The sequence below is a fragment of the Dromaius novaehollandiae genome, chromosome 1, assembly GCF_036370855.1.
Source record: "Dromaius novaehollandiae isolate bDroNov1 chromosome 1, bDroNov1.hap1, whole genome shotgun sequence".
Lineage (NCBI taxonomy): Eukaryota > Metazoa > Chordata > Aves > Casuariiformes > Dromaiidae > Dromaius > Dromaius novaehollandiae.
In genome coordinates, this window is record NC_088098.1 from 163644464 (window position 1) to 163715583 (window position 71120).

Genomic DNA, 71120 nt, shown 5'->3' on the forward strand with positions numbered 1-71120 from the left:
CAAGCCTATTACTTGAGGTATTTACATATAGTTTACCTCTGCAGTTCTGAGAATGATTTATTAAAAAAAATCTGGATTAAGCTCATATAAATATGTATAAATCTTTGTTTAGAAAATAGATTTTGCAGCTGTTGTGTCAAAAAGTTCTTTAAGATTCTGTGAAGAATTTTCCTTTTAGCGTGCTTTAAAAAAGAGGGGAAAAGGACAGTATTTGACATCCTGCTTTGGCAGGAAAACACACACACACACACATACGTTCAGACATTCAGGATTTTTTTCTAAAGACTCATTTTATTTCACACTTTTCTTCCTAAAGTTCTCCAGCTCCATCCCTCTCATTTCGCTCGCCGGGACTCGACGCAAACTGCGCTCCGGATTTTCCCAAGCGTGTGAAATAGCGGGGCAGGTGTACTAAAGCAACTGCAGAGTGGGGAAAAACAAAACAGCGGCAACAAAAAAAGGGTGTTCACCCGGCATGGGCACAGCCTGCTGCAAGCGGCCACCTAAGGCTGGGCCGGCGCAGGTGAAGGGAGCCGCTCCCACCCTCCGCCACGTCCCGGGGGCGGTTCAGCTCCGGGCGCCGCACAAGGAGCGTCTCTCGCCGCTGATTTTGGAAACCGATCCCGTCTCTAACTGCCGCTCTCGGATCAGCAGCACGTCCCAACTTTGGCCTCCTCCTATTTCTCTTTTTCACCCCATCTCCGACGCGAAGCGAAGCGCCCTCTCCCCTCTCCTCCTGCCCCGGCGGCGCCTCCCAGCCCGCGCCCGCGCTGCCGCGCCGGGCACTGCCCATGCGGGGAGCGCGTCCCGGGCCAGGGCCCCTTCCTCCGCGGCTGCTTCAGTAGTTTTGCAACCGCAACGAGGAAGGGCCGCGAAGGGCTCTGGGGGGAGCGCGGAGCCCGCTCGCACCGAGGGGACGCGGCAGCAGCGCGCTGCGCCTCCGCGCCGCCCGCCCTCAGCGCCGCAACTTGCGCGTGTTTCCGAGCGGGGCGCACGGCCGCGGCGCCCCCCAGCGGCCTAACCAGGCCCCTGGCGGGGCTTCCTCGCTGATCGGCGGCGGCGGCGGCGGCGGCGGCCGGGCCCCCGCGGCCCCTCCGCGGCGCCCCGCGCAGCGCAGGTGCCTGAAAGCAGGCAGCCCTCGAGGTGCCCCCGGGAGGCTTCCTCGTCCTTCGCCGCTTTGCCCTCCCCACCGACGTTTCCACCCCCTGGAAAGCAAGTCCCACACCCCGGGAAATGCAACAGTTCCATGGGGGTATGGGGCCCAGGAAGTAATTCCCCCCCATATCCTATTTTTATCTCCAGAACACAAGAGAGAGATTTTCTGCTTTCCACTATCCCCAGCAAAGAAACATGCCCTCGCATGATGTGATAAAGTTGCCTACAACAGTGTGATCTATATATACATACTGCTGCACATTTTGGTCTTCTAACAGACCTGAGAGATAAAAAAAACCAAACAAACCCTGAAACTAACTATACATCATATAAGCTCAGTAGTAGAAAACTCCCCTTTCCGCCTTTGCAAGTGGTCACCTTATCTAGTAAGTGCACTGAAATTCCCCACTTGTATAAATATATCAGGCTGATCATACTTTCAGCTCCTCTCCTGCTGCTTTGTATTTTGTCTACGCATTTTTTAGACTTTTGTCTACCCAGAAGGAGTTGGGCTATTGACAGTGGACTGACACAGATTACTGCATCGGCGGCCTAGAGATCCGAGTCTGAGCTTGTCCCTTGTTCCCACTTAAGCAGGAAAGAGGGAAAAATCAAAAATATTCACTTCTTGAGGGGAAGCAGAATGATCCTCATGCACCAACGATGTTGGATACAAAGTCATGGTAACAGAGATGCACAAAGCCTATCACTTGACATTTAAGCAGGAGAAAAGTGAAGAAATGAGGAAAATGAAGATATTCTTGAGAAGAGCTTTATTTTGGAGCAACGCTTTTCTCAGAAACAGGTCTGCCAACAGTCAGGTACGTCGTAGCTGAAAGCAGTTACCCTGTGAGAGGCAACAACTAGCCAGCATATTCTGCTTTTTATATGCCAGGACTTTGGGCCTATACCATTATTACTACACCAAAACTAGTATTCTGAGAGTCTTTATCCCAATTACAATCAGCTGGAGAAGCTACAGTTTGTCAGGAGGGGAATGGAACTAAGTAAGGTTATTTGTAATTTGAAGTTGCTGTTGTTTCATTCTGATTCACAACCAAGGAAGCTGGCTTTGTACTGAAGGAACAGACACACATTATGACCCCTTGCACCGAAAGGATAGCTGCACACATGCCTACGGAAAAACTTTTAAGAACCAGAACTGCTCTAGAGAAAAGGACAGATGAGTGACCAGATAATGGTACTGAACACACATCTGCAAAAGTGCTGCACCTGTGTGAAACCTGAGAGCAGCAAATACAGCCTCAGGCACTCCAATGGGAAGAATGGGTGACTGACGGCCCAGTGGTCTCTTTCCCCCTACCACTTCACTAATGAAAATGGGGTGACAACAGATGACCCTGACTATTCTCAGCTGAAGGTATAGTATTATCCCACCCACTCATCACTTTGAGGATCAGCATTAACTTTTTCTAGAAGCTCTATCACTACCTGCTTGGTCTTCTAGTAGTCAGTAGAGGCTTCCTTCCCTTGGCATAAAGGCCAGAAATGAGCATCTACCAAGGAAGCGCTGGAGGCTTAACTGCATTGGGAATCAAGAAATAAAGACAAAGGCACAGAGCAATACAAATATCCACAGCTCTAGATCATGAAATACTTAATGGTATTTCTTGGTACTACCTATCTTTATCGCCTGCACAATATAGATGCTATAGAAATTTTATCCTTCCCAAGTTCATTCTTTCTGGCCCAGAATTATTTCCAAGCAATTTTTATCTCCTATGAAAAAGGAGCAATGCACTCTCATCACTGTGAATTTCTTGTGTTTTACAAACCAAACCCAGTCCTCTGCATTACTCTAATGCAGTATTACCTGAATGTATGCATTATAATCACCGACCCTACTGGATCCTACGTAGCTAGTGTAGTCTATCGCAGCAATACATATTTGAGCTCTGGGTAGCACTGCCATACGCATTATAGAAAACCTTCCATATGGTTTCTGAAAAGTGGTTACAGCACACGTGCACCAGGCACTTTTCAAAGTAAAACAGATCTGTTCATTTTTATTTTCAAAATACCAAAGCAGTAAAATCATGCAATTGAGTAATCACTTGCCAAATTTCCTTTTTAAATCTAATCTATTTTGAGTTACATCAGAGCCAAAATGCAAATTAAACTGGTAAGGTTCCAAGTTTTTTTTCCCCCCCTTTTAGAAAACACAATTTAAGGTACTCATAAGTAAGGAAATTTTAAAAACCATTTGTTTTGTATGCTGTAAACTTTGGGAAACAAGTTTCAGCCTGAAGTAAGTTTTCATAGGTAATAGGTTAAATAGAAGCCTTACGTAAATTTTGATCTCTTAACAACTCTAATGTTCATTTTATAAAATTTGATTTGAAAATAATTCCACTGTTCTAAAAAAGGTGCTAACACTCAGAAACTAAGCAAAAAGCATGTCCTATTACAATGTACACATACATTCCTTTAGATCCAACTACTACCTCAGGAAAAGGACAGATTCCTAAGATTGCTTACTTGCAGCCTTCCTCAGTCAACTTGTTTTGCAGCAGCATTAAAAAGCCTAAACTTAGTAGCCAGCTCAGACAACCTCTTCGGTATTTGATCACAGGGTGAGAAAGATCCTTACTACTCTGTCACATCCTCATGAAGACATACATCCCAGCAGATAAACAAAATGGTAGGTAAAAGTAGCCTTCAAGGATACTCGCTGCTGGAAACCACTGCTTTCTGGGTTGCAGTTGTTCAGATTCAGTCTCTCTCTACAGACAGGAAGACCTTGTGAAAAGCTGTGCGATCTTTTTGGTTGCCTTCTACCACAATGCTGCCATCTGTTGAAGAGACCGGCAACTACTGAAGTCATGGCTGATTTCACGTTGCTTGTTTTTTGTTCCCTCAAGATTATTCCTTCAAACTGGAATCTGCTCGTGACACCTCCTGGCCCCTTTTGGAAGGCTGCAAAGGCCTAACTGACCATGTTCATGTTAAAATACTTTAAAGAAGCACCACAAGTTTCTCTTTTTTGGAAAAAAAATCTGACGGTACTCATGAAAATTCACTTTTAAGATAAAGGACAGTCCGATTCTTAGCATGCAAAATCTAGTAGAAGACATATGATAGGCTGAGCTTTCTACCAGTTTAATTCCTTGACTCCATCTCACTGTAACTGCTAGGTGACAGCCAATGTCATGGGAAGCAATAGCAGCACACAGCCAAAGGACACAGGGACACTCTTTCTTTGGCAGCTAACAGTTAGACCAAATTAGCTACAATGTCAAACCACACCCTCAGGTCTCTGATGGCTAGAGACTAAAGGCATGGTAGAGAGGGCAAAGGAGAGACAGGAAAAGCGTGAAATCAAAACAGACCAAGGATAAAGAGAAAACGCATACTAGATGCAAAGTAGGGGCTGGACTGTGAGTGTTGATTGTGGGAACAGATGGGAGAGATACAGAGAGAAATGACACCCATAACACTCTAGATCATATGTGTGAGAAAGGAGCGGAAGGAAGGGAAGAGAGAGTGAGCGGTGGGAGGGATGGAATTCTATAAGACACGAAGATGATTTAGGGAAAAATGATTTAAGAAAAATTAGAATCAGGACATAGTATTCACTAGAAAAAACACTGTCTAGTTACACTAGTGTGGTTAGAAAAGAACGATTCTTTAAAAAAAGAACTGCTTAATACTTTCTCTTTTAATATTTTACATTTGCAAGGATCACCTGTTCTTTGCACACTGCACAGTCACAAAGTAAGAGTTAAAAGGTATGGCATACTGTCAATTTTAGCCAGCCCAATCAGTATTTATTATAATCTCTAAAACCCATCAACTAGCTGCATAACATTGTGCAGAATAAACTAGAACCAAATCAAAAAAAAACATTCTTCAAGTTCTGTAGGGGATCGACATGCAAACAAAAAGATTTTTGATACCTCCATGGCTTTCCATTGGCACAGAACCCAGAAAGAAATACTCATTAGATCTGACTATAAATGTTTGTCTTGTGTGGGAGGTCTTAATATAGTAATATGTATTAGAAACTTGATATTTTTCCAATCAAGCCTTTCCACTTCCATTTACATATATTTAATTGTAAATATTCATTTTCCTACCTGGAGCACTGTTAAATAAAAGCACAATAAATATACACATGGGAGCGAATAGCTTAGGGGACTTGTGATGAGATCCACAACTGTTCCAACCTCTATATCACTGGGTCCAATCAAGTCCAGGTTGGTAGCAATGGAAAATTATTACTTCTTACAGCTTGTGGGGGGTCTTGCAAACTGAATTGCTGACCTCACTCTCATTCCTCCTGAACAGGGAATCCCCCCAACCCCCACCAATAAATCACAATTGATGCTAACTGGCATCTGTGCCAGTAGAAAAGATGACGACTGGCAAGGAAATGTCCTCTCACACACACAGAAGTAGATTCCTTCAGAGCACAAACGACTTCAGTTTGCAGTCCTGTCAATATATAGTTATCTTCTCCAGACACTGAAACTCACAAGACAACAGAATTAGTATACTCTGAAACTGCAACGTTATTTAAAACATAACCAGGTAATGCACAACAGCGAGCAAAGAATGTTGCCATTGAACCTCAACTAATCAGTTCTGTTCAGCATGGTTAGCAGCTGGTCCTGTTGCATTTACAGGGAACATATTTCACTCTCTGCAGTGGCTAGGTGGCAAGGAGTCTGGACTCTGCCTATAGTTCTCCCGCTGAGAATTCCCTGGGTACGTGGCAGCTTTCAGCTGGCACAATACCATTCATACCAACTTTTCTGTCCTATTTAGACACTGGGAGCATGGGTATACTAAAGGGGTTGTTTGTGTCCACTGCTGTCACCTGGTGCGTAACTGTGTTAGGGCTCATCACGAGTCACACTGATTTTTTACAAGAGATGCAGTTTGTGACAGAAAAAGTAGATTCAACTCTGACATCCTCCCTTTTTTTCCCCACAGAGCAAATCTTAGAACAAGAGAGAGAAAAAGTTTTCTAGTCAGAACGCACCAAAGACAACTGAAAGAAGGCTGGAAGCTGTGCTTCCAAGATGAGGTTATGAAACCAAATTGAAAAAAAATAGGTAACTGGGTGAATAAGCATAAAAAAAAAAAAAGAAGGTAGTATCAGCTGGTCTCTCAGAAAATGCAAGTCAGAAGAGAGAGGCTTTCATGTATTCAAACCATTCTTCAGGCATGATCCAGAGACAGCAAGCTTCAAGCTAGAGCACAGTAAGTATGAAGTTTTGTAAGTAAGTCAGATTTGAAGATTCTCTCCTCACCTCCCCTCAAACGATATCATGTACTGCATTAACTGATATGCTGAATATTATTATAGTCATACTGACCTATTAGCTACAGCATGTATTAATGATTTAGTAACATAAAATCGGTGAATGTTGGTTATAAAAGAACGCTAATAGACCTGAGCACAGATGCATGTCCTTGGTATGGCTTACCATGAGAAAAATGATACTTCATCGGTAAGGGTTACACTAATAGGAAAATTAAATTTTCAAAGCATTGGATTTGATGCCAAACTAGGAAGATAATGTTACCTCTTGACTTATGCAGCAATCTGGAAAAGATTAAGAGACAACATCTTACACTTTATATTTATACTCAGATAAATTATGAATTCTGAATTCGTGTTATGAGTTGTTGTAGGATACATTTACAACAGGAAATTACGATATCATTTACCTTAATACTGACAGACTAGAGTCAGAGGAACTACAGGAAGTAAGAAAACATTTCTGGAGAAATAAACAAATGGAGTGCCTATTCTGAAGGGTCAAATGCAGTTTTTCTGCATAGTATTAAAACTTTTATCATAACAGATCATAAACTATAAAATAGTTGTTGTCTCTACCATAAAATTGTTCTATATTTGATGTGTGAATTTCATGTCTTACATGAGGACAGATAAAACTCTCCTACTGCATTATTGGAGACTTATCAAAAACAGGATGCTCTTTTCTTGAGAAGATGAAAAGTACAGAGATAAGCAGGGAAATAAAGACTGAAGTTTTAACCAATAATTTTTGTGTGGTTATCAGAGGAATGTAATAATTAATCTTTTAATCATTCTGAAGATTGTGTGAAATCATAATACCTCATCTTTTCCAGCCTCAACCTGCCATTCTTGATCTGAATTACAAACAATAAGAAAGGAGATGATTTAATGAGCAACTTTGTCATGTTGCCATTTTGCCTTAGTCAAAGGCAAATGTCTAGTTTCGCCTCTAAACGAAAATGGAAGAGATTTACGTTTCAACTATGTTCACAACTCAGACAAACATGAATAGAAATGCTAGGACTATTTGTGTCTTCACGTTTTCAAAGAAATACAATTAAATACAGACTGTTATGAAGAAATGAACATTCATTTACTAGCAAATAAAAACAATGCTGTGAAGAAACACATGTATGACAACAGGTCTAAAATTTAACAAATTACTAAATCCAGACAAAAAGATTTCAATCACAGAGGTAATAAGAATGTTCTTATTAAAAAGGAAAAAAATGTCAGCATGATTTAATCATACTCAATAAATAGGCACTTCAATAAAGTATATATTTACACTGGCTTTCTGAATGCTAGGGCATCACAAAGTACTACGGCTTTATTACAATGGATGGAAGATGGCAACTACTTAGAACCCAGTGCCAACATGGATTATAACAAATCCAGTGAGTATTTTGTTTTTCAATTATTCATAGAAAATTTAATCCTGATTAAGTATCCTTGGGCAGGAATTCATGGGTAGTTGATGACTGAAACCAACATTTATTTGAAATGCTTCTGTTAATTTAATCTGTGTATATGGCTTAATTATGATTGAATCCTCAATGTAAGAGAAATGAATTATATCAGGATTAAAATTCTAGTACCACATCACCCATTCCACCTTCTTTGCTCCCCCCCACCTTTTTTCTTTTTTTGAAAATGTGAGTCTGCTGTTTTAATTACCTTTATATTGCCATGTCTTGTAAGCTGCAGATATTGTTTAGACCTTCATTACTAGTACTTTCAGTCACCTTTATTTCAAAAAAAGGCAAATAAAAGCCCTACTGCCATTCTCCTTAAAACTTTAACCAATATGAACATTAGTGGCAAAAAAAAACCCCTCTTGTTTTACACCAATAATACAGGAAAGTTTCCTGCAGTTTGCTACAAACATTTCATATGGGTTCCCTAGAGGACTCTCCCTCTTTTGTTTCCCCTTCTTTTATACATAAAATGCATTTTCTCTAAAGTATGAAAATAGAAAGAATCTGTATTCATTGTTATGCATCACACCAATTTCACAACTGGCCTCTTTCTGACTTGTTTGAGCTTGTAGTCATTTTAAGAACTGCATTTTGTAAGACCTTCAAACCCAGTATTGATAAAAAGCAAGGATTTTTTCATGGCTGTTAAATGGGAGAGAAAACAGTCATTCTGTCATGTAGCACAGCACCACATGGTACACATAAAGAATCTTCATAACAGTATTTAGATTTTGGAATTTTCCACTCCACAACATTTTAACAGACTAATCTAGGAACCTTGTCAGAGTGAAGGTCAGTTCATAACATTCAGTTTTCCATTGAAACCAATGTATCATATCTGTGACAAAAATATCTGTATATTAAGGTCATTATTGCACATTTATTACATAACATATTCTTCCTAAACATCTCAGAAATGATGTCGATTTTTATGTCCAGAGGATACTGTTAGTGGCAATGTCACTGATGACAGTGAAGATACTTCCCAATATAGACTATGAGATAGAAAAAGTCTGTAGAGGATAACCATGGAGATGCACTGACAGAGGATAACACCTATAGTAATAATCTAAAGACAAAAAAGGGAGAAAGGGAGAAAGTAAGTGAAAAATCCCCAAACAGATTTTTTTTTTTTTAATCAGCACACTGTGCAAGTGCTTGAAGCTTAACTTTAAACCTTTTAATACTGTTAATAGTTACAAAAGAATTGAACATGAGTCTCAAGTTCAAGATTCAGACTCTCAAACCTATTTTTTTTTTGTTTGTTTTTTGTTTTTTTTAAATCAGTAGATAGCCTTGGGCAAGCCACATAACCCTTCTGGCTGTCTCTGTTCTGGGGAATTTCAGCCTTGCAATTCGCCACCCATGCAGTTCCACAAGCACAGGTGATATTTAGACATCCTATTCTTAAAACAAACAGAAAAAATGCCTGAACCCACTTTGCACTAGCACAGTCATGGAGTTATGATGATAGTTATTTATCAGCCTCACTTAAATAGCTCTTTTCAGTGCAAGTTTCTTCATCTGCAAAAGATGGGTAAGGCAACATTTATCAAACATACAAAGGTTACTGCTGTTTCTGAGGAAGTGAAAGTCCAAGTTTATGTAGAGTCTTTTATAATAGATGTTTTTCTTAAACAAATATGGTATTTGTTGATCACACATTTCTTAAACATATTGAAATGTATTTAAAGAAGGAAACACAGCAGAATTTTCATAATTTAGGAACTGCAGCTGCACACAATAGTTAAACCTACCCCAAATGCAAATACAGGGCAAATCTAATCTTCCTAAACTGAGCTGAAATTATTCCAAAAAAGAAACAATTTCATTTACTGATTCTACCTCAAGAGATGGAGAGAATATCCCTCCCCCCCCTCCCCCCCATGAGGTTTTCATCCAGCAACAACAAAAAGTATCTTGATGTGTAGGTTTAGGGGATTCTTTTTTAGGTTCTTCCTCTTAAAATGAAATATGGTATTTCATGTTCATGTATTTTAGTGCAATGCTTTTTCTCCTTGTATATCCTCCATACAAATAAATGCTCAATTTCAGAAAATATTTGCAGACAAATGCACAGATGATATTAACTATAAAGAAAAGATGCAAGCTCTATCCTGGAATGAGGCAGTCAACCACCTGAGAATAGTAGTGCACTTTATCTGAACATAGCAGGCTCCACATACTAGTTCCCTAGTTCCCAGTATGTTAAGCAACTGAGAAACCCAGCAAGTCCACCTTTGTTTTTAACTGTTTAGAGTTTACAAACCAAATTGCATATTTAGATAGATCTTTTCATCTAAAGAATACAGTTCAGCTACAGGTTCCCTGACCCATTTAGCCACATAAAGCTTTTAAATGATGAAGACTAAAAAGCAAGCAAAAAAGAATCCACTGATTTATCTTTCTATTAGCTTTGTTAAAAGAATCCCCAAGGTGTTTTTAATTAAAAAACAAACAAGCAAACAATAAAACAACAACACCCCCTTCACATTTTCCTTTAATTTAACAATCTCCCCCTCCTTTAACCTAGAAATGATTACACTTGTATGATTCAAACCCTGCACACCTTTGTAAAATCTGACTCACATTAGCATCAATATGAGCTGTGTGACTAAGACTTTTCAAGTTGATCTGGGGTCATAAGATTAACAGTCTAAGAGTATGAGTTTGCTAACAAACACTGAACATGAAGAACAACTACTATTCAAATTTCATCCCTTTTATCTTGCCTGTACATACCTTTTCTCTTTGATATTCTCTGAATATTACAGAAATGGTTGCAAGACATGGGTGGCACAAAAACCAGAGAATGCAGGCCTGAAAGAGAAAAGTGTAAGTTATAAAATGACTATATGCCAGCTTAGAAGAAAGAGATGACAGTTAGAGGAACTGTATTTACATTTCTGTCTATTTTATGAATCCACTGTTTACTTTTCAATCAACAGAATGAAAACCACACAATGAAAGGAGGGATTTCTGTTAAAGAAAGCTCTATATTCCTTGTCATATTAAAATGACTACTCAGAGTATGATAGGGTGCAATTTGATCAAATCAAACATTTAAACATTAACTTTCTTATGGAGTAAAACAGTTTAGTGTTTCAGTCAACTGCATGCAACCATTATATTTACAGCAAAAGGGATCAGTCTCTCTGATGTAACCCATACTTTGGCAAACGTGATATAGAACTCCCTTTTCAGTGTGCTTCTCTCTACTGTGATGATCTGGTAAAGACCAGCAGCCAGTGACAAAGCCAGGCAAACTCTGAGACCAATAAGCAGTCCACTTGCTAAGCCATGGTGTGAATGGTAGCTGTGGTGATTAGTGTCTTCAAACTGCTCCCAAATTAATAAAAAGCTCTGGAAAAGAACAACAGCAAAGCACATTTAGAGTAAATAAGATTACACTAAACCTCAATTAATCTTTGCATCACAGATTAAATTATCAGCACAATTGGCCAGGCTCTGCTCTGCTTGTTGGAGACCATCATACTACACAAAAAAAAAAGAGCCTGAATTGCTTTTTGGCATTACCTATTACTCCAAGTGCAACTGGCAGGAACAGAGTTCATCTCCTGCATTCCATAACTTTGTAAAAGTTAGACAATTTAAAGTTTTCTCTAATTTGGATAGAAGGAATGTAGCATTGTAGCACAAGATCCAAAATAATCATCTAGTTAAACAGTCAGGTTACTTAACAGGAAGCCCACTAAAACAATCCTACAGAGCTATGGGGAGGTGTCTCTCTCCACTTGGGATCCACGACCTGTAAAGCTTGTTTCAAAGGCAGGCGACTACGCCTTTTCTTTCAAAATCCTAACAGGATTCACTTTTATTTTTTAAATAAGGGGAAGTAAGAGGGTGGTGCTGCTGCCCCTTTTATATAATAGCCTAAAGGCTCAAGCATTCACCCAGGTTGAACTTGGATCTCCCACAATTCCCTCCTTTGCCTAAAGGATATCCAACTCGTATCTCCCACCTCCTTGGAGAGTGCCCTAACTGCCAGGCTATAGGCTGTTCCTGGGTGGGCCACTCTCCACCCCTTCTATTGAAGCTGTGCCATTGTGGATAAAAGAATTCAAAATCAGCTAGGTCAGAAAGTGTGAGCGAGCCTGACTCTGCAGGCAACTGGCTCAGAAACCTCCTAGGGACTGGGAAAGGGAGCATCACAGGTTCCAAATGCTATTCCAACATCTGGACAAATGCTCTAGCCAACAGATTACTGCATGAAAGGCAGTAATCCTCCTTAGCTCTCATAAAAAACAGCACTGTATCCATTTGCTACAGAATCCAATTTTGTGGGAGTACTGTGAGAAAGGGTATCAATAGAGTCTCTAAGGAAAAACAAAGGAATGCCTAGTTTCTGAATCTTGGTTGGGCAGAAGGCAGGTGCCTACTTGTACAGTTGCACGAAAATTGGGTCTTGCTGAAGAATACCTTTTGGGGACTTAGGGAATGTTAAAGTTACAAACTAGAATGCCCATAAAAGTTTAGACTCTTCCAGCATCATGTAGCAGCTGAGTGGCATTTTAAGACTTGAGAATACAGTGCAATCTAGTCCACTTACTGCACATATTTAACTTGCACTTAGGTTTCAGGAGTCTAATGAAGCAGGCTTTCTGAAGGAAGGTAGTCAAGTGTGATTTATAACCGAGGTAGCTCTGAAGGTCTTAGGAAGGAGACATTGCTTGCCTCAGTTAAGAGATCTAAATTAGTCAGATTCCTTTCTGAACATATTCAAAGGCTCTCCAACTACACTAACTACATAAAGACAGAAAGGTTACTGATACTAACTTTTTCTTTTAAATGTGTAATCCACCTGTGCATTCCAATGATGGGTCTCCTTGAGTCTTATCAGTTCAGACTGGTTAGTTTTCCCTTAGAATATCCTTAAAGAGCACTCTCACTCTTCCCTTCCCCTATGCAGGCAATGACACAGTTGCTTCTCAACTACTGGGATGGAAAAAGGAAAGACGGGAGGGGGACAAATGTTAAATGCACACACCTTGAACACTACTGATTGCTAGTAAATGATCTGACTGACGTTCTATTTGTGGGCAACTCCAAACAAACACCTCCAAATGATCAAGTTACTTAACAGGGAATCCTATCAAGGAGTAAGAGTGAAATAAAAACTAAATGGCTCCCGAAACCTTAAGAGACAGCACAGCATTTGGTGAATGCATGGGTAAAAGCACTAGTTTTGGTGTGAAACTGATGAATACCCATTGCAGAAGTTATTCTGGTTCAGGCAGAACTTGCCCAGGCAACAAATGAGGATTCCACCAGTTACAGAATCACTGTAGTTTGATAGAGCATCTTCCTTTTTGGCATTTATACATGGGGATAGCCAAACTCTTTAACTATCCTGGACTGGATATACGCTGTCTGAGAAAATTTCAAACACAAACAAACAATCCTCACCCCGCCCCCCCCCCCCAAAAAAAAAAAAAAAAAAGAACCCTGCATGGAATCTTTTTAACACAAGCATGTAACCTGGAGGAAAAATATGGGAAACTGATGGAGATGGAACTCTGATACTACTTCACGAAGAAATTTTAGGTGGATCCCAGGCACACTTCAACCTGAAAGTGCAGAGCTCATGCGGGCTTGAATTTTCCTTAACCTACTACCAAAAGTGACAGCAATGAAGGAAAACATTTTCATGAGAAGATGACAAAGAGCTGGAGTAAAGGAACCATCGGAATGAAGCCCAGGTCCTAGTGGGAAAATAGTGTCTAACAGCAGGGCATGCTCTGGACTGGCCCTTTAAAGAATATAAACTGTAAACAAGACAGAAATCAGTTGATCAAAAGCTGTGTGTAGTGACGGCAATGTAAGATCAGAGAAGTCCAGCTTCCTTCAGTTTCACTATACTATTCCAAAATAAGCAGATGGCAGAGATGGACCCATCAGTGCACTAAGCTGGAAACCTGGCCCAGGTGAACATGTGCCATTCCTCTTACTATAAAAGCTGGAACCACGCTCGCTAGAGAAAAGCAATATTCTGAAAAAGAGAAATATATAGCATTTGTACTATGGAGCTTTTCTAGATTACAATAGATTATGCGATCTGGTCTCAATGAAGGAAGTGCTTTCATAGACAAAGATGATCTTGAAGCCCAAATTTCTTTGGCTGTGCCACAGAAATTAACATCAGTAAGCCCTGACACTCCTTACTTTGACCAGAGAACAGCATACATCAGATCACTTGGCTGTGATATCAGGAACAAGCTGAAAAAAACCACCCAGACACCAACTAGTGCAAGCAGAAATCGGATGTTTTTTGTTGGCATTGAGCAGATCTATGTTGCAGCTCCGAAAAGACCTTGGAGAAGAAATCAGGGTGAATATCCTAATTATGTAGAAGAACAACTCTGCTCAGGCTGTCTACAAAAAAATTGGATGAGCTGGGTAGATGCACAAATGAAAAGCTGACTCACACTAGTTATACCCAACATAAAAACCACAGTTTCTTCTCGACAAAGTTAAGAATGACCATCTCCTTGTTTGCATAACACACTGTTCAAAATGTCTGACATCACCTGTGCACACATCTTACCTATCTTGGTTCTCAGTGGACATCAACCACTGACCAGTACTAGTTTCCCTCTTAAACTGCTACAAGAATGTTTGCCATGGACATCATCCTGATGTTCCAGATATACAAGTTTATCCTCCACAACCACACAATGAAGTACCAGACACTTCTTCTGTCATGAGGAAACAATTATGGTATAGTCCTTCCTTCCCCTTGTCATGCCAGCACTGACTTTATGGCACTCCAAGATAACAAATCAATCTCCAGTCAAAGCAGGTTCTCAGGGGACAGATTACTGAAAGAGACAAGGGGAAGGGGGAAAGGAAATGGCAGAAAGGTGAAGTGGATTAACTAGCTGCTTCTAACCTCATTTAGTACTTTGGTATCTGATGTTATGCAGTGCCAAGACAGTAAAAAATGTTTTAGATCTGGGGTCAGAGGTAGAGAAAAGGAAAAGCATACACTCATTCTGAGCATATCTTTGGAGTGTATCTAAGAGCCTCTTTGATGCAAAAGTTCTAATGCAACAAGAGACAATGTGCATTTTCATCAGCATCAAAGCTATCAGCTTTTCTTCTGGAATCACTGCAACCTCTCCGATCAGCCCAGAAAGGTGACATTTCTCAGGTCTACGTGATGAGAGGTCATCAATGAAAGGTTTTGAACAAGTCTTGTGTCTCAGCAGCACAGAGCAGAATCTTTAATGAACAGACAGTGGCCTGAGAATCCTTTGCTTTGAGGTTGAAGAAAACTGTAAGTTAAGGCAAAGGGAGATGCTGAATGGAAGACCCTTCCCTCTTTTGAGATGTAAGCTCTTGTAGCCACAGTGACCACAAGAGATTTGCTGACTCGTAAGCTACATCCACTCTACACTGATGGCAACCTGTAAACACATCCCAGGAAATTGTTTGTGTTTCTGAAAGAATAGAATCCATAGCATCAGTATGAAGGGAGGGGGGGAAAGCTGAGAGTTTGCGGAGTAATTTAAACTAGTAGCAGGCAAACAGGGTTGGAACAGTTTGCCAGTCAAAACTGCAGTTAACTTCAAGAATAACAAATTTTCCCAGACTGTCCAGTTGCTTGACTTCCCTCTTGTCTAAATGGGCAGACCTCTTTTTGATTCAGCTGTAATGAGCAAACAGGAGAGCTTCAAGTTGTATGGGCTTCTATACAGCTACCCTATGTCCTTGGACACTTGGAATTTGCTATCGGTTCCCCTGATGATAAAATGACACGATCCCCAGAGACTTCCAAATTGCTTCAGCCTTCTCCAAAATAGGTTTTATTTTCACTAATGGACCCTAGAAGAGGGCAGGTAATGTAGAATATCAGTAAAACTGATATTCTCCATTTTCTTAATCTCCATTTTCTGCTTTAGGGGAACACATGTGGGTTCCATTACCCTCTACAGCAACTCCCAACAACATTTCTGATTATCCATTTAAGTCTGTCCAACCTCTGGTATGGAAGCTAGCTTTCCCTTGAGAATCCCTGCAAAAGGGTAGGATAGACAGAAGATTCTTCTAGGTTTTTATAAATAAAAGTGCTCATTGACTGCCCTGATACAGCAGGTCCAACACCCATGTCAATCTAGACAGATCAATGAACAATGGAGTAACCCAGAGAATGAAGCATTAAGATCAATACCTTTGATAGAGGTGATGTGGTCTGGGTTCTGCTTCCCTGAGCTCAGGAACTGCATTCTATAATAAAGAGGAGAAATCTGGGAAAAGGTATATATTGTAGGTACTAGGCCATAAGATGGAAGACACCCTCTCTAGAAGGGGTAGGATATTCCTGGTGCCAAGGAACCCTTGCTGGAGACAGAAGGCACTGCGATGGGGTGCAGAACCACCCAAAGACATATTCTAGTAGCTGCATTTGTTCCTCCAAGACCCTTGCCAGCCCTGACATTCTCAATGGTACCAGTAAGGGAAATGTAGTAGAGATGGGCGGGCCTGATGGCTGACTTTGTGCCAAAGCTCCAGTGGTGCTGAAATAGCCAATGCAGATGCATTATGGACCTGTGCTGGGAAAAGCAGCACATATGTATGGAGTTTGTCCTAACTTTTACTGCATGGGTAACAACAAAAAAGATCTAGCTGATACTGAGTGTCTTTTCTACGCATATTGAAAGGGAAACAACAATAACAAAAAACTTTCCAGTCTCAAGTGACAGAGCACTAACACACCCATATGCAGGTACAAGTGGAGAGACACAAATAAAATTATTTGCTTTAGAAGTCCTCTTTACTACCAGCATGTAAAAATCTCTGCTACTAGATGGGTCAGATTAAGGTGTAATGAACCTGCCTTGAAATTTAAACAGTCCTGCTGACCTTAACAGCCTTTGGTTTATGCTCTTAATTAGCAAGAATGCTGTCAGCTCCCAGCTAGTTTTAATGTTCAAGTAGTCCACTTATGTAGTTTGGAAGCCACACTAATTACAGATACTACTTAAATGTCACAGAATGCAATCTCTTCATCATTTTCATCTCCAGTTTCTCCCTGCTCTCCTCATTCTCAATAGCTTTCAGATTCTCTTTATGCTGTGATTTAAAAAAATTTGTTTACAAAAGGCACCACCAGGGTTGAACGATCTCCATTATAATTTACTTTTAAGTTACTAGTTTACTTGGCTTTCTAATTTATATTAATGGAAAATATTTGAATGAAAGTACGTGTCAGACCATTTATATATTTGCAAGACCAACCTTGCACATCAACCTTTCAAGAATTCCCTTACACTGACTGAAAAGACTACTAGCTATCCTATTTGAGTGGTTCTAAGACAAGAACACTGAGGGTGTAGTTTCAATTCTTTTTGGTAACAGGAAAGCTGCTGTCAGAAATTCTTGGCTTTTCTCCCAAGCTCTGTGTTCACCCCCCACAACAAAACCCCTTGGTTGTACTAATTACAACATTAAAACATGATGTTATAAGCCAGATCAGTAAAATAATTGTGCTAGAATCTCCCTTTTTTTTTTTGAATCTAGAACATTTCACTCATTTGGTTTACAGTTTAATGCTACAAACAATTGGCACAACCAAGAGTTTGGAAAACTGTGGGAACTTCTTAAGTGGTTTTGCTGCTGAACAAAAACATACTGCAGAGCTACACCTTAAATTGTTAAAAGTAAAGAAGAGTTGTTGTTACCCATTAGACATACTGGGTGCACATTATGCTGTGAGTTTTTTTCCAGTCTTGATACTCCCTCCCTCATAAAATATTGAAATTAGTTGGTTCACAGTTCTGTCATACTTAATAGCAGCTGTATATTTCACCATAAACATGAATATAAAATACAAACCTGTGTAACAACAACTGCTACAGCAATGCCAGTAGATGTTGGAGTGGAATCCCACTGAAGAGGTCTGCTATAAGATTTCTTCATTCTGCCTATTGTCCAACCCATACACAGACTCAACAATAAATACAACATTTGTATCTGAGAGACTATGTCACACACTATTGGAAACAAAAGGAAAATAAACAGTCACAACAAAAAAGTAATAAAGATTTCCTACAGCAAAAAGAAATATTCTATATACCCACAAATGGGTATATGAAAGATAGACATTTGCTTTGACAATACACTTTGACTAGCTGAGGTTGCTTTGTCACAAAATGTGTCTGTTTCAATCTGTTTTCAATGATCAGATAGATCACCATCAGCTTTCCTCTACTTATGCTTCAATTCTGCAATGACATGGGCAGAGCACTGCATCCTTCCAAATCCTTCTCTTGTTGTGCCAGAGAAGTCTGGGCTTAGGAGTCCAGACTGCATAAACAGATTTACAAATGCTAACGGAGTAAAATCATAATACATATATTAACCACATCGTATACTTCATTCTGCTAATACGAAACATGATGAAATTAACTCCTTTGTTCCAGCAAACTTTCTTGCTCAAAAATCAGATAGTTGCACTGTACTTTAAATTGTCTGTATTTTGTCTCAAAGATAAAGCAGCTTGCAATAGAAAGCACATTAAGGACAAACTCTACTCTCAGATGCACAAAGGGAAAAAAGCTAATGACTAACTCTAATACAACTTCATGTGGAGCAACAATCTGCCTGTACTTCATTTCATTAAATGTAAACACCTTTTTCCTCATTTTGCTGTGTCCATTTTTTTGCTTTGTTTGCAAACAAATAATATGTACACTATAAAGTTACACTTTTAATCAGTGTCTCAAACCTGTGTTTGAAGCTGTATCTGATTAAAAAAAATCATCAAGTTAGAATATATCCAAGGCTTTACTCATTAACCTTGCCGAAGTACTACTGCCACTAGAAAGAACTCTAGGTTGCTTTCAAGTCCAAACACCAGCTTTAGGAATTATTCAGTAAGTTTCAGTCACAAACTTACCTTCTCTAAAGCAAACTATCACCCAGAGAGAAAACCGGCCCATTGTATTGGTGTAGCAGAGATGTACGAGCAGTTTAAAAGATCTGTTCTTATAGCAAGTAAATGGCAAACTTAGTTCAGAAATGAGAGATGAGCATTACATACAACAATGCTTTTTTATTCACTTCTTCAATATTTTAGTTCAAATAAATACATTTAAAAAAGTATGTCATTTCACTTACATACCAGATACAAAAACCAATGATTTCTACATCACAAAAACATCACAAACAAAAAACAAAACCCTGTACTGTATTACAAAAAATAAAAGTACTTCCGCATTTACTACAGGCTTTATAGAGAATGTTGCCACTGTTCAGAGATCAGCTGCAATATTTCCTTGAAGCTCAGCAATATTAGCAAAACATGGATGTAAAATAGATTTCAAACCATTATTCCTGGGATATATTTGGCCCTCTCTTGGTTTATATGTTCCTAATATTCAGGCACTTTTGCTACTTAAAAACTCTCAGGAACTTCTGGTAAACACAAACTTGCTCATCCTTTAATAATATGAACAGGCATTGGTCTTGGACACAATGATCTTGGAACTATTTTACCATGCCAGCTTTGGAGGCATAATACTCCCTAGAAAAAAATTGTTACCTGAACTTATGGCATGCCAAATCAGTGTCACAAATACCAGTTATGGAAAAGACTAATCAAATCTGGACGTTCTAGAGAGTATTCACCCATTTTATAGTCTGTCACTCCTGAAGCTAACTTCTTCCCTATGTAAAAGCTACAGCCAGATATTGTCTCTCAATCTCATCCTGGCTGTAGATATTGCTATGCTGCAGTGTAGCAACAGTTCAAGTGGATTCCCAGATAAAATGGTACAAGACAAAGATTCAATACAGGCTTTTAACTTTGATGCCTCATACATCTTGTCTGAAACTAAGAAGGGTCTTTACCATTGAGAGGAATTCCTAAAATGACCATCCCACTGTATCCAGGGTTGGTATAAAGCCACACACAACCAAACTGGTAAGAAACTTGCCTGATTTCATCACAATCCACCTTTTTCTGTATGTTCATCAGCCATAATAATATTCTTTGACTTTTCTGGTTTTGATTTTGTCAAAAGTTAAAGGATTGTCAACTACTTGGATTGTCAACTACTTGTGTTATTTTCGAGTGCCAGAATTACTCATGTGATTATGCAATCTTAGGCAATTATGCAAATTTAGGTGATTAATTAGCTTTAGGGTCAGGTCTTTATACATGGTAAAAGCTAAATGATGTTGGTGGAAAAAATAATTGCTTGGGATAGTATCTGAACAGGTTTCTAGAAATAAATTCTGGCCCTACTGAAGTTAATGGGAATTTTTACCACTGACTTTTAACTAGGATTTCACTTCTAATATGGAAAAAATGGTAGCACCTTCAATCTCCAAACTATACTTCCTACTACCTACTACTTCAGAACTGTAACTGAAGCTGAAGCCTTCCACATTTATATCCCTTCTGCTTGAATTTGCTAATTCAAATGTTCAAAACAAGAAACAGTATCAATTACTGTGGTGCCAAGTGCCATCAAGAGGCTGTTAATTCCAACTGCAAGTTTTCAAATGGACTCTATGAGGGAAAATATTTTTCTATATAGGTTGTTACTCTCCAATACTATCTCACTATCACAGTACTACTTTCTTGGGGCACTTCAGGCCAATCAAAATGCAATATATTAATTTGGAAAACACTTGTCTATGCTTCAGATGTGAACTTCAGAGAAACCAAAGCAATGTTACACTCTAACGAATCTAGCAAGAGTAGACTAATGCATTTTGGGATGGGATGTTGTAGAAATTCAGTTTCAAGAAAAGCTCAGAGTATCTATACAAAGTCGAGAAAAATGCTTTGTTAACATCAATTCTTGACATAAGCATTTTCTGTATGCTCTAGACATAGTACTTGTGCTGTAAATCACTTCCATTCTCATTATAATAAATTTTAAGTTTGCCATTGAGATGGCATAAAATGTGAAATGACAGAGTTTTCTAAAAAGTTTCAGTACTCTAGATCATGCAAACTCAGCAAAACTCTTTAATATGTTGAAACATTTACTCACATGACAGGTATTTAAGGGTTTGTAGGATGGAGTCTTAAGAAAATGAGATCCTTTAAAAAGTGTTAAACTAAATCATAATCACAAAACTCTTTATATATAGCATCTATTGTATACATCCTGAATAAAGCCTGTTTTTCAGAAGAACAACTTTTAGTTATTTCATATTAAAAATCTAGTGATATGCTCCAAGATCATAATTTGGCCCAACAACAGAATTAGACGATGCATTATACAGATTAATATGTAGGAATGCATAAAAATGATGGACAAGCATACTCACATTCTGCCAGACTTCCCATAAAAGGTGCTCCTATTCCATCCTTAGAATAACTGATAAAAGAATAGGAGATTATATTTAAGTGAGTCAGTCTTAAATTTATACTCTCTCTCAAAAGTACACTTAGGCAATGATGTAGTTCTAAAAAGTCAGTCCCATGTTTCATCAAAACCAGTACAGGAAAGATCATGTACTGATCATTACAACACCTTCAAATATTAAAACTGAAAGCAAATGTAAGTAAAGATACCTTGAGAAATGCAGGTAGTTGGCAAAAGCTGAACCAGCCTGCAACAGTAATGCAACTGACAGCACCTTTAATACAGTATGCATAGGTCCACGTTTCTTAATTGTTTGCCATAGGGACTGTGCATATATGCAAGCAGTTAAGAAGTATGCTAGGACAAGCAGGAAAAAGAATTCATGTAATCCTGCAGGGGAAAAAAAAAGAAATACAGCTTAGTTTTGTAAAAAAGGTTGTTATCAGAAGTGCACAACGAAAACATCATAAGCAATATTAAGCAATAATCACTCAAAAGTGATAGTACACAAAAAATGATTAAATCCTAGCTTATTTTGAACCAGAAAAAAGTTATTTTTTCAGGCAGCTGATTATAATTTGATCTGACAAAGTATTTTTTACTCAATGACACCTCTTCTGAGTGTAAGATATATTCCAAATATAAATAGCTTTATAGCAATTATTGAAATAGTATAAAGTGGCATAGTTTCTTAACAAGCAGCAAATAATTGTATCCCATTTGATCAGTCAGAAACACCTTTACTAAATGACTCATTCTGAGCTTGTTTTTTGTTTCAATTTTTAAAGCCACAATCTGAAATGACAGTACCCCTGAACAGACTTCCACAGAATCTATTTAACCACTGGGTGTCACTCTTTCTCCACAAAAAATAAAAGTATGGTTACTCTAAGTAGTAGACACAATTTTTTTTAGATAATGAGGAATTGAAAGAAAAGTAGCAAAGAGAACAATTGTAATTTCACAAAGTGGGACTTTTTTGCTCCCATCTGAGAAAATGCCCAAAGATTTTGATATCATCTTCAAAACAAGACTACTGTGGTTTTCAGGTTAGCAGTTGATTGGTAAGATGCTTCCCTAAAGATCTGGATGCTGGAAATCTTTTCTAGCACCTGCAAGCTTCGGAAACCATCATATGAGCTCCAAGAGGGTCAAAAAGTCTGGGTCTTAAAAGCAAAAATGGGTCAACAGAAGTTTTTCCACAGAAAGCTTTTATGTTTTTCTTCTCCAGCCTTCCTTGAAACCAGATGGTTTCCCACAAAATCAGATTCTGACCAATGTTTTTTTATTTACCCCAGCAAAACAACTGTGTTAAAAATTTCCAACCAGCTCTAATCAGAGATCAGAAACAGAACAATTATACACATTTCAATATCTCAGCTGAAGGAAAACACTGGAGTCAGATGAATTCTGAATATTCCCTAGTACCACAACTTCTACAGCTAAAGTTAGTCAGTTGAACATATATACACTGAAATGGGAGAACAAAAGCATAAAGCCTTTAAAGACTCATTAAAAACAATTGTGTCACAGCCACTCTGTTTATCCTGAACACTTACAAGAAAGCATAACCTATGACTGACAAAAGAAAAACATGCATTTCAGATCAAATCTCTTATTTTTCCTTTCACTCTGTATCTTTGTGCTCCAAAAGAAGCAGAAGTTGGCAAGGATTTTGTACAGCAGGATATTTCTCATCGTGAAGAGTGGGAACACCTGGAAAATCAACTAGCTTTTAATAAACAGTAAAACATTTGGGACAGAAAGTGCCCTGCAACCAAAGACAGATTGTAGGTGATGGGTTCAAGACCAAAAAGATTTAAGAGAAACCTGCACTGAAATACAAATATAAAAAAACAGCAGTGATCTCCAATCTATCTTTTTTAAGTTTTCTGACTTTTAAGTAACCCAGACTTGACAGAGAAAATGAAACACAGGTACCTTAGAGTACCTAACTTTAAAGATTTTCAAAGATCAAAACACTGCCTACCTGGTCAGCTGCCCCTAGAAATCCTAGATTCCATTGGTCTTACATAAAAGAGTTATCTTATAAAATGATAAAAGATTACTTGTTAGGGATGGGAATCCAGGCCTCCTTTCTCAAGGGAAACATCTTAATCACAAGGTTACAGTCTCAAGCTCTTTACTGTACTTCCTTGTAGTCCATTTAATTTTGAGATCTCCCGTGTCAGAGGCAGAACACTTTAACAATTAAAGAGAGACCTAACTAGAACCATCTGTAACTATGTAGTTTCAGATCTCTTCAGTGAGAAGAGAAGAGGAAAAAAAAAAAAAAAGCTGGATCTTTTCTTTGGTGTTCTAATGTTCTAAACGATACACGTTACCAAAAAAAAAAAAAAAAAAAAAAAAAGGACAAAAATTATCTCCTAAAGATGCCACCCCCCCCCCCAAAAAAAAAAAAAAAAGAAATCCTCCTCAATTCTTTGAAAGTAAACATAGGCATTTAACTTCAGGATTCAGAGCAGAGTTACAGGTTTTCATTCGGAACGAACAGATGCATTCCTCTGCAACCATGGAAGAGATGAGATGTAAGGCTCATCCCATTTCCTACTTTTTGGCTCTAAATAGCTGCATCCAACACATTTACACTTCTTACCATATGTGCTAGCTTTTCTGAGTTCTACTTCAGAGTACTCAAGTCTTACTACAAAATTTATACAGAACTGAGGTGTCTCACTAGAAAGTCTGTATACTACTTTAAGGGCCACATAATGTCTTATAGTGCATTTGCCTCTTGATTTAGCACAGGAATGCTACTGCTGCTTTTGGGGAATAACTGAATTAACCTAGAATTCATTCCTGGATGTAAAATTCACAAAAAACCTGTAAACTATGTTTTCAGATTAACAAGCACAATTAATAAGTTGAAGAGACAGGTCACGTAAGCCTGAAAAACTGGATGATTTACAGTGCACTTTCTTACAAATTCCACTAAATACTTCAGTGTGAAGATTTTCTTCCCTTCAAAGAGGAAGCTGTCCTCTTGAGACAAAGAATGACAACAGAACAATTGATTCTTCGCATAGCAATTAGGCTAGATCTGTATATGCAGGCAGACTAAGCCTACTGAGCTCTTCCCTTAAAACAGGCCTAAGTTGGTGACATTTTGATGAGTGAAGCTAAGTATTGCAGTGATGCAAATGCTGGTGGGTTTGGATTGTCCAAACCGTCTAGTCTTTTATAGGCACTTCCTTGGCTGTGATCTTGAATCACCTCTAGAAGTTTTCCTTCACAGGTTTACAGATTCAAATTTGCATTTCTTAAATAATAACCACGATTGACAAATGCCTCACTCCAACCTGCAGCCTCTGACCAATTTATTTGGAAAGATCTAAACACTAAACTGGAATTGTATTGGCAAAAAGTTTATGTTGTGTGCAAACTCATACTGCACTGAATCAAAGTTTAAACAGTTAAGGAATTTCAAGAATTAAATAAACAAATTCATTAAATTCGGGAATTAAATTCACACTGAAGTGAGAGTTTACAGTTTTGAAGGGGAAAATACTTATCAGCAAAGGTGTAAATATTATGCGTCCTTGTGCATCTGTTTTGCTAATTAGTGAAGTTTTGGACAGTCAGTCTAGAGAAAGGAAAGGATTTATCTGTAATATTAGAAAATCTTTCAATATTCACTCTTCTTTGAAAAAGTAGAAACTGAAATGTAAAAAACTGCTGTCCATTCCCCAGTTCCACACTTTTCCAAGCACAGTAAGTATTGATTTGTTTGGGTGATCAGATCCTTAACTTACAAATCTAATTTTAAGAAAAAAAATCTTACCAGATTCCCCTGCGCTAAAGTGATCTAATGGATTCCCTTCTGCATCTGGGTTTAGTAAGACCATTTCAAATTGAATATCCTCGGATTCAGAATAATTCTCCTCGCAGGTAAACTTGTCTACATAAAACACATACCATGTTTCCGGATAAGGAATCTGGGACACTGTCAGATTTTGCTCTGTGTGGTTCACAGTCACTTTGGAAGAAAACAAACAAACAAGCAAAAAAGTGGAGTAAGTATCTGATTAACCTTTTTTTTTTTTTTTTAAATAGAATTCATCTTTGAATGGAGATAAAATCTACATCATCACTCATATGTTATAAACAACATACAGTGAAAAACAGTCTCTGCTTTGAAAGGCAGCCACAACACCAAACACCCAGCTCTCCATCCTCATCTTTGGTTTCAACTAGGCACAGTCAAGGGCTGGTGAGGACATGTACAGTATTCTATCTTTCAGCTTTTGGGTTTGCTTGGGATGGCTCCATTCTGCCAGACGCCAGTAATTTCATACAGTATCTACTGCCTTTAGCACACTTCCACCCTCTTGTACAGTACCCAGAGGAACAGCTATTCTATATTAACCAACAGATACTTATGCAATATAAAAATAAATATAAAAATACCTTTGTGAAATTTATTCTACTCAATTTTCAAAGATACTTTGAGCATAGAACAGGAACAGTGAAATGAGAAAACAGTAAAAAAATAGCATGCATGCTTTAAAGATGCAACTTAGCATATTTTACAGTATCTTCCCCAAACAGTAATAGACTGATTTTCAATTGACAGCTAAGAGCTGATACCATTGTCTAATAAAAATGTATGTTTCAAATCTGATAGTGTTTAAGACCAACGACATAAGAGACTGTAAAGCTTCATCTGGTCACTGATCTTACCATGATAATCTTAATAAAGGCAACTGTCCATCACTACACACTCTGAAGTAAACATTTGCTGCAAATGAAATCGGTGGCTTTGTGAAAGCATGTTAAATTGCAAGAGTCAGAAGTGCTGTTGCACTGATTACTGAACTCTAGTGTTAATCAGCTCAGCCACAAGCAAAAGCCTCCCTCTGTAGAAGAAATGACAAAATAATTAACAGACTGTAGATGAACTCACTAGAATAGGTTAAGATGACAAAGGCTAAGGATGAGGAAAAAGTTCATAAAATTTCTACAAAACAAGCTACTTGTCTTTCATGCAAGGAGCTTCCATATGAAAAAGCTGCAAACATGCACACAAAACAACCCTTTGCAAACTCAGTATCCCTAAATATTTTACAGACAAAATTTAGAACTAATTTTTAACTTTGAACCTACCTGTGAAAAAAGCTTATGTAATTTAAATAAACTTCTTTAAACTTTAAGGGGTTATTTCTCCTTCTTTGAAGGCATGTACTGATCAACAGTTGGATCCAGGAAGAAATATATCATGTGTGTCTCTGCAGCCTTTGTCATAGAAGTACAAACTGGGGCAACACATGAACCAGAAGGAAAAACATTCTAATAAAGGCAATTAGTCCTGTGTAGTTACTGATAAATAAGTATTACACTTTGGAGCTACATATCTTATCAATCAAAAATACAAAGTGATACAGCTCGGTCCAAAAAGGAAGCTTTTTAAAATACAGGATTTCATTTAAATTAAGGATTTCATATGATGCTTAATCCAAAAGAAAGGGAAACTGCAGCTGAAAGGGGTGGCTCTACTCTCCACCTGCACTCTCAGCTGAGCTCTGATAATGCCTTATTTCCACCAGGATCAGGGATCACAGAGTGAGTTTGTTAAGTTTTCTATCAAACCGCAAGCTAACTCACAGGGAATGAGGTAAGATAAAATAAAAATGTAATTGATTTTCCAATAGATCAGCAAGCAGATTCAGCTCGCCCTGTGGTCATAGGATTCGTAAACGCAGTGGGAAAACAGTGAGTACACTGCTGGGACAGACAGGAGGGGAGGGCCAACTGCTAGCGATTTCAGCAGCATTTCATGTTTAGCTCAGATCAAGTGTAACAGGGAACGACATCCTTAGAAGTGACATCTTTTTAAGACTTCACTATGACAACATTCCAGGAGATCAATAAGTGACTCTACACATTCTGTCAGCACAGTGGAAATATATTCAAAAAAGAAGCTGTATGCACTTAAGATAGTGTTGAATGATGTTTCTAATTTTAATTTAAACTTCTTGCAGGTAAATGTACACTTTAAGTAGGTTTTGCAATATTATGATGAATAAATGGCACAAACATGTTATTTTAGTATTTTTATTTTTTGGTTACATAACTGAAAGCTTCAGTGTTTCACTGTTCTACCTTCTACATCTAGATAGATATTCAAATTAAGCATTTTCCTGACTAACACATCTCTTGCATTGAATTTTTAAAGGCTCTAGCATGTTTTGTACATCAAAGAATGACAGGTTTGTGCTACCATGATAGTGAAAATATACTTTTATTTTTGTTTTCTTGTCTTTGAAAAGTGACATTTTACACAGAATTGGAGAACAGAAGAGAGGTTTCTCTATTAAAAAACCCAACAACAAGACAGCCTACATAGTCTATACTGTTGCAATTAAAAGCTTTTGAGTGGGAGATTCAAAGATGAATACCAAATTACAAAATTATAGGGTGAAAGATCATTAAACAATAATAAAGGCAAACTGTAAAATAAAGCAGCATAACTCAGACAAATTAGTTTTCACAAATACCCTACAGACATAAATAAAAAAAAAGGAGCTAATGATTATGCAGTTGTGAAAAAAACCCAGAGAAAAACGTTTTCAGGTAAAAGGCTTCCCTTTTACTGCACACTTGGATTAAACACTCCCACTTTACAAGCACTCACTTCAGAAGTTTAGAGGTATCTGCAGCAGGCTCCATCAGTTTGCCTTTATTTTATTTTTTTGCTACTGAAATAAAGAGTCACAATTCAAAGTGTACCTCTGCCCACTCCAAACATTTATACATTGTAATTACTTTAATTTCACCTTATGATGGTATTCTTTGTAAGTTCTTTCACATACTCAACATAATCTTTTTACAAAAAGCTTTAGGGAAAAAAATGAATTGTATTCCAAGTGGACATAAAAAGTCTCTGTACTGAATGAATAAATAAAAAGTTCAGCCAAACATGTATCTTTGAGTTCTGTACAAATGAGAACATGATGCTAGAACCTGCTATGAAGTTTGGCTGTTTGCATTAAAGTCTTCCACCATTTGTCATGGATTGTTCATTTTTCAGCAGCATACTAAATTATGACTTGCAAGCAAAGTCCTCTGAAGTGATGCAAGCAAAGCAATTATATTTCCTCGTAATCTTTTTTTAATTCTAGAAGATTGAAGTCCTGCTTTCACTTAAGTTGATGCAAAGTCCAAATTCACCAAAACACCAGGGTTCTAATTACAATAGATAACAATTCATAAGGGGAAAGAAGTAGTAACTCACTTGTCAGCTGAGCTTTAGTGAATTTCTCTGTACAGCTGTGTTGTTGGATACCATTCTGCAGCTTCTGCCATTCCTGTGCTTTAAACAGGTGAAGTCTAGCTTCTTTTGTCACAGCTACTGCTACGTTGTTGATTCTGACACACAGAATGGCATGGTCACCTTGATATTTAAAAAACAAAATCATCTACTCTTGTCTTGATGCCAGTTAAAAAAAACAACAAAAAGCAACACATTTTTTTAAACAGGTAATAGAACTACAGCTTCACTTTATTTCTAAATCTTTTACCACTGCTTTCCGTAAAAGTCTGTACTATGTTTCATAAGCAAATTCTACATGCCTCGGTAACACAATAGTGCATACACAGTTCATGATGGTACTTAAATTTTCACCATGATATCATTAACCTCCTCTACTTCAAACAACCTTTCTCTACCCCACTTTTCCCCCCCCCCCCTACAGACTTCCAAATCATCTTTTCCTTTCTCCCACCCCAGATTTTACCTGTTCAAGTAAAGACAGGGCCACAATCAGTCCCAATAACTGACTGAAAGTCTATTATTTTGTGACTTCTATAGCATGATTATGAGCATCATAGCCTAGCTCTTGAGTCTAACACCAGTAGAACTTGGAGTAAATGGATCTTCATGTTATGTTCAGACTAGCACTAAAATACTTGCTTAGAGATGACAGAAGACAAATTGTTACCAACAAATTTACAAAGAAAACTAAACTTCAAAATGTTCTCGAACCTGTCAGACTACCTACATACTTCATCTTAATATGAAGGAATATTTTATCTTTTTAGAACAAGCTCATTTAACACAATTTATCATCTGGGTAATTCAATGGTCCCCAAACACATTGTGATATACCGTTTCATTGCATATTGCCATGCACTTCTTTAATACTTCACTACTCTAAATTAAAAGATAGGGCTTGGCAGAACTAGAAGTACATACTGGAGAAAAATCAATCAATATTACAAGAATTTAAATGTATTCAAATTTAAACCAATTTTTATGCATTTTAAACTGTGAGAATAACCTCCTTTCCCACCTAACCTAGGCATGAGATGGATGTTAGTAAATAGACTACTACCAGATTCAAATAAGTCTTTGCCAGGAAAGGTTTGTCTATTCAGAGCCAGTTGCAAGATAGCAGTCCTGCAAAAAAAACCTCAAAAGAGGTGGTATCTGCAAAGCATTATATGGAGTACAGATCACCTAAGTCTCTAATGAAAAAAATATTCTGAAAAATTATCAGCAGGTTCTATAAAAAGTTCATACGGCTTTCACCGAGAATCAGAATATGTATAGTTGTATGTAGGCATGCAGAAGGAGGAATATTTCTCGGGAAGTATGCAACATTAACATACTTGTATAATAAAATACATATGAACACCTAAAACACCCATCTTGAATCTTGGTGTTCTTCTCTCAGCTTTAAGTAATGCATTTTGTTCTCCTCAGATCTATTTAGAGTATTTCTACAATTATCCTCTAGGACACCAATAATTAACTTTGCCTTCAAGTCACTCCACATGCTATCCCCACCCTATCTATCATCTCTCACTCAGCACTGAGAAGTCATATTCCACCTTTTCTTATGTTACATTTTCCTTCACCCAGTTAGATTTTTTTCATGCAAACATTTTTGTTTTCCTCTCACACTACTCCTCCAGCCTGGGAGGAAACTCCATATACATCTGCAGCACTACCATCATTGTTGTCTTTCAAAGCCTTCTGCAAAGCTTCTCTGCCATGAAGCTAACCAAAAAAAAAAAAAAAAAAAAAAAAGTTGAAATGCTGTAATGCTGACCACATAGGAACAGCATACTGATCAGTGCAGCACTGTTGCATACAGCACTCACTATATTCGCATGCGGTCTCTTTCTGTAAAGTAAACCTTCTATAGCAAGGACAGTATTTTTCAACGTGTATTTCTGCAATGTCTGTTCTAACAGGGCTCTGTCCCATTGCTAGGCTTCTTAATAATTAGGGATTATTATTAACATGGGAAAGAAAAGCTATTGGGGCAATCACGTGAGAATTTACATCCTGATGCACGACGGCATGGAAAAAAAAACAAAACACGTTTAGTGTTAAACGTCATTGTCATTTCTGTTATTCCATTTGGTTAATAACCGAGCAATTCCATTAGTAAATACGAGATGCAAGTACGACCTACTCTCCCAGTTTCTCCAAGTCCGTTTGTGGGACGCGAAGGAAAACACAGCGCTGAGTAGTCACAACAGTACTTTTTTCCCCGTCGTTAATGAACAGTAGCGCTTACGTACCACAGGGGCCTATAAACTTTTGCCTGCGCTGACCGGCTCCAGCCTGCCTGCGAAGAGGAGAGCGGGTGAGGCGAGGGCCAGTTTCTGGCCGAGCCGCCCACCACTCCTCCCGGCGCTGCCGAAGGCGCCTTCGCCTCCCGCACAGCAGCCCGAGCCGAGGCTGGGAGGCGGCTCCCGCTGCCTGCGACCCCCGCCTCCCTCCCACGCCCCGGCGCGCGCCACACCCGCCGCCCTAACGGCTTTGACGCGGCGTAACGGTGCGCCCCTCCCCCCGCCGCCGCTTCAGGACGGCAGACAGGGACGGCAGACAGGGACGGCCCCGGGCCACCCCCCCCCCGCCTCCGGGCACCCACCGTGGAACTGGAAGCGCGCCACGGGCCGCCAGGGCTCCAGCCGGGCGGCGGCGCTGGCGAAGCCGCCCCGCAGCGTCTTGCCGCCGGCGCCCCACCAGGCGACGGCGCACAGGAGCCACAGGAGCCGCCACCTCATCCTCGGACCCGGCGACAGCCGCTGGCCCCCCTTCTCGCCGCGGCGTCACGTGACCCCCACCCCCGCCACACACAGCCGTTACAACGCGCCGCGGGGCAGTAGAGCGGGAGGGAGCAGCGGACAGGGAACCAATAGGAACCGCGCGCGAGCAGTTACCGTGAGAGGGGGCGGGGCCAAAGCAGCTAGCACCTCCCCTCGCCCCTTCGCTGCTGTTTCCTCTGCCACACGGGTCCGTTTCGCCGCTGCTACGACGTGTCCGTCGCTGGGTTCGGCCGTAAGTTGGCCCAGCGTCGTAAAAACGCCACTGTCGCCCTGCGCGGGGCAGGGCGGAGCTAGACGCATGGCAGCTGCGCTCGGTGCGCCCTCGCCTGCGCCACGCAGCAGCTCCTGGAGCTCGCCGCAGGGGCAGCGAGCTCGGTTGTTTAGGCGCGTGTGGGGAGGGGAAGGACTTTTCTCCCCCTCCCTCCATCGGAGTCTTGTAGTCACTCGGAACCTTCCCCGTGAAACGTGAGCTCAGAGGAAAGGCGGCGGTGTGGCGGCGCGCATGCGCGGTAGGGGAGCCGGGCTGCCAAGTCGGCGGGGGCTGCCGTAAAGCGCGGACGATGTCGGAGGCTCCAGGACTGTCGGCGCCGCCGGTCTTTGAGAAGCGGCTGCTGGTGACGGGCGGCGCGGGGTTCATGTGAGCCGGGGACCGCGGGGACCCCGGGCTGTGGGTCTCCTCCCTAGGGGCGCGGGGTGGGACGTGGCGGCGGGCCCGGAGGGGTTGCGTTTCCTAACGGTGAAGCGGAGCCGGCCCCCGCCGGTTAACAGCCGCTCCGCCCCGCCCTCCCCCGGCGGTGCCCCGGCCGGCTCCTGGCAGCGCTAGCTTGCCGCGGGCTGTGGGGCCGCGGCCGTGTCTGTTCAGGGCCTGGGGGGCTCGTCTGCGCCTGTCACGGAGTTTGGGGCAGTAAGTGCTGTGGGGTGAGCAGCGGTGCCCTGGGGGGCCCCTGCCTGCGGGGTCCTCCCGGCGCTAGCGGCGGAGTCAGCCTGGCCCAGGGTGCGCAGCCTGAACGGGGTGGCTGTGCTTTGAGCCCCTTGCTGGTCCTCTATTCCACTCCCCAGTGCTGTAAGACAGACATTAAGGTCCAGTCTTAAGCCTGAGCCTGTCAGTATGCCCAGAGGCTGAAGCCCTGAGAGGACTAGGTTTTGGTGGGCAACCCCTAACTTGGGGTACTGGGGAGAGGAATAAGCCGTGCCAAACCTGAGTTCTCACATAGCATCTGCAAGGAAAAAAAAAAAAAAGTATGTTGGGGAAGGTTTTTCTGTTCTCACTTACTCTACAGGTAAATTGGTGAAAGAAGGGAAGTTGGGCCATGAAGCAGTTTTAATCTGCTTGCACAACAGCTACATAGGAAGCTGGATATCTATTTGGGAGAGATGTAGTATGTGAGGGAGCTTCTTGTATGCAGGGCTGTGTACCAAAGAGATGCATCTCAGTCCTTTCTTCTCACACCTAGGAGTAGTAATGGAGAGTAGATTGTTAAGAGTTGTATTGCAAGAAAGAAGCATTGACTGTTTTGTTATTTGTATAAGCTGAAGAGCCTAAGAGTGGTCTAGAAAGAGAATTGGATATAACACATAACAGATTTGTTTTTGAGATAGCTGTGAGTGCTACTTTCTTTTGTTGTAGCATTAACTTTTTCTTCAATTTTTAGTTAAGCAGTACGTGATTATGGTCACGATTGATGTTAACACATCTTAAAATAAATTGTATTCTTTTTCTGTGAATTCCTGTTTCTCCCTTTTTGAGTGCAAACTTTGCTTCCCCCCCAAATCCAGCCCATTTGATATTATTAAAGTTAGTTCTCATCATTTTGTTACTTTAAAACTAAGTATATAGTTGTAAAATGTGTGTTTTTCTTCTGTCCTACAGTGCTTCACATGTAGTTGTGTCTCTTGTAAAAAACTATCCAAATTATCTGATTGTAAATCTAGATAAGGTAAGTGAGTTTTTGCCTCTCTTGCTAAGGAAAACTTTGTTTTTAATGTTTTTTAACTCAAGCTGTGGTGCATTGATTTTTTTTTCCCTGAATGTTGTGGTTTTTTATATTAAACTACTGTTTGACTGTTTTTTCTTACACAGAAACAGTAACTCTGCTGATCATGCTTACGATGCTGTGCTCATCAGGTGGTAGTATATAATTATGTACTACTGTTATTGAAAAAAATAGGAGGAGGCTTTTGAAGTTCTAAGCTTCTGTTTAGCAATTGAGAATTATTGAAGCTGATATCTTTCAGACTTTTGCTTTTTTAAAGCTTTGTCATGTTTGCTTGCAAAGTAGCTTTACTTTTGAAAGAAGGTTTTACATTATTTTCAAACTTATTTGAAATATGAGCTTAATTAAGTTGGGTCTGAGCTTCTTTATTCACTTCAATAAAGACAATTTGATGATATTTTGTGGGTATTTCTTTTTAGCTCGACTACTGTGCAAGCTTGAAGAATCTTGAAACTGTCTCCGAGAAGGAAAACTATAAATTTATCCAGGTGATAAAGCCTTCTCTTCTAGAAAACTTAAGTTTGGGCAGACTTTCATATCTTAGTGTAATGGTAATGTGGTCTCCATAGCTTCCCAAAACGGAAGCTGCTACTTCCCTTTATGGTACAGTTAAGGTTACTTCTAGTAATTCATTGTCATTGTGCGTGGTGCTCAAATGGACCTACTGGCATTTTTTTCATCTGTATACTCAATTTATTAATAAAATATTTTTGCATATTTCACCCACTGCAATGTGGAGGTTAGCTTTCATGTAGTCCAAGCCAAAATCTACGTCTAAGCATATTTTTAGAGGAAAATCGATTTATACAATCTTACTGAAAGCTATTCCTTTAAAGAAAGAGGAACATATCTAAAAAAGTAAGATCCGGTTTGGATTTCAGTTAAATAAATGGAAAACTGAGATTCAGCCTACAAGAGTTTACCAGAAACGTAGTAGCATTAATAATAATTAATAATTCTATCAGTTTAAAAGCAATTTATGGGCCTGAAGTACTCACTGGAGTGTTTCAGTTCTGTTCTCTACCGGAGAAACAGATAAATCAGTTTAACTTCCTCCCATTTTTGACATATAGTACTTTTTAGAGGTGGTTGTTTAGAATTGTTGCTTGAGAACTTCTCAAAATGTTGGTGCATTGGAACTATTTCTGGTTAATTAACTTGTTTTTGAAAATATGTGAGCAATCCTCCCCCTAGCATCCCTCCTTCTCAGGTCCCAGCTAGCTTTTTTTTAAGCTGAGCCAATTGATAAATATCAAAAACTTCTTCTCAGGTTGCATTTAGCTTTGAAAGCTGCTACCGCTTCTGTTTCAAACTGAAGGATGGCTTGGGTGTCAAACACTTGACTTTTTTTTTTTTCCAAATATATCAGTTGTTCTAAAAATAATAAAAACTTTTTAAGACACTTGTCTGCTCTTACAAAAGAGAGAACCACACCACTTTCTATAATGCCACTAGGTGTCACTGTCTGCCAGCCAGACTCCAGTAACTTCTTTATTTGGTGTAGGGAACTTATTACAACTTCATCGTTCAAGGTACATGCTGCATTTCTGTTGTGTATGTTTGGGAGATGATTTTGTTTTTAATGTTAAATAACAATTTAAATCCTGAAATGAAGTAAATATGATTGAGGCTTTTGCTCAAAAAGCGTGAAACTTGCATCTGGTCTTATTTTAGATATAGCATTGGTGTATTGTCCAAAATTCAATTGGGAGCCTTATTTGTATCTATAAATAAGTAAAAGAAAGCATATTATTTTATTTAAAAACTTGGATATGAAAATCTTGTTTGCTCTTCCAGGACATAATTTTGTGTTTTGGTTGGACAGTTTTATTTTCTGTTATTGCTACTAAAGAAAAAGCTGAATAATGCTGTGGTTCAAACATAAAATATACGCTTCGGTTTTGGAAACCTGCTCTTACTGCAGAACTTTCCTATGCTTCCTTTGTGGTGGTTTATATTATGTGACACTTGTTACAAATTAAAGCTTACTATTTTGTTATCAACAATTTTATTAATGATTTTTTTTTCCTGTTTAGGGGGACATTTGTGAACCTTATTTTATAAAACAGCTTTTTGAAACTGAGAAAATTGATATAGTCCTTCATTTTGCAGCCCAAACACATGTAGGTGAGCGTTGTTGCATGTTTTCTTATTATGTTCATGAGATGCATTTGTTTGAAATGCTATACCGATACTTTTCATCCTTTTCACCTTCATATAAAAGAAGGATACAGAATTAACTGTATCCTTGTACCAACTATATATCCTTGTACCAATTGTATCAACTATATGATTCAAGGTCTCATGGTATTTTTGACTTTTAAGAGGTTCACAGCTTTAATATTAAGTGCATCATCTGACTGTTATCCATTTTGACCCCACATAAGTGATAATATTTTTTACATTACACTTTAAATGTTATCTAGACACACTAGTGCAACTGACACTGTAATAGAAGAGATGAGAAGACAATTGAAAAAGGAGTTCATATGTAATCTTTTTAGTTTTTACTTGGTTGGGTCCAACCATAAAGCAAAAACTATAGTGTAGAAGCTGAGAGGGAGGTGTCAAGATTCTAGGAAGAGATAAAATGAATTATACCTAAAAATGTCTACTATAGAATACCAGTCTTCAGTGAAACTGTTAATGAGAAATATCCCTATGATATTCCTTTTGTCATGAAAAAAGTCCATGAAGTATTTTCCAGAAAAATATGGTACTTCTCAAAATTGGCAAAATTGATGTGCACAGAGTCATTAAATCAGCGGCATAATTCTAAGAATTTAAACAGTTACTAGTTAATCAACAGTGCCGGATATCTATTGCTGCATATTACAACTGTGTTTGAATGATACTTTTCTTACTGAGGTTGGCCCTTCCTAGAGGAAAGTCATGGTGCCACTTAAAGTTGATTAAAGTTAGCTAATGCTGTTTCAAATGCAGACGTCTGTAGACAGCAAACTTTTGCTCCTGGTTGTGATTTATCATGATTTAATAGGAAGCCGTATCTTATTTTAATGGTTGGTTGTATCTTGCTTGAACCTTTTTTTTCTTCATTCTGTTTGCCTAATTTAATCAGAATTGTTTGGGTTTATTGTAGATCTTTCATTTTGGCATGCGCTGGAGTTCACCTATGTGAATGTTTATGGCACTAACGTGTTGGTCGCTGCTGCATACGAAGCTAATGTGGAGAAGTTTGTCTATGTCAGTACAGATGAGGTATATGGAGGTAGCATTGATGAGGTGAGTTTGAAAGTGTGTGAGGGTTTTTCTAGCTTTAATGGATTTAATATTGAAAATCATACACAAAACAAGTAATTTTCCTCTTTAAATGTATGACCTCCGAACTAATTTGGATGGTGCTTGAACTTGTAAACTAGTATGCATTCTTTGTAGAAAGGTGAGTATCAAAACTGTCCTTCAAATTTTTCATAGCATGTTTTAAATTGAATGCACGTTACTGTGAGATTAGGGTTGTTAAGGACGCATGACTATATCTAACAGGTAGTGTCAGAGAAGTGTATTATACAAATTTTGCTTTAGAGCATTTGTGTGGCTTCAGTAATGCACATACCTCGTTCTTTTTTTGTTGTCTTGACTGTGAACGTGACGTGCAGGGAACTGGTTTTATACTCAAGCTGAAATATTAACAGAACTGTAGATGCTGACAAATCATACAGGAAAGGATTCCAGCATTAGTGGAAGTGGTATGCAGGTGTTTTGTTCTGTGAAAATCTTTTTGATTCTTGTCCATTTATGATTGACCTTAATTCAGGAAAGGAAAGCTCAGCTCAGTGAAAAGATTACACGTCTGTCCTTTTAAAGGCATAAATAACAACAAAAGTGCCTTCTGCCAGTCTGTGAAAACAATGTATTTCAGAAAAGTTATGCACTTTCTTATTGCTTTGATGTCTTTATCAGCTCCTTCAGCACAGCTTGAATCTATAGGCTTTATGATGCATAGGATATTGTTTTCCTATGTGTAGACCAGTTTGGCCAATATAACTTTAAATGAACATTTTCTGCCTGTGGGCCTTGAAAAGGACACTCTCATTTGTCTGGATTCATCCTCTTTGCAAATCAGCTGGTCTTAAGGAGACTTTTCAATAAAAAGTCAAAAGGTAAATCTGAGTCAATTAATTTCAGAGACAAAGGTCAGACAACAACTGTGAGTGTCTTATTCCTGTGTTTAGGTGATTGTTAAGTTGCATTTCAGCTGATGTAAGGTCCCTCCTTCCTTTGGTCCAATATTGTGTCTTTTTACAAGTGAAAAGTGACTAAAATGGTTGAGGTATGTCAGGATAGTCACAAGGCTATCCGTTTTGGGACAGGGCAGAATTGTTGAAGCTTTGCTTTAGAGGGCTGTGGACTGAAATTCTGCTTTTCTCTAGAGAAACAAAGCTTATAGAAAAGGGAGCAAGAATCCATTTTATTTAGAACTGAGAGCTCAGTTTTCTAGGTGTGGTGCTCAGTGGCAATATGATTCTGAAGAGGATTGCACCTCTTCGTGGAGATGCTGATAAAGATAAAAGCTGAGGACCTGCTACTCTGGGGTATTCTGATAGAAGTATAAAAATACTACCACTGATATTCTGGCCACTTCCAGTGCTTGATAACTAGACCATCTTGTGTTAATCTGTTTTAAAGGAATGGAGACTTTTTCAGATTTGTTCTTGAATCTTTATGGGTGTTCATTTCAGTTGCAGCTGTAGTTTTAATGTGAAGTTTTATAACTTTCTAAGTCTTATTTGGGCAAAAGAAATTATGCAATGCAAGTTTTTCTTTTGATTGCAGGAATTTGACGAATCTTCACCGAAACGTCCAACAAATCCCTATGCCGCCTCAAAAGCAGCTGCAGAATGTTTTGTTCAATCTTATTGGGAAAGGTACCAAGTAAGTTAATGCAAGCTTCAAAAACTCTAAAGCCCATACTTAACAGCATCTGTACTATATGCATTACGGGTATAAAAGAAAAATCGATAATAGATAACACAATGCCACCTCTTTCCTGATTGCTTGTTTTGTAGTTTGGTTGGATCAGAGGATATCCATCACTCTTATTTGTGGAGATAGCAAAAGGGGGTGGGAAAAGGTCAGGTATTTTCAAACACTTCTTAACATCTGAACTGTAATGTCTAAAATGTTCTCTTTGATAAAATGTTTAAAAAAACATTAGCAGTTTAAAAAAGTGTTAAGCTTGAAGGAAATCTGTTTATACAGAAGTAAAATGTGCAAAATTCAGGTTGCGTTTAAGGATTGGATTATAGTGAAACTAAAGAAAAGGAAAGAAAGAAAAATTTAACTGATAGTATTATTTGGGTTATTTTTAAGCAGGAGTATTTAATTTTGAGTGCTTTATGTTTTTTTTGGCTTGTAAATGTCCGTCTGCAAAGTTGCTTTTGACACAAGTCAACTTGATTATGGTGTTAATAACTCTGAAGTCTTTACCTGGAATAAGAAATAGTAAGAAGGACTCTGGTCAACCATATACATACATACGTGCATATATATGTACATAGTTGTGTGTATATATACATATATATATGTGTATGTATGTAATGTTCTGTGGTTGATCCCTAACCATGCTGGGAAACTAGGAACATTTGTCACTCATGACAAGCTGAGGAGACTAGAGACCCATGTGTATTTGACAGAAGCTTATATAGCGTAATTTGTTAATGTACATAACAGATTTCAGATTTTTGACTGGGCACTACGTATGTGCTGCTTATTATTTATTAATCTGCAGGAAGCCTACAGATTTTATTTACTCATAAATACTTGATTTCTTACGTAATCACATGCATGTTTAATACTCTTAAGTTTCCAGTTGTTATCACACGGAGCAGTAATGTTTATGGACCACACCAGTATCCAGAAAAAGTAAGTTAAATGTATGCTTTACTCTGAGCTTTGGCACAGTATAAGTCAGGTTTTAGAGCGATATATTATTTTTTTCTTCATAAGAATGTACTAATTTTCCAAAAGTTTTTTCTTGCAAGTGTGTTAGTCCGTGCTTAGCCGTGTCTGTATGTTTTGGTCTCATACTAACACATCAACATGATTGATGCTTTATTGACATTTGGAACACATGTATAAGTTAGAGCTTTTCAGATATCTACATGATTATTGCCACAGTAACTGTTCTGCAATTTTTCAAGTTTTCAGAGGATGTTTAACTGTCCTATGTCTAGCAATGCTCCGCCCCCCCATTATGTTAATTCACATTTTATGTGCTGTCATTGGGGATGTTAAATAACAGAGATAAACATGGTTTTTAAAGGTAAACTGGGAGAGACCAGTATATCAGGTGTAAAAGCAGGTGTTCCAAGCTGTAAGGCCAGTAGATAAAATCAACCTGCAGCAGTCAAAAATATGGGGAGAAGTGCAGCAAAATGGCTTGTGGGTGTTTGTGGTGTTTTGTTATTTTTTTGCATTTATCCATACTTATCTTGCAGGGGCCTGTACTCTTAAAGAAACTAGCCCTTCTGCTGCATATCTAATGTTAAGCTTGTGTGTATTCTATAGAATTGTTATAATGACTTTATTCCTGTCTTGAACTTAAGAAAAAGCATCTATAGTGTACAAAATACTCTGCTTATGCCAGGGAAAAAAAGAATGCTTGCAATTTCTAGGCTTGATGCATTCTTTGACTAGACTTGGGGGGGGGGAACCTTAAGATACTGAAGATTATTAATATGCTTGATGTTACTTACTGGTGAAGCATCATATTCTTTGTAGAATAACAGCTTTTAAAATAAGTTGGAGTAACAGTTTTCTTGTCTGTTTAGGTTATTCCAAAGTTTATCTCTTTGTTGCAACAGAACAGAAAATGGTATGTAACATGTTGTGGGTTTTTTTTTCCTTTGTGTGGTATTTGTGCTACAGAAATTGTGATTACAGTCATAATTAGGTAATATGGCTTGGAGAAAACTATTTCTTAACTATGTTGTGATTTGCTTTAGTAATAGGATTCTTTTTTTTTTTTTTTTTTTTTTCCCCAAAAGAGTCTTAAGGGTCGTATGCAAGTAAGCTATTTAATTTAAGATACCTTCATGTAACTTTAAATAGAAGCATTCAGTTTAATAGTCTGCATCTTAAGCAATTTTGCTGTTAAAAGGTTAACAAGAATCTTTTGCCTTTTCTTGTTTTTTAAGTTGTATTCATGGTTCTGGACTTCAAAGAAGGAATTTCCTTTATGCCACTGATGTAGTAGAAGCATTCCTTACTGTTCTAAAGGAGGGGAAGCCAGGTGAAATTTATAACATTGGAACTAATTTTGAGATGTCCATTGCCCAACTTGCTAAGGAGTTAATCTGTTTAGTAAGTAAACAGTTATTATACTTTTTCTTAGCAGTCATTGTGCTTATGAAGAGTTGTACTGTAAACCTTTTGTAGCACTGTGAGATAGTTAAGTGCTTGAGGTGGGAAAGGTCAGTTTTGAAAGTCTTAGAATGATGTGTTACCCTTTCTGTGGCAGCTATAGTACGTAAATGCAGTACAGGCTATCATGCATTGTGTTGCATTACTGCATCAGCTATCCTGAACAGGGTGTAAGGGGCATAATGAGTGAATACTGTTTGACTTCTTATGCTATCTGCTTCAGTTTTTGCTGGAGAATGTGGCACTACTAAATGTTAAGTTATGAATGTTCAAGAGCGTGGATGAGGCAGAAAAATTACTGGAATTGTTCTAAATGGTTTTGATAATTTTAGCAGTTTGACAACTCAGTTTAGACAAAAGACAGCTTCTGTTGACAGAGTTAAATATTGATAACAAATCTAATTTTTAAATGTATGTAAAAAGACAGTGTAAGATATGCAGGTTCTCCCCCTAACAGATAAAGAAGACCAGTTCAGAATCTGAAATGGAGCACTGGATGGATTATGTCAAAGACAGGTAAGAAAATAGCAAAGCATATGCAGGATAGTTTTATTCTGCCAGTTTCTGGGTCCCTTGCTCAGTATAACTTTTCTGTGAAAGAGTTTCTGCTCTGTAGAATGGGAAAACTCTTGAGGGAGTAAGAGTTGTTTTGCTTTTGTAACTTCTTTTTATGGATTTTATATCTATGAACTGTACAGGGCAGTTTATAGAAAAACATGAACTGCATTTTTTAATTGGATCTTTAGGTTGGAGTTTTGAATTTAAAAGGAATATGTACTGCTGATCTCCAAAGGCTGGCTGTCTTCAAACTTACTTCAGACTTCTCAGTAATGAAGTCTGCCCTAAGAAAGGATGAAGTTTTGCATAGTAGTTAAACCTTTTCTTAATGACTTTTTTTTCAGTACATTGTTGCATTCTGCATCACTTTGAGATGACTCCCACTGTTTCTCATCTAGCTTTAGTATTTTGAAGTTAATGGGGCTAGTTCAAATTTGGATGTGCTTTATAAAACTCGGTCTCCACAGAGAGAAATAGGCACTTACATAAGGTAGTTAGTTAATTTTAGATTCCTATGTTAAGGTGAAATTACTATCAAATGTAGACTTTGAGGTGCCAAAGTTACGGCAACTGCAAAAATAGATAGCTTTTATAAATATGCTTTTGCTGTGTGCTTCTGTTTGTCCTTAGTTTCAGGCTTGGTTTGGCTCAGTTCCTCTATTTGTATTTCTTCTCTGCAGCAACAATGAGTCCCTGCTTACTTTGCATCTCTGTATTGCTCTAAAGTGATCAGATATAAAATATCTACTCATAGCAGTTAAGCATTATTATTATGGGCTTTAGAGTTCTCATCTGTGGTTCTGTTGGTTTCATCGGGAATTAATGCTTTGAATCAGCTTTTTAGGATGCTTGTTGACTAAAGGAAGTAGTACTGCATTAGTTGTTTACCTTCTGTTCACATTGAGATTGATATTTTCTGTTCACTTGGGATTTATATGTTGGCAGTGACTTTAAGTGTTCTTTTTTGAAAAGAAAGCACTTTCCAGAATCTGATTTGAATATATCATGGGAACTTTGTGAACCACATGCAATTTGTTTGCCTATGAGCATTCAGTAGGTCTCACTGTAATTCAGACTGAAATGTTTCTTGATGTGTATTAGGCCCAGTCCTCATCTGTAATTTACTGGAGAGATTAAGAATGTTTTCTTAAGAAAACACCTCCCCCATATAAAACATGCTGGTCTTGATGAGAGTATGAACACTGCCTCTCATCTTACAAATAAGCATAGACTTGGGAAAGCTAACCACATGGGATGTGTCTTTTAAAAACTTTCAATGTTGATTCCTTGTTACCAGTTGCTCAGTAATTAAACTGTTCTTGCTTCTTAGTTTAACATTTTTAAATAACTCAGATAAATGGTTTGCTTCTCTCTGCACATATAACTTAACTATTCAGTATTTTAGTACCAGTACTGCAGGAATGCTGGACTAGACTACCTAACTGTTAGATTGTGGCAGTAGAAATGTGTGCAATGCTTAAATGTAGGGAATCTTTTTCAGTGTTGAATCTTGTAGCTTTGAATTCTACGTATTCAGTATTACTAAGTTTAATGAGGCACTATAATGACAGTGCTTTGGAATTCTATATATAATTTCAAATGTGAAGGGTGTAAATATCTGTGGGCTTCCAGAATGAAAAATGGAAATGCTGACATTAGAAAACACTGGCTTGTGTAACAACTGCCTGAGGAACTGCATGTGCACTGATGAGCACAATTCCATTGGCAGAGATTGGGTTTTGTGTTCCTTTTGCCAAGAAGACATTGTCATATTTATTCCAGTCACTTCTAAGTAGCTGACTGCTCAAACTGAATTGTATTATTGTAGCTGCACACAATTGCCATGTTTTGTGAAAGCAATACAATCTGTTCATGTTATGGGAATCTTCAAAATTGAAGTATACGTAATATGATGGCTGGAAGACAGTGCAAAGTGCTGTTCTTCTAATTAATAAAGCAGTCTAATCAAACAGTTTTTCCTGTGCATTTCATACTTTCTCAGACCCACCAATGACCTGAGATACCCAATGAATTCAGAAAAAATGCACAACTTAGGATGGAGACCTAAAGTGCCTTGGAAAGAAGGAATAAAGAAAACAAGTAGGACTACCTTTTACACTAATTAATTTGGATGTGATGGGAGGACGAAAAGGGAAAGGGGAAAACGGGTATATAACTTAATGAGAAGCTAAGGAGAATGAATTTATGATTTTAATTTTGCATAAAATAGGTTCCTCTTTAAATAGTGAATTTACCATTTTAAAAAAATTAATCACAATACGATAGCGTCAGATACTACAATGAATTTCTCTTAATGTTAGGGTAAGTCTTGGATTAGGACTCTGTAAAGAAGAAGGTAGATATTTGGGGTCTTACAGAATAACATTTTGTATAAAGAATTCTTAATCTGTTGTTACTCTTGTGATACCTATGGAATCTTTGAATTTCCCTGCTGTTAATTCTGTTCAATTTGATTCACCAACATTCTCTTCGTACTAGTTGAATGGTACAAAGAAAACTTTCACAACTGGAAGAATGCAGAGAAAGCTTTGGAGCCCTTTCCTGTGACAGAGCCATTTGCACAGCTTAATGTTCCATAAGATGGAAAACAACCTGAAGGAATTTATTCTACCTCACACAGTCTTTTTTTTGAAGTCTGCAATCAAGTGACCACAATGAACTTCTTACGTATTCAAGATATGCGAACCATTATGAATAGAAAACTACAATACCGCATGAGTTTAGAAGGGCTTTCAGCACTTTATAGATTTAACCTGTTAATTTTAGCTCTTGGTGCAATATTATATCCTCGTTAGGTATTGATTTTCTTTTTATAAAGAATTCTACAAGATGAAGAATTTTTATAATTCTGTAAATATGTATAGCTGATGTCAAACCTGCCTTACTCATTTAGAGTAAGAATATTGTGATTACAACTATTGGGACTTCTAATGAAAACTTGTATTAGTTCTGAAATCTTCTATCTATATTATTCTGTTTTTTGCAGTGTAATATATTCTGTCACAGTGAAGTGTTTCTATTTTTAATTAAGGGGAAAAGATACTATATTCTGAAGAGTATAACTCGATTGATAAAAGCTAGATATGAATCCCAGATCCTTCGCGATCCTTTTCTCTGTTGATGCAGTATTACTTTCTGTAGGTGACTGTTAAAGACTGTTGCCTACTCTAACTTTAAATGTCTCTTCCTTCCCCCGCTTGTCTTCTCTTCCTTCTGCCCCCCCACCCAAAAAAGGAAGTTTAAAAAAACCAAAAAACTTCAGTGTCTGATTTAGATGTCATCTGTTTATTGTGGACTCTGTTAATTTCCTTCTTCCTTATTTCTTTAACTGTAACAAGCTTGAAATACTGTAATACAGTTAGCATTCAAATGATGCATCTTCCTTTATGAGGACCATTTACAGAGAAAAGCTTCAACGGTGTTTTTTTGTTCCCACTCTCTAGCAAATTGTGGGTTGGCACACCTTATTCAGTGAAGTGTTTCACAAGTCTTCTGCCAAATATTTCAATGATGAAACTATTTGAGTTTTGATGTAAAATTTTTGAGGAAACCTCAATTCTGTAAATGTGTCAATGACATTCTTTTTCAAAGTTGATTTATTAATAAAAGTTACTGTGTTTCTGGCTTTTCTCAATGAAGTAATTAGGTCTGTACATATGAGCTGAAAAAGTAGGTAATGGTGGTTTTTTTATTAGTTAACTCTTCCCCTGTCCTGAAGAAAAGCATCTTCACTACTTTGGCTTTGATGTAATGTACATAAGTAGGGAAGACTGCTGCATGCTTTAATCACTGTAGCTTTTGTACTTTGCACAGTCCCTAATTGTTTGTTTCTGTGGCATGAGTGTAAGACCCTTTGCTTCCATGGGGCTAAAAGGCTGCAGTGTGCTCAAACTTTGCTAGCCTCTAAGGTTGTTTCTTGATTATTATTTTGACACTGCTGCAAATCTCAAGTCTATCAGAAAAATGACAGTTAACTCTCAAAACACAAATATTTGCAGTAGTCTTTTCCACTGTAGATGCAGGAAAAATACCTTAACTTTGCCCCTGCTAGCATTACAGTAGCAGCTGCATGCTAAAACTTAATACTACCTGATCTGTCTAGCTTACAGGTAGTGCTGCCTTTGGACTTACCTCTGCAACAAATACATATTCCAAAGTCTAGGAACATATTGAAGAGGATTTTTCTGCGACAACATGGGATGATAATAATGCTGTTCTCTACCAGAATTGCAATACACTTGTGTTTGGGGGGTTTCTTCTACTTGGTTTGGTATCCCAAACCTTTATTTGCGAAGGGCAGAAATTACAGGACACTGATATGTTATACTCTATTAGCATATTTTGCATACTGGACTAAGGCTAGGCTTGTACCACTAAATCATTTAAAACTCATTGTTAAACAGACTAGAAAATTCTGGTAATACTGAAGTACATTCTTAATATCCACATTTTCTTCAGATAGAAACATATCTTTCTGATCACTTTGCATTTTACAAGTCTATGCCAGAAATAGCTGCAAGGATGTATTTTAGCTATGCTCATGCTTGCTATGGCAGCTGCACTAGATGAGATGTGGTAAAAGTATAGATCTTTCACATCTGTTCATGCTAAAAGACAGGATATAAGAAGCATCTTTCTCCTTTAGAATATGAGAGTCTTTTGAAAAATAAAAAAATCAATTAGCCTGTGATAAAGTGTTACCAAATCAGAGGACAAGACTAGCCTATGATTGGATTATTTGAACAGATCTTTAGAAAATATTCTGAACTTTTAGAAGATGAAGATACAGTCTTTAGTGACATTTCTGTAACTGTCTAAACAAGAAATATTATTAGAGTGGATTTTTCAAAAGGATCTATTAATCTTTAATAGAAAGTATTCTCCTGATTTACTTAAATGCTTTTGAAGATTTAGTTCTTCCAAGTTTTCGAGATCTTGGCTTAGTATTCCTACTTACCTCCCCCCCCCCCCTTCCTATTTCTTCTATGCAGGAGGCTTTTGCTTTGAGCTACTTAGATACTGTAGATCAGGTTGCCTTAGCAGGTGAATGCTCTGGGAGGAACTGCTTTTTCAGGGAAAAGTCTTTTTACTGTTAAACAAAACGGATTGTTTTGCTATTAGCCTTCTGGCTTCTGCTGTAGAAAGAGATGGACAAAGGATGAGCTAGTGAACTGCTAACATGGAGAGGTGTAACAGTTTTTGCTTTATTTCATTGGTTTTACTCAGGGAAGGTAAGAACATCTGGACAATACAAAGATAGCCACATAAAATACAGTGAACAAGGCAGTCTTTGACCCCCTTTTCTCAAGATTTGGGTCACAAGACAAACTGAAGTTACACCAATAAGAAAATTAATGAAGTGAATAAATATGTATGTCACTGAAATTGGTGAAGGCTTCTTAAGGGTAAAGGTGGCCTTTGATTGAAAAAGTGGGATGTGAGAAACTTGGGTTTCTATCCAGGTTCTTTCACAGGTGAGAGGCTGACACTTGGGAAATTATTTGGGAGTAGCTGTGTTACGCCTCTTTTGGGGGGATTACTGTTGGGGGATGGATCAGATCTTCAGGAAGCACCTCCTGAAATCCCACGTATTTGAACCTAATGTATTGGGGGAAAATGCTGCTGCATTATCTTTGTATGCTAAGCTGCAATCCAGCAGATTCCTTGGAAAAGCAGCACTTAAAAGAGAATTTGAAAGAAGAGTGAAGCAGAAAGATGAGGCAGTTAACTTCTACAGGCAAGCTTCCCTGTGAATTGTGGCCTTTTGATCCTTTGTGTGTATGTCAGGTTCCAGTCTGCGTATGAGAGAGAATACTTACTTTCTCTAGTTTGACTTTAATCTTGAATCTTGACATTTTTATTTGTATATGGCTTAGCATGATGGGATCCCAGTTTTGGTTGGGACTGCTTTATGTTGTTGTAATGTGACAGACTAGCAAATAGCTTTTCTTGGCCCATCCTGTTCTTTGCTAGGATGGAATGGGAAGGCTGTGCGTGAAAAACTCTGTTTTTTACCACTGATTCTATTCTAAGGGGTATAAAATACCACTAACGCAGTTCTCCATTAAAATAAAACTGTAAATAGTTTCAGCTGTACTGAGAGTGTTCCATTTTGCTAAAACTTTATTCTGATGCTCTCGTTAAATAGCCATGAAATGCTAATATATTTCTACTTTTCAGTTACTGGGATTCTTGTACAAAAGATTACATTTTGCTGGGGAAAAATCATTTTTGTTTTATTAAACATACTGTATCCAACTCTGAATCATCCTTTTCCTGTTTTTTTTTTTTTTTTGCATTACCATTATTCGTTTTTATTTCTGTTGCCTCCTCTGGCAAAAACAAATGTTTCTGAAAGTAATGAAAATCAGAAACAACCCGTTCATCTATAATAGCTTTGGTTTTTGTGGTGATGGGTATGGAAACTGTAATGTCAACAGTGTTTTAACTTGCATGCATGTAATCACACTTTTGGAGTTTTTCTGTGTCAAAGATCATAAGATTATGTTAGCTGCATCAGTACAAGACACGCTCATTAAGTGATTACATTCATCATTTCTGAACAAAACAGGCATTGCCAGTGGCAATGGAAAGTCATGAGAATATGAGATTTTTGTATGAGTATGTTATTATTGCCGCACCTTTGCTATTATGGTGTCTTTTTAAAAAAAACTTTCCCTAACTGAAATTTTGGTTTCAGTCACTAGGGAAGGAACTGCTGACCCAACCATCTGTCCTTCTGCTTCTTGAAGTGTCTCCTGTCCAGATCTGCCAAGTGCAGCTGCTGGAGAACGCTGGTCACAAAAGGCTTTCCTGAAGCTGGACAACTTGAGAAAAATGACACTTTTTGCTCAAAAGAAAAAGGAGATTTGGTGATGTATGTCACCATATACTTTTGGGGCGAGTTGGGGAAAAGACTGCTTCTTCCGTATTGGAAAAAGGAGCAATATGTTCAACTCCGCTATTACTGAGGAAGAGACAGAGGTGTGTTTGGCTTTATTAGAGAAGGTGGAGAAGCAGTGGACAACCTTGCAAAGCAGCATTTCTCCCCACACAGCATGCAGGGAACACAAATAGGGCACATTCTCACAAGTTGGTCTTTCCGCAGTGGTAAGTGGTGCAAACAAGCACCTACAGACAGCAGCTCCCTTACCAAGACCACACACGCTAACATATGCTCTTCTGTGCATCCTGGATTTTCAGACTTGTAATTACAGAAGCAAAATGACTGTCTGCTGCAGTAAATGCCTAATTGACTGTGTGGAAATAAGCTGAATTTTCTTATAAATATGCTTAGTTAGACTTTGTGGTTTATACACACTTGCAGAGCTTCTCGTGTGTGACATATATCACTGAGCAAGCCCTTTGAAAACGAGACTGGAGGATGGGTGCTTTTTCTGCTCATGTTTCAGAGTGCCAGAACTCATGTACAGAATTTTTCAGACTTCAAAGTAAAGTCATCAAAAACTCTGAAGCTAGAATACTCCCAGTGTAATGCTTTTGAATCCCAGAGAATAATTCAGTTCTTGTTATCCCCCAAGTAGTACAGGGAGCTGTAACAGAAAGACCTTTATACTGCTACTAAATGTATGTAGTTTATGTGGTACATAGAGTTTCATGTTAACACTGTATTTGCCCTTGCAGTCAGGCTAAATTTTAATTGAAAAGACCTGAAATCAATTTTTTGTGGTATTCCTTGAACTAGGTAATAAAAGCTACTTTCTTATTTAAATTACTCACTTTTTTTTTTTTTTTTTGCATGTGGTATTACTCTGAAAATAAGGTGTGCTCAGAAATATGCTGTTGGCCCTCCTGAGAGCACGCCGAGCTTAGTGGTGAAAGCGTTTTCACCGCGCTGTAGTGTCGGTGCGCTCTGCGAGAGGGGAACCAGCCCCTCCGTGGCCCGAGCGCGCTTTCACGTGCTTGATCACGGAATTGGTTGTACAGCACCGGAGAGAAATGAACTCATTTGGCTACCGGCTAAATGATTTATCGTCGAGAATGCCTTGTGGCGAGACTTTACAAGCACGCGGACAGCGGCCGAAATAGCTCAGTTGGGAGAGCGTTAGACTGAAGATCTAAAGGTCCCTGGTTCGATCCCGGGTTTCGGCAGACCAGTCTTTTTCTTTCGTTTCTGCGTCACCCGCGACGCGGGCGGTCCCCGGCCCCGCTGCCGCCGCGCCGGGAAACCCTTTTCCACCGCCCCCGGGACGCCTGTGCTTGCCCTGCTCCGACCTGCCGCCGCAGGCGATGGAAATGGCTTCTAGGAGCAAGAGAGTGAAAAGCAGCAGAGAAGGAGCTGGACGGCGGGAAGGGCGGGAGCACGAAGAAGGAGAAACCCCCAAGAGAGGGAGGAAAGAGGCAGAGGCAAAATCTCGAGTCGAGATCAAATTTCCTGAATCTCACTGTTGCTTGGGTGTCCAAACGTAGCTGAACCTCCTCCTGTTTCGCACAAAGAGTAAAGAATAGCCTTTAAGGCCAGAAGAGCCTAGTAATAAATGTAATCTAGTCTTTACGACTCAGATAACCCCTCCCGCTTCTTTCTTTACTTTTATGTTGGGACCGGTAACTTGGATTTTTCTGAAGCATATCTTTAAGGAGGGCATCTCTTTTTGATCTGAAGACATCAAGAGAACAGAAAATTCACTAATTCTCCTGACAATTCGTTGCAACCGTTCCAAATATATCCCTTATTTTAGTTTGAACCTGTCATCTGTTAAGTTCTGGCTGTTAACCCTTTTCCCTGCTAGGTTAAAGATCCCTTCAGTACCTGACATCTGCTCCTCATGAAGGTTTGTTAAACAAGCCATCACCCTGCCATTGTTGTGATACACCAAAGAAATCGAAATCTTTAAATCTCTCACTTTTTGACCCTTTTTCGTGCTTTCAGACAATTTTTTTTGGAGCCTTTTCAGTTTACTCACACCAGAACAATACACAGAAAAACACCTTCCGGTACCGGTGTCACCAGTGCAAAACACAGAAGTAAATCATTTCTCTACTTCCATTCAGTGATCTTTAAGCTAGTCGCAAAAAGGTTTCGCTTTCTCATCACAGCATCACATCAAGAACTGCTGCTGACCTGCTCATCTGAGAAGCACTTAGTGCTGGTGACTATCCCATCAGAGCAAGTGGGAGAATTGTTACTCAGACCCCCTACTGGTAAGATAGATAGGGGAGGGACAGTATAACTGTATAACGGTATTACCATTTTTCCCCAACAAATTTTCAAGCCTTCGAAAGCACATTAGACTGCCCAGTTAAGCACTCATAGATAGAAGGAAAAGTTAAAGTTAAGATTACTCGTGCAGCTTTATCTGTACTCTTGTGAGTGCGATGCAAGAAATAAATACTTTTTCCAAAGAACTGATTTATTCAGCAAGGATTTAATGGTAGTATGGGAAAGACTTAAGTAGGTAGTCATTTGTACTGGATGTGTAATAAAGAGGCAAACAAAGAGAAAGATTGCTTTCTTTTTGGCCATTTCTATACTGTTAAGTAAGAGAGAGTGAGAGCAAGCATGAGCATTAGACCCCGACTGTCCACTCTGCTGAACTGTTAGCTTGTGCCCTAGCTGTATTTTGCAGCCCTATAAGAAACTTCTTCCAAGCTACATTTGCTCTTGAGGGACTGGCCCTGCTCAGTGTGGTCACAGGCCAGTTGGCCAGGGGGCCAGGACTTGGTCCCAAGCCTGCTTTTATGTACCAGTATAGACATACCCTGCAAGTGCTACATTGGAAATTTAGGTCTTGTCTGCCACAGAGCTCCCTGAAGCGCTGGCAAAGGCATGGGCCGCGCTTTCCCACTCCCGGGGTCTTATTTTCAATGTGGGCTCCCAGATGCATGGATATATGACAGTCATGCGCTATAATTTTGTATAAAATTTCTATTTTTAAAATAAGGATAGTAATACCCATGATCTTCTCAGAGTCTGTGTGAAGTAAAACACAAATTTTTGTGAAACACTGAAATGCTAAGAGCAATAGACATGGGGACGTTGACAAGAAAATCTAATTTTTGTTCAATATGGGATTTGGAGAGCATGTGCTGAACAAGGCCTCAGGTCTTATGTGGAAGAAGAGGATAAAATTAAGTATTGCAGAGATAACCTTAATTCTGGTATTTTTTAACGTCTGTCTGTTTGATTTTGCAGGCTCGATGCAGGTTTCTAATGTGATTTGTCAGGCTCTGGGAAAATAACCCCAAGTGTTGTCGCTTTATTGCTTTTATGTCACACCACATTCAGACATTTTTCATTCAGCTTTATCTGCTTTACACCATCCTTTTGTTGGCATTGCTGCTTTCTTGCCAGTGAAACATCTCTATTTCCGTTTATTTTTCTATTAGCTTCTTCCTCCAGGATGAACCTTCTGCTAGGAAGCAGATCCAGGCTACTTTCATGTCTAGTTCACTAAGCCTTTATTTTTTAATCATAGGGTTCCTTCTGTGCAACTGGGAAACTCCTTTGCCACTACAGATACGCTTGCAAGTATTTTTAAAATGAACATCGAATACTGAAGCTGATGTCTCACAGGGATTCAGAGGAAAGTCACGACTTATAGTGATGTTTCAGTCTTAATCAAACATTCAAAATCTGGTAGATTTGGCTGATATGTTTTTTTTCTGTGACCATTTTTGTCTACTGAGTCACTGTTTTAAGTGAGTGAAACCTGCAGCAGCAGCTCCGGGAGAGCTGTATCACACACACTGGCCCTGCCACAGTCGTAAATACAAGAACTTGCAACAACAAGGTATGACACATGATGAAGCAGCTTAAGGCTTTACTTTGAATTACCTTCTATCTGATATTTATAACAGTGGCCAAGCCAACTTGTTGTTCCTGGCATATTACACAGGCTTTTTGAGGGTTTTAGCAAGTTCAGGTATTGCTCAAGCAAGATGCTCCTTCTCCTCCTTCATGTCCCCAGACTTCCACATCTACCTGATTTAAAAATCCACCTCCTTGTCCCTCCAGACAGTTTCTGCACCTGATGTTTGTTACTGTCCTGTCTGCCTCTCACCTGTGAATAAATTTTACTCATTCTTACATGTAGTAAAAATTCCTTCTTTTTTGCATTGAAAACTGGGTTTGTCTGTTAGAAAAGGTTTGTTTCTGTCTCCTAACTAAAACTTTTCTGACTTCGACCTCTGCACCTTTTTCAGACATCCATTCAAATTCTGTTACATATGCAGTATGATCACTACAGTGATTTCAATAAGTCAGGATTCATGATTAGGGTTTTTTTTTTTTAATTTTTAGTAAGAACTCTTAGTTATTAGCCATCTGGTTTCTGGTCCCATAAAAAAACTAGAATAATGTTTTTCAAATTTCTGGAAAAGAAATCTATTTAAAAAGAAAACCAAAGTTTTCAGCTAATTATGCATTTCCAGGATCTGGCACTCTACATTCAAGTCTCTAATTTTTTTTTTTCCATGAGAGATGAAGGTGGGAGAAATTTATTCCATTTGAGTTAATCTCAGGAACTTCTTGTAAAACAGCTCTTTCCAATCCAGCTCCTGGGGAGTTTGGGGGTTTCTGTTTTTGTTTTTATTTTCACCAGAAATATATCATAGGGTTCCTGCTTTGTACTTTTGTAGTAATGTAGAATTCACAGTACATGTAATCTGGGATAGTTAAACAAGGCAGATTTTGTGCAGTTAAATGAATCTTTACCTTCAGTCTTGCTATGCTTATCAATATTATCTTTATTCCTTGAGGATCTCCAAGGGAACAGTATACTTTTTGTTTGGCTGTTTGTTTGTCTACTTGCTTAAAGCAAGGGAGCATTCATTACTTTGACCAACAATGTTCTTGGGATTTAGCCCACATGACACGAGGGATTAATATCTTCTATTTCATTTTATATTTTCTGTAAGGATAAATACTCGTTTTGGTATCTTGAATACAAAGTGTGAGAGAATTGTATCTTCTGGAACTGTCTCTAGAAGGACTAATGTAAGATCAGGGCATTAAAGATTTCTGATATTATTTCAAATACTGTGTTTGCACTGTCTTTCAAATTATTTTTTATGTGGTACAGAGCCAGATCTGGTTTAAGGCTTCATATTTCTTTTGCTGTGATTCAGACGTGATTCTGAATTGTAGGGATGAGGGCCTCTGTCATACCCCTCTCATGCTGGTCTCTGGCTTACACGTTTCTGACTATATGCTGAAAGACGGGTCATGAAGGGAGCCAGACTGCAGGCTTTTTACGTTTTTTGCACAACATCTGTAAAGGTCCACATGTACCAAAACTAGAATATTAAAATAGCTTACATTTCGCTTCACATTTTGTCAACCAGTATGAGTCTTCTGTATAGAAATCAAGTAATCTCCTACCATAGTCATTTAGAGTAGGATTCATCTCACTTAACTTTAGACATTTAATAGTTCAGTGTCTGGCTAAGACTGAACTAGTCACCCGGCCCTCCCTGTAAGGTCAGGGGAGAGAAACTGGGACAAAGAGAGGTCATCTGACCTCTCCGAGATGCCTGTCCAAGAACGGGACGAGTCATCCTGTGGAGGTGCTTATTTCTCTCCACTGGCTATTTAGGAACTACAGGGTAATTGAGATTTAGCTCTCTACCTTCCAGATACCCATAGTTTATATATATAAAGTACCTATGGTACCCTATATTCTTTGCCTGCCTTCATAGTCAGTCCAGGTTAGAAGATGATGAAGTAACTAGAGATAACAAAGTCTTTGCACAGTCTTTGGATATGTGGTCACTACAGCTCTGGTGCGTAGACAGGTATAGTCAGGCTCTCAGGCGGAAGATCTCTTTGACAGTATTTGCACATTGTCAGCTGAAGATGCTGAGATAAGTGATGTTGAATACTCAGGATGGTTTCCTCTGCCAGTCAGCACTGTACTTATCTAAACTGTAAGTAGCTTAAGCTTTCACCCTTGTTCCTATAGATGGTGGACACTGGAAAAAGTGTGTCTATTTAGATGAAAAATGACTTGGTACTGAATCTCATTAGTAGACTGATGATATTGCTTCATGATGTCTGAAGAGATTTCTCAGAGGTGTCAAACAAAGTAATAAGACAGAAGAGAAATTTTGCAAAGGAAGTGAAAATCTTCATAAATTATCTCAGACAAAAAATGAATAGAATGACACTAAGGCAATGCCTGACTTAAAAGTATAAAAATGCGTCAACAGTTTCTAAATAATGTTTATTTAAGGCTGTGAAAAGTTCTAGCAGTGTTGGCACAGATATCTGCTGTACTAAAGCCGTGTAGGATTTTAGGACCTTTTAAAACAGATTGTATATATTGTGTGCTTCAGCTAGCATGTATTGTTGGAGAGGAGAGAAGCAAAGTGCCACCAGATTTGGAGCTTTGGAAGTGGACGTTTTCAAGCAGCGGGACTTTCCTATTATGGTCAGCTCCAGACTTGTGAGAGGTAAGTTCGCTTGGGCCAAAAGACTTATTTCAATGAGGACTCCAGACTGGATTCATCTGTCTAAATGTAGTCCTCTGAGGTGTACTGAGTATCACTGAACAAGCACCCTAGGCTCCCCTTAGAATAAATAGAGAAGGTTAGGCCTCTGTTTGATGCAATTCATCCCCTCCTAATACAGGGATAGAAAACAGGTCAAGGGAACGGCACCCTAAAAACACCTATTTCTCTCCATTAAGAGAGGAGCTTATATAAAGGAAGCTTAGGGCCACCAGTTAGGTTTGGATTATCTATAATCAGTAGATATCTAATGTTAGATGAGGTAAAATTCACCCTCTAGGGTGACTAGGAAGTCTGCTGATGAGGCCAGGGAAACACTGAGGAGTGGAATTCACAAAACAAGGAAAGCTTGAGTAAACAGCGTCCCGATCGACGGGATACAAGCACAGCGGGCTTGTGGCTGCCAAGAAAAGGAAACTCACCCACAACTGGGAAGCTGTCTTTAACTCATGTTGAATTCCTGGCTGCAATCTTGTCGTATATTGTCTGTGAGACCTGATTAGGTGACTCTCCTCTGAATTACTGTTCTGTTCTAACAATGTATGGATATATTAGAGCAAATATGTTGGTTTTCAGTGAGACTCGTTAAGGAAAAGAAGTCGGCAAATTAAAAAGGCCTTGGATAAATAGCATAAATGTGAGAGGGCAGGAGCTGATGAGACTGTTCATCTCAAGAGGCACTTTGTGTAGGGACAAGATCATGAGATCTCCAGAGCTACTCTGCATGGCGAAACTTTGTACTCATTCTTCCAGTCACAGGACAGTGAGTTGGAGAGTAAGGTTATGCAAGGGCAGTGATTTGTGTTGGAAGAAGGAAGAGCGAGGAGAGAGATGAATAAGAGCCGGTGCATGTGTACGTGTATGAGAAGGGAAGAGCAAAATGGGGTGAGAGGGGAAAGAAAAGTGTGGAGGAAAGAGTCAAGGAGGTCTACACTTAAGAAGTGCGGGAGAGAATGGAGATAGAAGTCGACAAGCCTAAATACAGGGATGTAAAAGGTTGAAGAATTATCATAAGACTCACTAGAAATGAAAAACAATCTTGCAAGGGTAAAGAAACCTACATTGCTAGTTGGAGGACACAGGAGGGCACAGAGTGGCAATTACTCTTTTTTCTTCCTAGGTCATCCCATATGGTAATTTTGAAATATTTGAAAAATTTGGAGGATTGGAGAAACTGTTTTTCTGAGATAAACTGCCCTGAGATGTAAAGCTAAGAGAAAGAATTCATTTCTCCAGCTGCTGTTTTCTTTCCCAGATTTAATTACTTGTATGTTTTTGTGTAGATCTAGTTGCACTTAGTTACCTTACAATAAAGTCAAATAAAACCGAGTCAAATAAGAACAGGATCAGCAGATGTAGGGAAACCTATCTTCCCATGGATTTGTGTTTACTGCCTGGCTTTGTGTTTAGGAGACGCAAGTTTTTTTTCCCGTTTTTTTGGAGAGTTTTTTGGTCAGGTCACTTAAAATGGCTCACGTGTGTGCATGCGTGCATGCATGTGTGTGTGTGTATTCTCTGGTATCTAATAATGTTCACAGTCCATAGCTTCACACTACAATCTTTACCTCAGCTAGGCACTTACCAGCTCTCCCTTGCACTTGACCATCTAGCATGTTCTAGATTTCTTGAAACTTCTAGGAAATTTGTGTCCTATTATGAGGATATTGCTCTTTGGGATCCATTCACTACACTGAAGATGTCTATTGGCTGTAATGGGAACTTAGACACCTAGCTGCTAGGTAGATGCATATATATAGTAAACACAATCAAGCTGTCTTAGTTGTGAATTGACTCCCACCCTGTATAGCTTTTTTTCAGACATTCCTCAGTGAGAGTTTCAGAAATATCCCAATAATACATACTTGGTGGCAGCACTGCAAAAGCATGCCTTAGGTCATGTTGCTTACTCTATGAAATCCAAAGCACATAAATTCAAAGCAGTTAAAATCAGCAGCCAAAATATTTATTTATCACTTAAAATACCAGCAAAAAGGCGGAGTCAGTGTAAGCTTTGAATAAAGATTAGCATGGGTTCATTTCCATTCAAAGCATTCTGATTATGGCAAGCTTCATGTCATGCATAAGAAAAAGATATGTGACATGATTTTTGGAGTAATGAAAAATATGATAAAGTGTTATAAATTGAGTTTCTTGCCAACTGGTAAGCCCTTTTTGTCCAGACTGGAAATTTTGCTCCCCAGAAGTAGAATCTCTGCTTTCTTAGATGAGATCTATGACAGTGTAAATACTCCTAAACTAATGTAAAGGTGGTTTGGCAGAACAAAGAATCAGATGTGTAATATCTTCTCTTGCTTTACAAGAAAAGAAAATGAAAACGTTAACAGTGGCCAAGGTTTCCAGAAGTGTTCATCAGTTTCAGGTGCTGAGCTTTAGATACCATGGATGGACTAGACTGAGTGAGTTTCCTTCTTATCATATCATGTCTTTCTTTTCTATTTCCTCCTTGTTTTCGAAAAATGTTTTTCTTTTGCCTATAGAGCACATACAAGGTTGTTGTTTTTCCTGTCTGTTTTCTTTCCACTTCAACCTTTACCCTTTCCATCTCTGCATTTTTCAATATGGAATTGTCTTTCTTGTTGTCATCTCCAGAATTATCACCTGTCATTATGAATCATCATGTGGTTTATTATTTCTATCGATATATTGATTTCCACATAAATTCATATGTAGAATGTTTCATTTTGCCCAGAGTTCTTTCAAAAATTCCAAAGGCTAAATCTCTGGCTTGGTGCTAATCTGTCCCTGAGTACAGTAGAAGGAGCCTGAGAAACAATACCTTCTTTTAGGGAAAAAAATGTGAACCTACTGCCTACTCACTGCTCAGGAATTCTGTATTACTTGGGTGAACTGTGTTTAGCGATTTTTTTTGCCTGTACCTTTGAGTATTCTGCTTCTTTTTTCCCTCTCTTGCCAAAAAAATTATGTGACTGTACTAACTCCAAATATGAGTAAATGTCCATGTTGTTATGTTTATTTGCTGCCCTTTGACGATAGGCTGAAGTTTGATATGAGGGGTGAATCTGGGCATGAATCCAGGCTACAAGGTAGCTGAAACACTGTGTTCCTGTACTTCAGTAGAAAGCCTAAATATTTTAACTAACAAATTAAATATGATTTCAACCTGACCCCAGTAGCTCAAAACTCTTGAAAAAACAGTATGGTTGAAATTTGAATCAATGGGACTTTAGCCACTACTCTCATGCTGAAATTAGTTGTTTGAAAAATTTTTTGACAACTCTAGATGAACAGTTCTTAGCAACAGTGGAAACATACAACAGTACTCATTTTGAAAAGATAGTAAAACCACATATTAAATAAAAAGTCATTCAGCACCCTACTAGAAAAATCAAAATAATACTGATATTGCACAGGTATAATAATGGCTCCTTTATTTAACTGCAATAGCTGAGGAGAAGCTGCGGTAACAGCTGGACAGCAAGGCTACGTAATAGGCAGTGCCTGCCATTTTCCCAATGCCTAATTAAAAGACAGCTGTCTTTTTGTAGTTTTATTTGTGGTCTTTCATGCTGTGAGTTAGGCAGCTGTGGGTAGCTGCTGATGCCGGCAAGCCTGGAGCAGGCGCCAACATGGGGACACCAGGGTGATTGATCTGTCTGCCCAGTGCTCCCTCACCAGGTGGGGAGAACACCCACCCTGCGCCCGTCTCCCTCCTACCCATGGACACAGACCCGACTCTTGCCACATGGTGAGGACAAGAGGTTTGGTTTGTTGTCCTGCTCCAGCCGTGGTGACCAAGCACAGGGCTGGCCGGCATCCCTCACATGGACTGCACACCTTCTTATCCCATTTTCCATTTCTTTGCCTTCCTTTTTCCACCCTTTCTCCACTCCTGTCTCCTCCTAAAAAAACAACCTATGCCTAATCACTTTTTTTTGCCAGTGGTCCCAATTTCATGACATCTATACCTAAATTTGGTATTTCTGATGCCATTAACTGGGCAAGCTTAGCTTTATATGGTAGTGCTGTTATGGTCACCAAGGTGCTGCTGGCCTTACAAGACTGTACTCCTCTAAACGCCCACAAAACTCCCCTCTCATTACCTGCAGGGTTTGGCTGTTCTCACGCAACTCCTCCTCAACCATCTGTGAATGCCAGCCACTCCTCATGGCGCTATTTGTGCATGGGTCAGATTCTTACTCTGTTTTCTGTCCCATCCGGCAATTCATCATGTCATGTCCAGCAGTTTTCCGTGTCCTGTTCAGTTAGCTAAATCTCAGGCCAGGCAGCCCAAATGCCTGCAGCTCTAATACTGTGCAAATTCTGAAGAGCTGGGGAAAAAAAAAAAAGATAGGCGAGATTATGCCTAAGATAGAAAGAAAAATGCAGAAAAAGGAAGGAAAGATACAAAAGACATAAGAATAAAGACGCTGAAGTTTGAGGAGGAGCAACCAGTGATTGAAGTCTTGATATAACCAATTGCTTATGTAATTCTTTTCTTTAAGCATTCCCAGTGGAATTACTTCTTTGTCTGAAGCAAAACATGTGAAACATATGTTTAATGATCCTGCTCAGCCCAGGTGGGAGGAGGAATGGAAGAGGAGGAAAGTATGTCTCAGAAATCCTAGGACATCTCAAAAGGCACTAGGTATCTATTTGTGGATGACTGAGCTGATCACCACTGACAATGATACATCGCCGCAAGATGACAAAGAAGTGTTTTTCTACAAAAAGTATGTGCAAATGTGGCGTTTATGATTAAATACATTTAACAGAGGATTACACGTGAACAGTGATGGCAGCAAATACCTGCATACCTAGCTATGCAGGAACAGATTGGCTAATACAAGACAGTTTGAACCATTTCTAAACAAGCACAAAAGAAATGAGGCTATTCCAGTGCTAGGCACATGTGAGAAAACACAGACCATGGAGCACCTCCTGAGCTCCTTGAACACCTGAAATTTGGATGCACTGCTGAAGACTAGAGACTAATGCTACATCTATGCCAGGACTGCATGCCATAGCATATTCCCAGTTTTGTAAAATTATGTGATGGAAGGGAGTAAATATAAGAAAAAGTATTTGTCTTACACTGTTCTACTTGTTGCAGTTTTCTTTCCCATGTTAACTAAGTAATCTTCATATGTCTATCCACTGTTCCTTTTCTCCACTTCCTTATCTAGCTTCTCTGAAAATTAATCATTTCTCCTTCCTCTTGCACTACATTAGAAACACTTTTCCTTGCCTTACCTTGCCATGTCTTTCTCAGTACCTCGCCTTTCTCTGTGCTCACTCTTTCTGCCTCATATGGGGTCTCAAATGGCATTAGCCACCTTCATATGGGTCTCTGAATTGAGCCAGCTTTGATTATAATGGCTGCTCAGACCTGTATCTTACAGGTAGACACCTCAATTTACAGGTTCAGTCAGACAGCTGTACTCCATCAGCATTTTCTGATGCTTTTTTGGATGTTCCAGTAAATATGTGTAAAGTGTTCATTTTAATTGCTCTAAGATGGTGTGTTGGTAACTCCACTTCAAGACAATGTCTCATCTATCTGCATATACTGATCTTTCCCCCCATCAGAGATGTGTTTTCAGGGGAGGTGTAGTATTACAGGGGAGTTGTGTCACTCAGATTTGTATTGAGCTAGTGCCCCCATTTATAATTTCAGAGTTTCTTCAACATATTTTTCCAAGCACTGGGCTTACTTTCTGTCTTTTTCACATGTTGTGTAAAGGAGAGCAGCAGACAAAAGTCAGTTCCAGGTAAATTGGATCCTAAGGGAGATGAGTTGAAATGTATTCTAGATTACATGGTTTCACTAATTGGCTTTGTGTTTACATAGATGGAGTAGAAACACATTTGAACGTGTCTGGCAAATAACATATTTTTGATATAATGATTTGAGAGCCTGAAAGTGCTGATTATAGTGTCTGCAGCATGGATGAAGTCCTTAGCTGTGTGATGGTAATGTTTGTTGCATAGATAACAGAATTCTAGAATGATGTGGTTGAACATCCATGGAAATATTGAATAGCATAGACACAACCACTACTATAACCACAGCTATTTTTTATTATATCTATTTACAAAACTGCCTAAACACTGGAGAGAGAAAGAGAGAGAGTGGGAGATGATAGAGAAAGCTTTCAGTGAAATACTGGGACATGCAAGTTTTTATTCTGTGTGGTAGAGATGAACTAAGAGTATTGCTTCAGATTCCTTTCATGATTTGTCACTACTTTATTTTGATTTATTCACTTTATCCCTCTAGCACATAAGAGTTGCATTGTGGGCAAGAATTGCTGCACGCTAGCAGCTTTTTAAAGTCATTTTGTAGATGCTTTGAATAAAGCCACTTGTCTGTGTGTCTGTTGTGTGTATTGATCTTATAGACTGTCTCCTGCCAGGTGGGTAATAAATGCTCAGCTGTGACAGTTTGGAAAGACTAGCAATCAGACCATCCCCATAACAATCTCTGGAGTAATGATGGGGAAAGGATTAGAGAGCAGACAAATACCACTCACCTTTTAAAAAATATTAAATAATTCATTGTGTATGCAAAAAGATTATTAAAAAAGGAATCTGTCTCCACTTGCCACTCAAATACTACAGTTTAAGCACTGGAATTCTGCAGTTAGCAGATGGAGTCTCCATCCCAAGCTGTTACTGTTAGATTTATTAATTTTTGTTAATGATGCACCTATATCCTCTGCACTTCTAGTTCATTTCTCCTGCTACTTCTTTGGTGAAAAGTGCTTTCTTGCAGTGAATGAACTGAAAAAAGGAGGGGTTTCCTTTCTACTTATCGTCTGTTTATAGGGTTTGGATTAAAAGGATAAATCTCTGTCTCTAGCCACCTCAGCTGAAATGAGACCATCAGTTTCTCAAAGCACATGACAGACAGACATGACCTGTAGAAATAAATCCAAGGCATTCACCCTCTTGACAAGCTGCCAGAGCCCTCAGAACTTTCTCTCACACTGGCGTCTTTTCTGCCGTTCATGTCATGTGCAAAACACGAGGATCTGTGCAGCGTTAATCCCTCTAATGAGGGTTTCTCCCAACCTCTGTATAAACCCTCACTCAAAGACGTGGCTCTTAGGCAGGCACCACAGAGCCAAAGCTCCTCTCTTTTGAACCACATTCAAGGCAATTAGAGACCAGGATTAAGCAAACGCCCAACACCAGCATCCTCAGCAGTGAGAGGAATTATCGCAGCTGGCCAGGGCACGGAGCGGCTGCGAGGCCAGGCAGCCAGGTTGTCCCACTGAGGAAATCTCCGCGCTCCGCTTGCTGAGGTCCCGCAGAGAGGAAGAACCTGCACCCAGCAGCAATGGGCTCTCAGGGGCGACTCTTTTGGGCTGTTCTGGGCTATTTGGTCTGCTGTTGTTCCCCTGGGGTGGAGGCACAGTTCCCCCGTGTCTGTATGACGGTAGAGGCCCTTCGGTTGAAGCAATGCTGCCCGGCGTTGGGGCTGGAGCCAGGCAACGTGTGCGGAATCCTGCAGGGCAAGGGGCAGTGTCAGGGGGTGCACGTGGATGCTCAGCCGTGGAGTGGCCCCTACACCCTTCGAAATGTGGACGACCGGGAACGATGGCCCCTCAAGTTCTTCAATCAGAGCTGTCAGTGCACAGGTGAGAGGGCATGCTGGCGGTGAAGAGATGGACAGATCTGCTCCAGGCTGGGCCAAAGGCTAGAAAGGTCCCTGATGGGGTAAGGCATCAAGAAGGCTATGAATGTTATCAGTTTCCTTAGAATTTGATCAAGTTTATGACCAAGCCATGATATTCCCTGTATGGAGCAGAGCAGGTACTGGCTTTCAGAGTAACAGGGTTAAAAAAGCATGTTCTCTCTTTTGGGTTTTCACTCTCTTACCCTAGAGTTCTCCCTGTAGCTCCCGCAATACCTTTTTCCAAAGCATTTTGGATATTTCAGTGCTGTGTTCAAACCTGGTTCTTCTGCGACTGCTAAATCTGGCGCTGTGAACCTGGATCAGTTTGCGCTGACCACGTTTTTTTCCTGCTGGAGTGGTACTTTGCAGAATACTATATCCTTATGCAGAAAATGTGTTGATGTCCAGTCAGGGTGTTTTCCGGGGTTGTTAACTGAGGCTACACCTCACTTTAATCCCAAACAGGTCTGCATTACCACTGGAAGGGCAATCCTGCCCTTTTGCTCCCCATCTCCAGCTGCTCAGTCCCACTCTTGCCTTTACGTGGGCCTGCGCTTTGGTGTGTTGGGAAGCAAATTGGATCAGGGAACTGATTTGCCTGAAGGCTAACCTGGCCAGAAGGACTGGATTTTACTGAGATGTGCCAGTAGTGCTGGCACGAGGGAGGGAAGAAGAAGGCAAGGTCAGGGCAGGGTAAGGAGGCAGGACCCGCATTTAAAGAGGGTTAAAATGACCTTGGAACCAGCGCCCTGACTGCTTCGCAGGACTGCCAAGGGACAGCATTGGGAACGCCAGGCAAAAGGCACGGCTGCGGCACAGAAGTCACATGCTGGATAGATTTCAAATGCAGCCAGGGATGTCTTGTTGGAAATAAAGTTGTTTAAATTTTCTAACATGGGGAAAATAAAGCACTTTCTTTCAGTCTGATTGTTAGAAGTAGCTCACCTATTTCGTCTGATATTTACCCTGCTTCTCATTATCATAAAACCCAAATCAGTCTGAGGAAGATACACAATAGAAAATTTCAGGCCACGTAGTTAAGTTTTGCAATGCTGTTATCAACTAAAAGCAGAAAGGTAGTGGCAGATGACCTAAATGGATAGATGGTATTATTGAGACTCGTCCAAAATAATAACAGAGTTTAGATTCTAAATATGTTTCTATCTCTTTCTTTGACTAGATTTAAAATGCTTATTTGGTAGTTCTTTATATTTTCCAGGCATTTTACAGAAAATAGTAAATATAATTTTTATTTCATTTTAAGCGTTCTTAAATACCTCCAAAACTAAATGTAGGTATCACGTGTGGCACAGACCCTGAGTCAGAAGAGTGCTGAAGTGTATGGGAATACTCTAACATTTATGCGGTCTGAATAATTAGTGGATCAGCGCCTGAGAGTAGATTGGGGAGCACTGTTGTCATACTCATAGGGAGACATTAATTTAAATTGCTTGTCCAACCAGGGGTAAGCACCAGTATTTGATATTTACAGGACTGGGTCCTAAGTTATGTGGCTGGAATGTAATGTAGTTTCATTCTGCTTTTCTTCTCCTGGGCTGTCCATTTTCCACAGTTCTTTAAACACAGTTGCTCTCTTTGCATTTCTACTCTGTTGTTTATATTTTGGTTGCTGTATTCCCCCTTCTCCTTCGCTCAGCACCCAGACCTGGATGAACATGATTTACAAGAATTGTTTCTTTAGTGAACTATTGCAGATGGCCAAATTTTCAGAGGTCCTTTTATGTGGAGCTATTAAGTTTTTAGCAGAAAGCCCAAATGGAATAATTTCTTGAGAGATCGCTAGAGTCCTTGTTCTCCAAGTACAGCAGTGATAAAACATTAAGGTGTAAGCCTTAATAGTAATTTTAAGAAAAGTTTTCTGGGCTCTGTTCTGATGTGGTCAACGTGATACTGCAATGCAAAGACTTTTCCAGGAGAATGCTAAGAAGTTTGTGACAGCATGGGAATTGAGTGAGATTTGATATTTTTGCAATACTGGTGATTGGGAGTCTGTGTCTACTAGGGTGCTTCTTTTTTTTTTTTTTTTCCTCTCTGTTATACACTAGTTGGCTGCGGGTGCACCAGAGTTTTAAAAGGTATTATGTGTGGTCAATATTAGACATCTCAGCTTGTGGTATCTGTGGTAGTAAATAAATATGCTCATTCAAAGGAGCGTGGAACAATGCACATCTGTACTATTAAAGTTTCTTATTTTCCAAATGAGTGTGACATGCAAACTGCTTATTTGAAATCATTCCTGATCTGTGTGAAATCTAACCCATGCAAAGGCTCTTTCTAACGGTTTAATGAAATAGATGATTGTGCTCCAGTGCGTGCTGGCACTGTTTAATTTACACTTTAGATATGGCATAAAAGATAGCTATGGGAATTCCAAGTGCCATGTGTTTGATTATATTTGGTTAGACAGTGCCATTTAACTGTATCACATAGTTCATGGTTGCACAGTAGGCTCATTGGAGGAGCTGTGAGGAACAGGGACCAATATTTCCAAAAGACAATTCTAGAGATCTCATTTGAGCTTTCTACTAAAAACTTAATAGCTCCAGACAAAAGGACCTCTGAAAATTTGGCCATCTGCTGTAGCTGTTCACTAAAGAAACAATTTTTTAAAATCACATCCATCCAGGTCTGGGTGCTAGGCATTTCTGAAAGAAGTCCCAAACCCCCAAAACATTGATGACTGATTATTGTGGGACTAGATTATTTTGATAGTTTTCTGAAATTCATTTATTTTTCTCTCTCTCTATATTTTTAAAAGCATTTCTCATCCGTTTCTAGGCTTTAGCAGATAATATACATTAGGTTTTGGTTAACTGGCACAAACACAACAGAAGAGATTAAAACAGAAAGATCCAACTCTTCTCCCCAGTTTTTGTACAAAGAACCATTACCCAAAAGACAATTGTAAGGCTGTTATCAGGATGCTGCTTACTGCCCATGGTTCACTTCATGTGTCTATGGCAGCAAAAATACAATCTCTAGAAAAAGCTGTGGTTATGGCATGAATGTAGCTGTGATGTAGCAAAGAGCTATTAGTACTTGTTTAATATCAGTTTTGAATCCATTGTATGTATTCTATGATGCATCTAGATGCTCCCAATATTAATTCAGTTTATACAAATTTCTTAAATTGAATTGAACTGTTGACAGTTCCATGACATTGTCCTATACTCTTCAGTAAGCTGTATGTTTTGAATTAGACAAAATGCATTAGTCTAGTAGACCCTGGAAATTGGTGCTTGGAACTAATTACACAAAAAGCAATATTTTGGTAGGATAGTTAAATTCCATTTGGAAGAATTCTGTATTAAAACACTTCTGAACTAATTCCATTTGTTGTCCATGGAAGTTTTTAGGAAAAAAATAATTAAGATAAATATCTTTTCACATTCCCATACAATATATGATCCAGTTGCAGAAAGAAGATTTAAATTCTATTATTTAGCTGTAAGCATGTTGCCAGTTAAGCCTAGCAGCTGATATGATTGCCCTCTCATTAGGCAAAAGTGAACTTATGAAATAGTTGCAAAATACATTTCATTTACTTGTTGCAGGGCAATGTGGCTGTAGAATACACTAAATTATAATTGTTTCAAATCCAGCCCTCAGTACAACCTAAAACTAGGTCCAAAAGCAGAGCCCAGTGACCCCTGCTGCAGGAAAATCGGCCGTTTGACTCATATGGCAAGAATCCTGATCCCACCCTTGGGATATTGCTGTATGCTGGTGGTTCAAATCTATTGTAACCCCTGTGTTAATGCAGTGGCTGAAAAACCCTGAAAAAAAGTCCTGTATCCCCATTTGATAAATGATGTGTATTAGCTGTTCTCCATGAAAGGAAGAGGCAAGAGAGATTTCATGTTGGTGTAAGAAAACAAGACAGAAGAGGGTGAGGGTTAGATGAGTTTATTTTTACTGAATAAAGTAACAAACTGTCAACACTGGACAGAGTTACTGATTTGTATTACCCTCAGTGTCAGAAGACCAACCACGTGCTATGACCCTGCTCAGAGGTAAAAGTCTGTCTATGAGCTCAGACAATCGCTGGGGTTGAGAAGGAATCAAAGTGCTGTGTGCCAACTGGTGTTACCATATACCACTGAAGTATATGAACACAAAGGATGTGTCATTTCATAAGAAGTGTCATTTCCTCGGTGTCATGTCCATCAACTGACCCAAGAAGAGAACTAGTATGGCCATAGTCTACAGAAACAGCCAAATTCCTGCAACTTCACTGGGAAAGAGCACCATTAATGGTGGTGAAGAGAGATGTAGAAGAAGAGAGCTCCTGAGGGGTGTGATACCATCTTCAGACAAATGTGTTAGTGGGGAAGAAACTCCAGATGATTTTTTTTTTTTGTCCAGTATCAGTGCAATGATCATGCCTAGAAACAGTGGAACAAGCCGTGTCTATACGCAGAGAGGATCTGGACCCCAGCTGTATCACTGTCTCCCATCTGTGTGCTAGGGTGACCTTCTGCACTGTATTCTCTAGGAACTGCAAGAAGTGAGAAAACCTACGGAGTCCCTAGCATAGCCTCAGAGAGGTAGTGCACTGCATTACTACATTTTAGTCATTTAGGGCAGAAAAATGCTAAGACATGAATCCTTCATTGTTCCTGTGGTCCCAGTGTTCATAAAACCCTGAGAGGGTCTCTCTGTCTTGCTGTAAATGTCAGCTGAGCACTATATCCTGGTAATGCAAAACTGCTTTTCCTGATGCCCTTATACCACTGAGGTACACTGTCACCAGAGTAGCAGACACTGAAGTTAAGTTGTAGGAAACTGGGACATACATTTCACAGTGCTACTATGTGGGAATTCCATGAGGGAGTAAATGAACTTTCTGAAAACAGCAATGCATCATTGCCAGACCAATGGGCTGGTAGAACTTTAGGAAGATGAAACAATCCTGAAAAAGTGCCTTAGCTAGAACATGAAAAACTGGGTCTGCCTTCTGCAAACCTTCTTATTTGCAGTCTGGGAAATACCACAGGCCTCCATCAGCATCTCTGCATTTAGGCTGCTGTATAGCAACAGTGCTGTGATACATGGAAAGAAAATGACAAAAAGCAACTTTCATCTCATGAAGTGTTTGTGTGTGTTCTTTTGACAATAGAACATTGTCGAATAGACCAGAGGATATTACAAAAATGTCCAACACAATTAGCAGAAATATCCAGTGTGAAATACCACTCTGCCAAGAGATTGGGTCTTCCTGATTGCCAGTCTCTTCCTTGACTCCAGTTCTCTTTCTTGCTCAGTCAAGGCTCATGTCCCACTGAAATGTATCTGGTGGAGTGGTGTAAAGAATGGACCTCTTTGGTTACTTGATAGATTAGACTACTAAGGAAGAAAGCTCCACAGAGCTTCAATTGGGTATGATTAGCACCTGTCCAAGGAAAGCATGCATGTAGTCACAGGTCCACCTTGCTCCAGAGGCCATGCTGGTGGAGAAAAGCTTGTTTCCCAAGATGACTCACCATTTCAGGCCTTTGAAAATTTCTTGCCATAGCCTGAGGAGGCATAGAGTATACCTAAGATATGGATGTTGTCTAATAAAGTGATCTCAGAAGACAATTGAGAAGAGCCCTCATTGAGAGAGAAATAGGTGTCACCAGAGCCTCAAAAAGTGACTTGTAGAGTCTTATCGCTATGGTACCAAGACCAGACAGGACAAACTTGGTCCTGCATTAATTTTGGATCTGTTAGTGCTATGTTTCAATGTGATGCTTATCCAATGCTGGAAGTAAATGCGTTACTAAAATTACTGTAAGGGAGATCTCCAATCTCACAAAAGGTTGTTGACAGAATCCTTTCATGGTTAACTCCTGCTTTGCCACTCCTCTCCTAAAAAGAATCGAATTGCACCTTTGGTGGGAAGGGACGTAAGTTAATTTCAGAAGTTCATGAATCACATGCTAAAACTGCTCATGCAATATACGTGGCCTAATTAGGCACTGTTATAAGGAATTCCTGAAGATTTGTCATCTGACCAGTACAGACTGGAGTATGTGACAGACTAATAGCTAGGCTGAATTGTCAAGAATGAGCAAAAATATGGATAGTGGAGTACACCCAAACTCAAATCAGTAGTCATGCTCTTCCCATGGGACTCACTGGATATAAGGATAAAATCAACCTGCCTCGGTGCTTTCCCACTTCTTAATCCCTGCCCTCACCATCATAACATATCTATGCACTCCTACTTCCTTTCATAAAACTATAAACTATTTGCTTTTTCTGGAATAAGCCATCATCCCCCTAAACCAGTGCAGACCCCTAGCTTCTGGTGTCTTCAATCCTAGCCTAGCCCAGCCACTCCTGCCTGCATCGAGATGAAACATAGTCCATATGCCTGGCAACCGTCCTCACTGTGTGCCATCAGGCTTTGCAAAACCTAGGTGAAGTCTTCACTGCTGTGGTCCATAACCCTATTACTGGTCTTAAGCTTCATGAACGCATGTAAATCTATCGATTCCATAGCCTCATAAGCTCTTCAAACCTGAAGTTAAGAGTTCTCATATCCCCTTGGTAGGTTCACAGGAGTCTGTCACAAATGCTTACAGCTCAGCAGTCCGTATCCTGGAGCTAGCCATAAGCTATATAACCTGTGTGGCAACATCCCTTGTAACCTTGGAGGTCTTTGAAACTGCTGATAAACTGTAGCTCTGTTGCCTCTGACAATCTGAAATCTTATTTTAGTGTTAACACTTCTATACTCAACACCACAGCCTAAGGACATCTCCCCATCCAGGAACTCTTCATAAGTCCCTTCCTCATCTGCACATTAGCCTGTCTTGGGACTGGCAGCACTGAAATGTGTGGGGGAAAGTGAGATTTTGTGGCTTTTTGGAAGGCAGTTGGCATGGTCATTGTGGAGTGAGTATGTCATGGCAATGCCCACTGTCCTGCACACCTCCTACAGCAGCAGCCTGAGTGTGTCCAGGCAGGAGGTAGATGTGCATTGCCAGAACAGTTGTTCCCCATCTCCTCCAGCAAAGTCAAAGAATGCTTACTATGCTCTGGCAGAGTCTTTCTGCTATTTCTGGCAGTCTGCCACTGTGATCAAGAGGCCACGGTGTCTGTGCTTAAAGCAAGCTCTGTATTCCTGAGCTCTTCCGCCACATTAGGGAATCTGAGTTAATAGCCTAGAGCAGACCTGATTGCTTGCCTCAGAAAAAATGCCAACAGGGAATGACGGTACTGTACTGTTTCTCAGGCTGTTATTTCAGCACCATTTAAGAATGCTTAAAGTGCTTGTCCTGGATTTTGTTGGGTCTCAGAAATGCTGTTAACAGACTTCAGTTTTTCGTAGGTTTTTGTCCTTAAGTGCACTGTTTTGTTTTGTTTGGGGATTTTTTACTGTGTTTAAAGATCCACATGAGCAGACCAATTTTTGGGTTTGATCCTGGAAGTCTGGGAGTACTTGAGAGCCAGTCAAGCAAAGCACTTAATCAGGTGCTTAACCTGAAGTGCTTAACCCTCTGTTCTGTGAGAATCCTCATGCGCCTGAGGGCTTTGCAGCATGCACCTTGAGGCATCAAGCCTATTATCTAGGCTTTGCCTCCCCAACCAATTGAGTGTGATTCTTGGCCCTGCTGAGGTTCTGGGAAGTGAGCCATCCTCTGGTTAAGCAATTGCAAAGCTGCCAGTCTACTCAGCTGCTGTCCCTTCCAGGAACTGAAATCCCTGGGGAGAAAAGGAACACTAATTCTTAATTCCTCTGCATTTCAATGTTAGTTTTCCTTGATTCATAATTTCATGGATGCTTTCTCCCTCTTAATTCAGGAAACTTTGCTGGCTATAACTGTGGTGACTGCAAGTTTGGCTGGACTGGCCCTGATTGCAACGAGAGGAAGCCACCAGTTGTCAGGAAGAACATTCATTCCTTGACTGCAGAGGAGAGAGAGCAGTTCTTTGATGCGTTACATCGTGCAAAGACTACCACTCATCCAGACTACGTAATTGCAACTCAACACTGGATGAGTCTGCTTGGTCCCACTGGAAATGAACCACAAATTGCAAACTGTAGTGTCTATAACTACTTCGTTTGGCTTCATTACTACTCGGTCAGAGACACACTATTAGGTTAGTGCTTTTCTTATCCAAGGGGTCTTTCATGTAAAGCAAAGGGTGAAAAGTATAAATGCTGAACAAAGCTAAGTATGTTTAACAGGGCTGTTACTTTAGCAACCAGTGAGGCCCAGTAGGAGCAGATCTGTAGAGTAAAACAGTTGGTGCTGAGGACCTGGTGGCCATACGCAGTTCAGGGAGTTCTGCTTCAGACCTGCTGTAGTCTCGTCCCAAGGACCAAAAGCCTGGTGGTCGCTGAGGCACACCAGCTGCACTCCTGGGTGCATTTTCCATCTGATGGGAAGGCAGTTCACATGCTCCAAGATTACTCTGTTGGGTGAGCTGACATGTGCCAGTGGTTCACCTCAAAAAGACTTTCCTAATACAGACTAGAAGGTAGATGCAGCAATAGTGGGGAAAAGGGTTCTGCACTGATGAAGGTAGCATCCAGAGACTTCAGAGATTGGAATCCCTTTGCCTGCTTGACCTTGAGTCTCCATTTGTGGCTTTTAGCAAGTCATTAAGGATGAGATTCACCTGGCCAGCCATAGTTAGCTTTTAAAATCTAACCAGGTGGGAGGTTTGGGCATCTAA

General features: G+C 39.4%; 3 protein-coding genes and 1 non-coding gene across 7 annotated transcripts in view; 3 read left to right on the forward strand and 1 right to left on the reverse strand.

The window, feature by feature from the left end:
• Positions 1 to 7516: 7516 nt before the first annotated feature.
• Positions 7517 to 31362, reverse strand: GPR180 (G protein-coupled receptor 180). Its single transcript, XM_026119409.2, has 9 exons — positions 31169 to 31362; positions 28519 to 28677; positions 25069 to 25263; positions 21476 to 21656; positions 21229 to 21278; positions 17779 to 17936; positions 11095 to 11286; positions 10666 to 10743; positions 7517 to 8992 (listed from the first exon to the last, which is right to left on the reverse strand). Exons 1-9 carry the CDS (start codon positions 31302 to 31304, stop codon positions 8834 to 8836), a joined length of 1308 nt encoding a protein of 435 aa, XP_025975194.1. The 5' UTR covers positions 31305 to 31362; the 3' UTR covers positions 7517 to 8833.
• Positions 31363 to 31508: 146 nt separating this feature from the next.
• TGDS (TDP-glucose 4,6-dehydratase) lies at positions 31509 to 44936 on the forward strand. 2 transcript variants are annotated; one of them, XM_064504685.1, is made up of 12 exons: positions 31509 to 31811; positions 33217 to 33283; positions 33760 to 33828; positions 35377 to 35467; positions 36441 to 36583; positions 38135 to 38233; positions 39164 to 39223; positions 40132 to 40175; positions 40498 to 40663; positions 41181 to 41239; positions 43284 to 43381; positions 43781 to 44936. In XM_064504685.1, exons 1-12 carry the CDS (start codon positions 31645 to 31647, stop codon positions 43879 to 43881), a joined length of 1164 nt encoding a protein of 387 aa, XP_064360755.1. In that variant the 5' UTR covers positions 31509 to 31644; the 3' UTR covers positions 43882 to 44936. The 2 variants fall into 2 exon arrangements, with proteins under 2 accessions (XP_064360755.1, XP_064360761.1); XM_064504691.1 differs by lacking the exon at positions 31509 to 31811 and adding an exon at positions 31825 to 31983.
• A 4405-nt stretch (positions 44937 to 49341) lies between these two features.
• On the forward strand, positions 49342 to 49414 carry TRNAF-GAA (transfer RNA phenylalanine (anticodon GAA)). Its single transcript has one exon. It is a non-coding gene; the product is annotated as a tRNA-Phe (tRNA).
• Positions 49415 to 61833: 12419 nt separating this feature from the next.
• The window catches only part of DCT (dopachrome tautomerase), a 21067-nt gene continuing 11780 nt past the window's right edge, over positions 61834 to 71120 (forward strand). For 2 of the 3 annotated variants that reach the window (XM_026119404.2, XM_026119402.2), the window contains exons 1-2: positions 61835 to 62391; positions 70242 to 70541. In XM_026119404.2, coding sequence (XP_025975189.2) covers positions 62091 to 62391; positions 70242 to 70541 — 601 coding nt within the window. In that variant the 5' untranslated portion in view covers positions 61835 to 62090. Of the gene's footprint in view, positions 62392 to 70241; positions 70542 to 71120 lie in introns of all 3 variants that reach the window. The other variant, XM_026119403.2, reaches the window with a different exon arrangement.

Coding starts and splice junctions, on each gene's coding strand:
- TGDS (XM_064504685.1), top strand. CDS start 31,645: ATGGCAGCTGCGCTCGGTGCGCCCTCGCCTGCGCCACGCAGCAGCTCC. Junction 35,468..36,440: donor TGCAGCCCAAACACATGTAG/GTGAGCGTTGTT, acceptor GGTTTATTGTAG/ATCTTTCATTTTGGCATGCG. Junction 40,176..40,497: donor TTGCAACAGAACAGAAAATG/GTATGTAACATG, acceptor TTGTTTTTTAAG/TTGTATTCATGGTTCTGGAC.
- GPR180 (XM_026119409.2), bottom strand. CDS start 31,304: ATGAGGTGGCGGCTCCTGTGGCTCCTGTGCGCCGTCGCCTGGTGGGGC. Junction 21,657..25,068: donor CTTTAGCGCAGGGGAATCTG/GTAAGATTTTTT, acceptor TTTCCCCTGCAG/GATTACATGAATTCTTTTTC. Junction 17,937..21,228: donor TATGGGAAGTCTGGCAGAAT/GTGAGTATGCTT, acceptor TGTTTCCAATAG/TGTGTGACATAGTCTCTCAG.